The following is a 59,564-nucleotide window of genomic DNA, read 5'->3' as shown; positions in this document are numbered from 1 at the left end:
AGCAGGAAGAAGACGAGATGATGTGATCCTACAGCAGGCTGGGAATTGACCATAGCTGGTGTCTCCAAGTCGCGGCTACTACGGCCTGGAATACGTAATGCGTCTGATTCGCATTTCTGTAATTAGGTTTAGGGACTGGAGCGTAGTTACTAATAATACCCAGAACTGACTGCAAACTAAGCATCATAAATCAGTAACTCTCATATTTGTTTTTATATTTCTTTCGTAAGTGTACTCAAAACTAAGAAACTCATTCACAGGCGTTTTCGTGCCTCGCCGATAGTCGAGCACAACAAACAAATAAAAATAAAAAAGAATGTGTGTGTGTGTGTGTGTGTGTGTGAGAGAGAGAGAGAGAGAGAGAGAGAGAGAGAGATAAAAATCAAAAAGAATGAGAGAGAGAGAGTAAAAAATTGTTGTAAAGAAATTGAATCATAGTTTGTAAAGAAATCTTTCATTAAAATGACACGTTCCACATCATTACGAAACATCGTTTTCATGATCTATGAAACAAGCATTGATCTAATCTAACCTAATCTAATCATATCATATTGATGACTAGCCATGAAGAGCCATGAATTACCGAAATTTTTACCAGTACCAGTAGCCAAATCTAAACTTGAAAATAAAAGACGACAATTTTTGTAATAAACCGGGACTACTATCAAGACCCTTTCGTCCCTGTTAAGTAACCACGAAAGATGTCTCATATACCTCCATTCTGAAGTAACAAAGAGTGCATGCATTTAAAGATGAAGTGCATGATGTGAAGTTCTGTGACGGAGATACGAACCCAACACGTAATAGGATTGTTAACTAAGTAAAATGAAATGTTACGTATCGGTTTTTCTTACCAGCTAGGTGTTTGAATCTAAAATAAGGATACAAACTTCTGTGCCTAAGCGACAATCGAACTGCACACCTACCGTGCATTCATCATAGTAATTTGGTAATTGTGCCTAGGGAAGTGGACCAGACGGCAAATAATGGTGTAGACAGTGAAGCAATTAGTGAACAGGACAGTACTGCCGATCGATCGGTCGGCAACAGCTCGCCCCAGGAGCCCGAAATGACGGGACAAAATCTTGCAAATATTGTAGATTCAAGTTTTGCGTCCTCACCTTTTTCTCAGTTAAGTCAAGACCTACTCTCTGCTTTTCAAAATGCGAATGTTGCCGGTGCAAATGCACTGCCGAAAAGCACAGAGGAACATGTTGCAGACACTAATACATTGTTATTGCAACTCATGCAACGAATTGGACAAAATCAGAAACAAATGGGACAGCAGCTTCAAAAGTTAGACGCAATGGATCTTTCTTTATTGTTTTTGCAAGCAGAATCTTGATTGAAAACAGAAGTTAAAATGAATGGGTAAATCGGTTGGAACCATTATTGCACAGGGTATGGGAGAGACCTACCCAGCTGCTGGATCTATTTAATGACAAAATTTCGCATGATTTTATTCTACGAAGAGGTTGGATTATTAAGTTAGCCATAAATACAACTTTCCTGATTTCTGTTGGAAATAATTGCGAGAAGAGAAACATAACCACCCATTTACACAGCACATCTTAGCATGTTCTTTCGCGCAGCCGTTTCAAAAGTGTTTGTTGTATAACATGTCCCTAATTCCAGTGGTTCAGACTGTGCGCCATCTATGAGTCGGTCAGATGGTCGACAACGGAGTCGCCCAAGCGAATCGTTTCTTGAATTTGTGTTAACAGAATCAATACGCTGTCTTCGCTCTTCGTCAGTCTCATTGACTCGACGATCATATAGCTAGCCTGCGTTGCGCGTGTGCCAACCGATATTTCGAAACGAAGGAAATACACCACGAACTGAAATCAACTTAATGATTGCAACACACCAAATTACCACGAACAGACATCAATTTTGTCTTTGCAACACACCAAAGATATAATCGCCACCGATAACACACTGAAATATCGTTTTCAATTGTATTCGTTTTCGAAAAATATCAAAATTCAAAGCGGCATTTTTTGTTATGAAAATATGCGACAGCAGAACTGTCAAACTGAACATTACAATATTTTTTTTTATGAAAAAATGTGGCAGCAGAACTGTCAAACTGACCGTTACATTTCTTTCATTGAGCTTTCCATACAAAAGTACCGTCCAAATTACAGACTATTTTGCAAGCTTTTCCAAACATTTTCCTTGATACAAGCCTTTTCCTAACAACAACAAAAAAAAATCAATCAGATCGGTCAAGCCGTTGTCAAGTGATGATCTTTCGTACAAGATTATATATATTCGTACAAGATTATATATTTATATAGATATACGCAATTAAGTTTATGCGGAACCTTCAAAATGTGACTTCCACTCGTACTTGTCCGTTCTCTTTCTCAATTCGACAACAGTTAAGCATAAAGAGACTATGATTAGCAATACAACCGTTAGGAATCATTAAAAGATGGCTGCATTGGGTGATCTATTTACATCCGGAATATCAGTGAAAATCCTTCGGTAGTGGACGGATGAATCACTGAGTGAGGCTCTGAATGCCCCAAGGTCTAGCACGTGACAACTCACGCTCATCGCCTCAGTCGGTTTTATCTTATCGAAGGTCTGCTCTGCGCACATATCCGGGACGCCCATGACGTAATGTGCCCCCCCCCCTCCCACTATCCCCTCCTCTGCCTCATCCGAGCCTCCCGCCACCTCGTGCTCTGTGTATCAATCAACAGAGGCTCGCTTCGTCCTGGGAAGCTTCGGCAGTTTCAGGCACGCCCCGCGCCTGGGATAGTGAGTGTGCTGTTACAAGTGCGTGGTCTCATTGTTGCTAGAGTTATACTGTGCGATTAATTTGTAAGGTTTCCTGCAATTGTTGGGGAACGTGTAGAGGAAAGAACTTGGCAGGAAATAAAGGTAACTGCAGTCTGGAACCGCGTGGCCGCTACGGTCGCAGGTTCGAATCCTGCCTCGGGCATGGATGTGTGTGATGTCCTTAGGTTAGTTAGGTTTAAGTAGTTCTAGGGGACTGATGACCTTAGAAGTTAAGTCCCATAGTGCTCCGAGCCATTTTTTTGAAATAAAGGTAAGACATAGTGAAATAGGTTGTGCGAATGTTAATCCATGTTATTTGAAGGAAGAATAACACTGATGTCTTCTTTTTTTACACAGAAATATTCTTATAGAAGATAAGGTAGCACTAATCTGTGATTTCGCATTGTAGTCGCAGAACTGAGAAACTTTCTCCCACTTCCGATGCAAAGCTGTAATGACAGAATATTTTGAATTTCATCTTTTTGCTAGATATAAAATGAGGAAGAGTGTTGTTCCTAGAAGATAGTGTACGTAGAATATTTTGCTCGGTGCTTCAGGCTAGTGACTGACTTCAGGATCACATAAAGCAAAAAGCGCCAGAGATCCCCATACGCAGTTTCCGCCATTTTCTACAGTTTTTGTTGTTGTTGACATTAGGTTATGTTTTGTGCAGCACTTCTAAATATTTCGCCTTCTACACGTGTAACTGGTGCGTACTCTATTAAAGCTATTTGAAATGTACTGATAAATCTTGAGCCACAGAATGTTACCGTGTTCGTTTTTTTAAATAAAAACCGCCTTTATCTTGCTGCAGTGTATTTTATTTGTTCCAGAAGCTTTTCGTCTCCTACTTTAAGGCATCTTCAGGGAAGTCCAGGATGATAAAGGTTCGTTTGATATGCGGCATTTGTAGATTATAAGACGGTCAACGTCTTGCTTTATAATCTACAAATATCGCATATCGAAACGAAAGTGTATCGTTCTAGATTTAACAGAAAATGCTTTAAAGTAATAGAGGAAACGCGTCTGAAATAATATAAAATACAATGCAGAGAGAAAAAGGCGGTTTTTCTTTAAAAAACCAATATTTCTGTGCTTGCAGTGTATGATGGCCACGCAAACAAACCTGTTAAAATGCTATATATTTTTAAAACTGTTTATATGACATAAGTCATACTTATTCGATCGTGCACCATCTTGTACCTTGAATCAGGAGGTCTTATAGCATGGAACATGTGATACTTGCAAATGAATTGTGTTTCTTTCATGTCTTAACAGTTTTACCTGTCATGAAAATGGAAACGGGTTTCAGTTGCAATAGCTTCTGTTTCAAAATCAGTTTTAACTTGTAACTGGTTTCTGATAATACCTCTGTTTGATTTGATTTCACTTATTGATTGTTGGGGTGTAGTATAGGAATAACGTAACAGATAGACTATTAAATACAGTACTGACAAGATTTTCTCGACTGCAGTGGTTTTTAATTTGAGTCGAATTTTTGTTCGCAAGTACACGACCACTGCTCTGTATTTTGAGGTCAATTTTAGTGGCAGAATATCTTCTTAGAGTGACAGAGGATACAACGCTTCACTTCGAAGTTTGATAGCATTCGGCTTACCTACAAGCCCCAAATCACCTTTAAGGTTTGTTGACTGTACAGGCCAACACATACGTGCCCAATACAGATATGGCCAATTCACAATGAGTTGCAATATATTTTAGAGCGAGGATTACCACTTAAAATCGAATCGACAAAACCAAATTAAGTACTCAGTCTGCCCTCCCCCCCCCCCCCCTCCTCTCCTTCCACCTCCTCCTCCGTCTGGAGGACTTTTAGAATCCAATATGGTCTAAATCAACTTTGGGACCGTCACATTCAATTCGTCGATTCGTGTTGGAAAACAGATTTGAATCATTCGTGCAGTACAGATTGTCAGGGTCGTCAGTACTGTAGACTGGCCATGGCAAGGAAAGCGTTTCTGAAGAAGAGAAATTTGTTAACATCGAGTGTAGATTTAAGTGTCAGGAAATCTTTTTCGAAAGTATTTCTATGGAGTGTAGCCATGTATGGAAGTGAAACATTGACGATAAATATTTTGGACAAAAAGAGGTTAGAAACTTTCGAAATGTGGTGCTAGAGAAGAATGCTGAAGATTAGATGGGTAGATCACGTGCTGAATAGAATGTGGGAGAAGAGGAATTTGTGGCGCAACTTGACTTGAAGAACGGATCGTTTGGTAGAAAACGTTGTGAGGCACTATGTGGTCTCCAATGTAGTACTGAAGGGAAGCGCGGAGGGTAAAAATCGTTGCGGGAGACCAAGAGGTGAATAGACTAAGCAGATTCAGAAGCATGTATGTTGCAGTAGTTACTCTGAGATGAAGAGGCTTACACAGGATAGAGTAGCATGGTGAGTGTTGTGACTAGGCAAGACAGCCAAGCCACTATGAGGAAGCAGAAAGGCACGCGTTTTAGCTCACGCAGGCTGGCGTGAGGTCTGGAACAGTTAAAGGGATTGAGACTGGCAAATAAAGTACGTAGTTGATGGAATACTTAACTTTAATCCATAATTGGTGAACATTGGTCTGACGGTAGATGCATCACAAGATAAATAGCAAATGATAATGGCGCCTTGCTAGGTCGTAGCAAATGACGTAGCTGAAGGCTATGCTAACTATCGTCTCGGCAAATGAGAGCGTAATTTGCCAGTGAACCATCTCTAGCAAAGTCGGCTGTACAACTGGGGCGAGTGCTAGGAAGTCTCTCTAGACCTGCCGTGTGGCGGCGCACGGTCTGCAATCACTGACAGTGGCGACACGCGGGTCCGACGTATACTGGATGGACCGCGGCCGATTTAAAGGCTACCACCTAGCAAGTGTGGCGTCTGGCGGTGGCACCACAGTGAGCTGCATCAAACCACTCTCTGGACTGAAGTCGACAACAACTACAACAACAACTGAAGTTTATTAAAGCCTAAGGGGTATAAACGTCGTAAATGTAATTAAATGTTGGTAAAAGCTACAAGAAGATTAAATAAATTAAAGTTCCTGAAAAGGTGAGGTATTTTTCAATCGGATCGAATTTCACTGGAATGTGTAAGTATTCATGTGCAGAAGCATAGACAGTATAGACAATCGTCGCCATTGAATCAGTACCGTGGAGGAAGTCCCCTGTCGGAATTGTTTTAATTTTATCTCTAATTTTCCCCCAATCTGGAGCCTTCATTCAATAATCATCGGAGTGTAGTACTGCACCTACCAAGTGGCCACGTCTGTCGACAGTGAAGCTGTGTGAACAAAGAAGGTTCCAGGGAACGACGGAGCCCAGAGACATCAGCGGCGCGGATCAGAACGAAGCTGCGACGTTCCAGCACAATTGTCTTTCAGATTACGGCGACTATGGAAAGTGAAGTGATGTAGATATATTTTCAAAACTTGCTCGGTAAACTCTGTCCTGATGAAGGATGCTTAGACATTCAAGAGCCTACACAGGCGTTTGAGTATTACATTACAAATATAGCAGAAATATTTAAAATTTCATTAGTTCATGAGTGATAAGTGAATATAAGACCATTAAAAGTGGCCTACCCCTTGTGAGTGTATCTCGTTGCTTTGTCCATAGCATCCTCGGTCGTGATGTCTTTTCCAACTTCCAGACATGTTACAAGGAGGAAACATCACCGAGAAATGAGGCGTTTCTACCAGAGCGCTCGAGTTATTTCTTCGAACCATTGCTATTATTCGTGTTAGTCGGAACCGACAGACGACACTCACCACAGTTTCCCGCACACTCTTCCAGAGCATGGTCCCGGACTGGTGGACTGTGTGCGCTTCGGCGGTGGCGGGCCTGCTGGTGTTCGCCGCCTTCCGCTGGTGCCGCTACCACACGCACTTCGCGCGTCGCGGCCTGCCCTACGCACCGCCGCTTCCCTTCGTCGGAAACATGCTGGACACGCTGATCGGCAGGTGGTCCCTGACTGATCACGTGATCGTACTGTACAACAAGTTCCAGAAACATCGATATGCGGGAGTCTACTTCTTCGGAAACCCCCTCGTCATGGTGAGGGATCCGGAGATCGTTCGCACCATCACCATCAAGGATTTTGATCACTTTACCGACCACCTTGACATGGCGAATGTCGACAAGGAAGATATTCTGCTGCAAAAGATGTTAATCAACTTGAAAGGTAAGAGCAATAGTGACAAATCGATCTTCTTTCAGTTAGTATTGTTTATATGCCAAGCTTCCAAGGCTGTGAAAGCTTTTCGCGTCACATAAAATTGTGGTGACAGTAACCAAGAAGTGTTGAAAGGTCTTTTGGATTCCTTTCATGTTAATTTCTTAAATCTGCTGTCATTTACGGCATAAATTCCTCTTCTAAATTTACTGTGGTGTTTCTGACTATCTGGGAGGAGACTGAGCAGTGAAACGTGTTACTTTTACACATAAACAAGAACGATATGTCACACTACTACACTTTAAATTCATGTCCCACAGTCTCATACGGAACCTACATCATCCGCTTTCTTTTATATACTGTATATGATAAGATACTGTCATCCCCCTTCCCTTCTGTGTGAGAGGATGAATGAGCAAATGTATTTCTAGTTGCATGCTTGATGGTAGCAGACAAGCCTGTGTGCTAGAGAACAGTAGGACCAACGTCGGAACAGGTAGCTACGCTTTCTAGAAGCAGAGAGGTTTCTATTCTTAGTATGGTCCTGTCCGTCCCTTGTCATGTTCGTATAGGGAGCTGCCTCTCTGTTCACTTCCGTTCGTATTTGTGAAGCACGCTCGGTAGGAGCCCAGGTCAGTCTGTCCGTGGCGAGCGTCTGAAGTGGTAAGATCTCCGGCTAAGCGCGTCTCTGCTAAGTCCGTAGGACAATGGATTTCTTAAGTTCACCCTAACTGAAAATTTAATCACCTTTATTTCAGGTTTAGCTCTAAAATATCTAATGTTATCTTAAATTGCAATGCAGTGTATTTCGAGTGTGAAGTTCAGAATATCTTCCAGTAGTTGCTTTGTCACTACTTTGTGAGTAAAGGGGAACCACGTGTTGATCAGTAACTCTAACTAAGATCATAAATCTTAAATGCGAATGGGCGTGAGATTATAACGTCTCGTCTTGACAATATTTTTCAATATAGCAAGTTTTCTTTACGTTCCACCCACGTGGGGTGTACTTTGTGAGACCAGTACCACATGCTTATACAATTGTTTGACCCATCAGGTTAATAATAAGACAATAGTAACCAGTTCGAGGTTTTTCTTTAGTAAATTGCGTTTCGATGTAATTTATTTTAATTATCAAAATTATTGTGGAGTTACACTCTTTGTGTAAACCAAGTTGACCACATGAAGCATGTGGTGTAAGCATCAAAGTAGCCCTCAGATATTCTTTTCGGGAAGATTTCACAGAGAGTTAGTATGAATTTAGTATACCAGTGTGTGGTAATTTCATGACGGACAGGATTGCGCTACGAATGTAACTTCTTTGGGTGAAAATTGAATCGGTTGGTTGTGGTTAATTTCCTCTTGCATATGTTTCAACGTTCTTTGTGTGTTATTTTTATGAATGCAGTGTTGTATGCAGTCTCCCAATCTTGGCTCCATATTTTGTGTGTTCCGTAAGATTACGAACTCACATTTTCACAGTCCTAAATAAGGCACCAGTTTAGTTATGAATCAAGTTTAATATGCTGAAATTTGAATGATCAATGTTAAAATAAATTCCAAATATAAACTGATTTATTTCTTTTTATTTAAATTCTCTTATATATATATATATATATATATATATATATATCACCGGTTGTCGTATGTCTGTTAAAAGATTATAATTAATGTTAGTCTGGTTGGGAATTTGGTAAGCTAGACTGGATACCTGGTGAAACAGTTGCGCAGTAATGCAAGGTTAACTTCCCCAGACAGCTCACAGCTTTTAAACCGCTTTTATTGTCTATCAGCACCGCTCTCATAACAAATTAATGCAACAACGTTACAGTGTGTCTTGATGGCCTAGACCAGCAGTGGCCAAGAATTCGGCTCGTGGACCGTGCCATTGAACTCAGCGTAACTAGCACGTTTCCCCACCACCACGCCACGCTGTTTGATCGTGGGGAGGGGGAAGCTGCATAAGACTGTTTTACTCGTATATTTCACATTTCTTGACAACATAGATAAAAAACAACTTTTCAATACGTTTTATTGGTGTGCTGAGCACATAAGATTTTCATCTAGTACAGACTGTTGGCATGCGGACAGACACAGATAATTTCCCAGACTTTCACCCTCAGGTTGCCACGTAATATGATTTATGTAGTTGCATAATAGAAGAAACTTCTTCGACACGTGTATGTCGATCGAAATGTCGTTTTGCAGCCTCATTATGGAGACGTGGAAACTATATCTGAGGAAAGCAGGCCATGAGGACTTTGTGTCTTCTGGTTCTGATAATTTTCCGCTTCAACTCCACCTGTTCCCGACGTGATGTATTGTCGAAAGCTCATAGCTTTTCCTTGGATACAGGCTAATACAGGCAACGCCTTTTGATCTTGTGTGTTTTACAGGCTGAGTAAAAGGAGGGATCTGGTCTTTGCCTAATTATATTTGGTCTAATTCTAGGCCTTTCGTTGACTGCATTCCACGAGCCCTCTCTTTATTCCTCGTAGCTCAATAATGGATTCCCCACCCATACCTAGGTTTGCTCGAACAACAGATACAGAAGATTCTCTATTACAGACAGAAAGTGTCGTGCTTATTTGTCAGAAACACAGATTCTTCATTTATTGATAGAAACTGATCCTGAATGTTCTTCAGCTGCGAACTGAAAAGTGTATTGTCAGCTAATAGTGTGTTTTCTTAAGCACTGTGTTTTATAAGTAGTAACATATCTTTCAAATGTGGAAACGAAAAAGAAATTTTTTGTTTGGTTTTTGACGAATTCACTTGGCAAATACAGAGGCGAAATTTCACTCCTCGAATTAAAAGACCTTACGAGTGTTATTTTGACAGTAAAATACACTAGAATAAGATCAGGACTCCAGAAATCTGTTGTGTCAAATGTGTAACATTATGAACTGGCTGATTAAATGGATCTTGTCCCATGCCTTTTTGCATGCTGTGAAATGACTGGAACCCAAGAATCAAGCATCTGACTGCTGATTCTGCTTGACAAATATATTTCGAATTAGTTCATAGCCCAAACATACTGTAGATATCCGTCTGTAGAATCAGAAATTCGACTAGCTCCTCATGGACCAGGTCTTCCCAAACTAACTCGACCAGACGACAAATACGTACGCGAAGATCGTGAAAGTGTTGATATTAATGAATTACAACAACAGAGCGATCCAGACTTTCTGAAAGGCGTTACTACAAATTAACCTCACTTTCTGACATACGAGGATTTGATGGATTTTGGTTGTTGAATAAAATCAGAAGGTTGACGCCTGTTCATTGACTCCTCGAAAAAGAGCTTGAAAGGGGTTTTACCACGTAAAGTAAATAAGTTTCCATCCATTCTTATGGCCCATGCAGTTGTTATTGAGGAAAATTACATGAACATGCTTTTCTTTCTGCCACGTATCCGTTATTATTACTGTTCATGGTAGATACGTGCAGATTTTAAAGTGATACCTATTCTGCTTCGATTACAACTTGGTTATACAAAATTTTGTTGCTTCTTGTGCATTTCTGATAGAAAAGATAGAAGCAATCAATTTATTAAGAAAATCTGGCCAAAGAGAGAGTCGTTCAACCTAGGACAGGTAAACGTCGTTCATCAATCGCTTGTAGGCTGACAAAATGTTATTGCCTCCATTACATATCAAAATATGTTTGATTGAGAATTTTGTGAAATCAGTGGAGCGTGACAAGAAAGCATCTCTCTTTCCAAAAACCCAATACCCGAAGATTACTGAAGCGGAAATAAAAGAGGGAATATTTGTTGGTCTTCAGATTACACATCTTATAAATGATTCACACACTGGAAGCCTTTTAAGTATGCAAGAATCGGCTACATGGAACTTTTTAAAAGTTGTCATAAAAGTGGGAAACTGCAGGCCTGAACATTACAGAGAACTAGTCAGGAAGTTGACTGAGAACTACAAGGTCATGGATTGTAATCGTCATTGAAAATACATTTGTTGGTCTGCCATCTTGATTTATTCCCTGAGAACCTCGGCGCTGTCAGCGATGAACATGGCGAGCGTTTCCAACAAGGCACAGCTGAAATGCAAAAACGCTACTAGTGGAAATGGAGTCAAAATATGTCGGCGGATACTCAAGGTAGATGTTGCTCAAACGAAGTGTAGTCGAAAATCTGCTTCACATACATTTTAGGTAGGTAACATGTATTCCAGCTAAGATTTTACATTTACTCAAATGGATGATTACCAAAAATGTTATTCATGTGATTTTTCACAAACAGTGAATAACGAAAAAGCTACTTAAAAGATTTATAATCGGCAGAGAAAAACTCAGTAAGGCCCGCCCATTTTACTTCTTTTAACATTTAAAAACTTAAATGTTATTGAACTGTGTTATCAACGAAGCGAGCAAAGAGATGGAGCCTCGTACACTTCAATTATATCACCAGTATTGGTGAAATCCTTCGACATTAATATCCTTAAGATGACCCACTCTGAGTGAAAGGAAGTTTTTATTCGCTTAAATAAGCGAGATTCGGAATGGTTAGTGTCACAAAACCATTCCCTTCTTAATACTGTGGATTGCTGTGGCACCATGATAGTTCATATTTGGAAGTTTCCTTCAATAGTTGTCAAGCTATTACAGAAACATTTTCTTGCAAACTGTAAAACAGTTTTACAGTCACATGCGTCGCATCATGCGAGTGAGTCTTTGCCCTGGTTATCTAAGAGCGTCAGTAGCTTAGTGGCTTCTGTTGAGACCGTTTTGGAAACAAACAGGAGCTTGCTCGGAAGAGTAACATTGAGTCTTCTCTCGCCTTAGGAAAGGAATGGCACGACATGCGGACCACGTTGAGCCCGGCATTCACCACTACGAAGATAAAGAATATGTTCGTGCTGATGACAGAGACTGGACAGCAAATGATCAGTTATCTTTCAGAGAAGACAGCTGAACACAAAGGTGAGTAATTACTCCATTGGGGTGACTTCTTAATCAGATATATTGTCGAGTAGCGTAAGTAGGAGAAACGTGCACTTCAGATAATTTCAAATGGAACCTAATGGTGTTAGTAAATATTAATCGGAGAGAATCCGTGGTGCGCAAATGTCACTCTATAACATCCAAGACATGCTAAAGCACTGAGGACTGGTAACCTGAATGCCAACACAAGAACCGTCACGTCCATAGCCTGTTCGTAGTGTGGTGTATTGTTTTGCAGAAGACGGAGGTGGCATGTCGGAGTGCTGTAGGCGAATAATCGTGTGCGCACGACCAAATATTACACTTCTGCATCCGTCCCACGTACGAATTCTGACATAAAATTTCCATACAACAGCTCCTGTAATTTTACCTCACTTTCAATCTTCTTCTTCTTCTTCTTCATCATTCACGCGATCAGGCCCAGAGGACCGCGCGCCACCACAGTTAGAGCTCTCCATCCGTCTCTGTCTTCTGCTGTCTGTCTCCAGTTTTCCGTGACTCCCAGCTGCAACAGGTCTTCTCTCACTCCATCGATCCACCTCTTTCTAGGTCTTACCACTGGTCTGCTGCCTGATGGAATCCAGTCCATTGTGATTTTGGGCCATCTTGTTGCCTCCATTCTAACAACATGTCCAGCCCATTGCAGTCTTTTGCTTCTCATCACTCCCAAGATGTTAGGCTCCTTGTACAGCTCTTTTAATTCAGTGTTATGGCGTCTTCTCCATTCTCCAGTAGTCTGATCTCTGACTGGTCCAAATATTTTCCTGAGGACTTTCCTTTCAAATGTTAGCAGTCGCTTCAGGTCTTGTTTTCGAGTGCTCCAGGTTTGAGAACCATAAAGTACTACTGGCATTATTAATGTCTTATACAACCGTAGCTTTAGTTGTTGCGAGACACTTCTACATTTTAATATAGGGTCTAGAGAGTGATAGCATCTGTTTCCCGCCTGCAGTCGTGCTTTTATCTCTGCTTCAGTTGATGTTACTTCTGTAAAAAATGATCCAAGGTATTTGAACTCTTTCACATGTTTATACCTGGTGGTGTTCACAATTAAATCTTGAGAGTTCTGGATCTTTCTTCCTATGGTCATATACTCTGTCTTTTCAGACAGAGTATATGACCATAGGAAGAAAGATCCTCACTTTCAATAAGGGTAACAATGGAATCAGCAAATATTATCATTCGTATCGTTTCCCCCGAAATTTTAAGCCCCCTTTTGCACCTTTATCTGCTTCACTGCTTCGTCAGTGGGTGGATTGATGAGTAAGGTCGAAAAAGTGCATCCTTATCTTATACCCTTCTTATCCGACCACACCGTTCTTCGTTTTACATAGTTATTTTTCACTCTTAGTTGTTGTAAAATATGTATCTTACCCATTTTCCCCGTAACTGACTACCGTTTTTTGTGAGAATTTCGAAAATGCTGTGCCCTGCTACACTGTCAAACGCTTTTTCTAACTCGACAGATGATATGATTTTCTTAAGTCTAGAATCCGTTATCGAGTGCAAGTCAGAACAGCCACTCTTTTGTCTTCATGTTTCCTAAAGTCAAACTGATCGCAGTCTAACATATATTGAATTTTGTTTTCAGTTCCTGCGTATTCTTCTCAGGAAATTGGATACATGAGCTGTTAAGCTGATTTAACGATAGTTGTCATACCTATCTGTCCATCTTGTTTGTGTGGATGGTAACTTACCGTACGTCAGATGATACGAATCAAGTCTCATACAGTCTACATACCTAGCTGAATAGTTTGTTGCCACTTCCCGCAATAATTTTAGAACGTCCGTGGGGCGTTACTTTATTCTAAGTCTTTGAAAATCCTGTTAAATTCTGGCTCTTTTGTTGGATCTCATGCGTCTTCCATATCGACGTTCATTTCTTCTTCTGTCACATCAGACTCGCCTTTCTCTCATTGAAGCCTCCAGTGTACTCTTTCCACCTACCTGCTCTTTCCTCTGCATTGAGCAGTGGAGTTCGCACTGTACTGTTAGTATTGCCGCCTTTGCTTTTAATTTCACCAAACGTTGTTGACTTCTCTGTATCTTACACAGTAATCTCACAATGATGATGTTTCTGACGACCCCCTCAGTATGTCTCTTGGGCCTTAAATCGGTCCAGCCCATCCCAGAACAATTATTTGTTTCCCAACATATTTGTACAGGGTCCTTTTTTTTCTAGTATTGACGAGAATTTCTCCTTTAAGAATGTTGGTAACTCTTCTTGAGCCTCTTGGACAATTAATGCAGCTGAATGGAGCCATTGTGTAACCACTCCAGTAATATCAAAGAACCAAAATGTCATGCTGGAAACAGCAAATAATTTGGAAAGAACGTATTTTCATCTTGGGCAACCCTAAAACTCATTAAGTAATACAACAAATAGTTTTAAGTATCTAGTTGAGACGGTATAAGCTGTTGAGCATAGTTGCTTTTATTTCCGCAAGGTTCCAGTGGGAACGACGTCCTGACACTGGAGATGAAGGAATTTTTCACTCGTGTTACCAACGACGTAATAGCTACCACAGCTTTTGGTGTCAGGGTGGACTCGCTGTCGGAACCCAACAACACTTTCTACAGTATGGGCCGTGCTATGAGCAACGTGAAAGCGCTTGTTGCTTTCGGTTACTTTGTCTCTCCGAAGCTCATGAAGGTAGGCATTTTATTCAAACGCACAGTACATGGGTTCATCATCTCCGCTCCATTAATATAATTTCTCTGTTTCATGCACGGTAGCTGTTGAACATTCCGTTGTTCGACCGAAGGGCGGAGCAGTACTTCAGGTCAGTAGTTGCAGATACTATCAAGACGCGAGATAAAGAGGGAATCGTCCGTCCAGATGTTATCCAACTGCTGATGCAGGCTATGAGAGGTGAACTGAAGCCAGAAGAGGACGAACAGAACGGCACCAGTGGAGGCCGGCGCATGAGTAAGTACAGAGTGTTCACGAACAACCACTAAATTTACGGAAATCTACCACTGAACGGGAGTCGGAATGCAGCAAAATAGCAAAAAATGACATATTTTTTATACCTGTAAAAAGTTTTTGATTTTTTACTTAAAATCCTCCAAAATTCTTTAAGAAATTCTGGTCAGAAATACCTTCCCCGTTTATCTAAATTATACGTGTCCTCAGTAAAAAAATCACCTACCTTACGGTGTGTTCGTATTCAAACCTCCGCATTTTCGTATACATGAGATAGAAGTCAGTGATATCACTCCTTTGCAGTAGAATCTTTGATATTTCCGTTGGTATCATCGTCATAAAAGCCAACTAAGTTTACTGTTCGATTTTTGATTTGTGATTTACTGTTTTGGATCCTGAAGCTAAGAACATTAGAGGATGCTTTGAGAGATAATACAAAGACACTTTAGCAGTGCTATAGCATGGAAATAAGACATAATGTAAATAATTTGCAGTTAAGGAAGCAAGCTTATAGGCAACATGTTTTCATCGATTATCAAGTGACGGCAATCCTCCACATTTTGATTGTCCAATCGGTCCTAAGCTGTAGTACCAAGAAAGAAAAGTTCAAACTATTGGAGTTATTTATCATCACGAAAATGCTATCACAGGAGCAGTAATGTAAACAATTCAACCAGAACATAACGCTTTGAACCATTTTATCTGATCCCCCCCCCCCCCCCCCCCCCAAGAACCATGGACCTTGCCGTTGGTGGGGAGGCTTGCGTGCCTCAGTGATACAGATCGCCGTACCGTAGGTACAACCACAACGGAGGGGTATCTGTTGAGAGGCCAGACAAACGTGTGGTTCCTGAAGAGGGGCAGCAGCCTTTTCAGTAGTTACAGGGGCACCAGTATGGATGATTGACTGATCTGGCCTTGTAACACTAACCAAAACGGTCTTGCTGTGCTGGTACTGCGAACGGCTGAGCAAAGGGAAACTACGGCCGTAATTTTTCCCGAGGGCATGCAGCTTTACTGTTTAGATAAATGATGATGGCGTCCTCTTGGGTAAAATATTCCGGACGTAAAATAGTCCCCCATTCGGATCTCCGGGCGGGGACTACGCAGGAGGACGTCGTTATCAGCAGAAAGAAAACTGGCGTTCTACGGATCGGAGCGTGGAATGTCAGATCCCTTAATCAGGCAGCTAGGCTAGAAAATTTAAAAAGGGAAATGGATAGGTTAACCTTAGATATAGTGAGAATTAGCGAAGTTCGGTGGCAGGAGGAACGAGACTTCTGGTCACGTGAATACAGGGTTATAAATACAAAATCAAATAGGGGTAATGCAGGAGTAAGTTTAATAATGAATAGGGAAATAGGAATGCGGGTAAGCTACTATAAACAGCATAGTGAACGCATTATTGTGGCCAAGATAGATACGAAGCCAACACCTACCACAGTAGTACAAGTTTATAAGCCAACTAGCTCTGCAGATGAAGAAATTCAAGAAATGCATGATGAGATAAAAGACATTATTTAGATAGTGAAGGGAGACGAAAATTTAATAGTCATGGGTGACTGGAATTCGTTAGTAGGAAAAGGAAGAGAAGGAAACGTAGTAGCTGAATATGGGTTGGGGCTAAGAAATGAAAGAGGAAGCCGTCTGGTGGAATTTTGCACAGAGCACAACTTAATCATAGCTAACACTTGGTTCAAGAATCATAAAAGAAGGTTGTATACATGGAAGAAAATGGCTCTGAGCGCTATGGGACTTAACATCTATGGTCATCAGTCCCCTAGAACTTAGAACTACTTAAACCTAACTAACCTAAGGACAGCACACAACACCCAGCCATCACGAGGCAGAGAAAATCCCTGACCCCGCCGGGAATCGAACCCGGGAACCCGGGCGTGAGAAGCGAGAACGCTACCGCACGACCACGAGATGCGGGCTATACATGGAAGAAGCCTGGAGATACTGGCAGGCTTCAGATAGATTATTTAATGGTAAGACAGAGATTTTGGACCCAGGTTTTAAATTGTAAGACTTTTCCAGGGGCAGATGTGGACTCTGCCCACAATCTATTGGTTATGAACTGTAGATTAAAACTGAAGAAACTGCAAAAAGGTGGGAATTTAAGGAGATGGACCTGGATAAACTGACAAAACCAGAGGTTGTACAGAGTTTCAGGGAGAGCATAAGGGAACAATTGACAAGAATGGGGGAAAGAAATACAGTAGAAGAAGAATGGGTAGCTTTGAGGGATGAAGTAGTGAAGGCAGCAGAGGATCAAGTAGGTAAAAAAACAAGGGCTAGTAGAAATCTTTGGGTGACAGAAGAAATATTGAATTTAATTGACGAAAGGAGAAAATATAAAAATTGCAGTAAATGAAGCAGGCAAAAAGGAATACAAACGTCTCATAAATGAGATCGACAGGAAGTGCAAAATGGCTAAGCAGGGATGGCTAGAGGACAAATGTAAGGATGTAGAGGCTTATCTCACTAGGGGTAAGATAGATACTGCCTACAGGAAAATTAAAAGGACCTTTGGAGAAAAGAGAACCACTTGTATGAATATCAAGGGCTCAGATGGAAACCCAGTTCTAAGCAAAGAAGGGAAAGCAGAAAGGTGGAAGGAGTATATAGAGGGTCTATACAAGGGCGATGTACTTGAGGGCAATGTTATAGAAATGGAAGAGGATGTAGATGAAGATGAAATGGGAGATATGATACTGCGTGAAGAGTTTGATAGAGCACTGAAAGAACTAAGTCGAAATAAGGCCCCGGGAGTAGACAACATTCCATTAGAACTACTGACAGCCTTGGGAGAGCCAGTCCTGACAAAACTCTACCATCTGGTGAGCAAAATGTATTTTGACAGGCGAAATACCCTCAGACTTCAAGAAGAATATTTTAATCCCAATCTCAAAGAAAGCAGGCGTTGACAGATGTGAAAATTACCGAACTATCAGTTTAATAAGTCACGGCTGTAAAATACTAACGCGAATTCTTTACAGACGAATGGAAAAACTGGTAGAAGCCGACCTCGGGGAAGGTAAGTTTGGATTCCGTAGAAATATGGGAACACGTGAGGCAATGCTGACCCTACGACTTATTTTAGACGCTAGATTAAGAAAAGGCAAACCTACATTTCTACCATTTGTAGACATAGAGAAAGCTTTTGACAATGTTGACTGGAATACTCTCTTTCAAATTCTGAAGGTGGCAAAGGACTTGGAAGAGCAGTTGAACGGAATGGACAGTGTCTGGAAAGGAGGATGTAAGATGAACATCAACAAAACCAAAACGAAGATAATGGAATGTAGTCGAATTAAGCCGGGTGATGCTGAGGGAATTACATTAGGAAATGAGACACTTAAAGTAGTAAAGGATTTTTGATATTTGGGGAGCAAGATAATTGATGATGGTCGAAGTAGAGAGAATATAAAATGTAGACTGACAATGGCAAGGAAAGCGTTTCTGAAGAAGAGAAATTTGTTAACATCGAGTATAGATTTAAGTGTCAGGAAGCCGTTTCTAAAAGCATTTCTATGGAGTGTAGCCATGTACGGAAGAGAAACATGGACGATACATAGTTCGGACAAGAAGAGGATAGAAGCTTCCGAAATGTGGTGCTACAGAAGAATGCTGAAGATTAGATGGGTAGATCACATAACTAATGAGGAGGTACTGAATAGTGTTGGGGAGAAGAGGAGTTTTTGGCACAATTTGATTAGAAGAAGGGATCGGTTGGTAGGACATGATCTGAGGCATCAAGGGATCACAAATTTAGTATTGGAGGGCAGCGTGGAGGGTAAAAATCGTAGAGGGGGACCAAGAGATGAATACACTAAGCAGATTCAGAAGGATGTTGGCTGCAGTACGCACTGGGAGATGAAGAAGCTTGCACAGGATAGAGTAGCATGGAGAGCTGTATCAAACCAGTCTCAGGACTGAAGACCACAACAACAACAACAACAACAACAATCTAATGAAATGTCTTCACGGTCGTACTCAGAAAAAAAGAGTTATTTATTGAGGCCACGTGAGTAGATTAAGGGTTCTGGAAAGGGTCTGCGTTGTTCCTGTTGTTAATACCATCAGAAGGTTGTCTGGACAGCACACGGACAGTGTGTGAGTGCACGAGGTTCAGTGTCAGCTGAATTAAACAACAAGAATGCACGGGCGACAAAGGGAAGAGAGCTTCCACGTAAACAAGAAGAACCGGGAGATGACCGGGATTTTTCTGCTGGACACTTTTTGATTATAAAATTAGAGTTATTTGTGAATTTTCATAACAAATTACTTTAATCGAATTTTGTAACATTTCACATTTTCAGTGTGATACTTATCTTTGCCCCAGAAACAAATTAACCATGATATTCAGAATTTCAGAAATGCTACAGAATATTAGTAGGAGCTGTTCAATTACAATTGCGACAAGTACAAGCCGTTCTCTGAATTAGATAGAGTTCCGCAGAAATGTTTCCAGTTGAAAACGGCTTAACGGAAAAAATCATATGTATGTTACCAAGGAAGAAAAAATATTGATTCTAATTCAGTGAAATAAAAATACCTGTTGAAAATAGCAGTCCAAATTTAAAAACTCTAGCTGCAACAAATCCAGAGATAAAGATACATAAATATGGCAGGTGGTGACACCCTTGGTTTGTGGGTAGCATCGTTGATTAGTAATCTGTATTGGGTTCAAACCCCGCCACCGCTTAAATTTTCAATAAAAAATTATCTGTACCGGCAGCCGAAGACTCCCGGCATAAGAAGTCTCCCTTATTCTACCAACGACTTTGTCTAAGAGGGTGGAGGAACGGACAGAGATTCGGGGCACTCTCTTGCCTTGGAGTGGGAAACTGGCCCTAAAGGCGGGAGAATCGGCTATCACCAGCGGCATGAGGATGCAGAAAGCAGTGGAAACCACTGCTTTAAAGGCACGTAGTGTTTATTGACACGACGTGTGGCCTGTATTGAAAAAGTGTCATGATGACCACTCTATTGGCAAAAGATTCCGGAATAGTCCCCCATTTGGATCTCCGGGAGGTGACTCCCAAGGGGGCGGTGACCATCAGAAAAAGATTGAATAACCAACGAAAGGATAACGTACTACGAGTCGGGGCGTGGAATGTCAGGTGCTTGCACATGCTAGGGAAGCTAGAAAATCTGAAAAGGGAAATACAAAGGCTCATTCTAGATATTCTGGGGATCAGTGAAGTGAAATGAAGAGCACACGAAATACAGGGCAACTTCAACAGTAGCAGAAAATGTTGTAACGGGAGTATGCTTCGTTATGAATAGGAAGGTAGAGCAGAGAGTGTGTTACGATGAACAGTCCAGAGATGAGGTTGTTCTCATCAGAATCGACAGCAAACCAGCATCGACAACGATATTTCAAGTATTCCTGCCGAAGGCACAAACTGAAGATAAAGAGACAGAGAAATTATATGAGGATACTAAACGGGTAATTCAGTACGTAAAGAGAGATGAAAATCTAATAGTCATGGGGGAGTGCAGTGCGATTGTAGGGGAAGCGGTAGAAGAAAGGGGTTACAGGAGAATGTGGGCTAGGTACAACGAATGAGAGAGGAGAGAGGCTGATCGAGTTCTGCAATAAATTTCAGCTCGTAACAGCGAATACTCTGTTCAAGAATCACAGGAGCAGGAGGTATACTTGGAAAAGGCCGGGAGATATCGAAAGACTTCAGTTAGATTACATCACGGTCGGGTAGAGATTCCGAAATCAGATACTGGGGTGAAAGACGTACCCAAATGCAAATATAGACTCAGGTCACAATTTACTAGTGATGAAGAATAGACTGAAGTTTAAGAGGCTAGTCAGGAAGAATCAAAACGCAAAGAAGTGGGATACGGAAGTACTGAGGAATGAAGACATTTGCTTTAACTGGTCTTTGGCTATAGTGACTGCGATAAAGAATAGCTCTGTAGGCAGTTCAGTTGAAGAGGAATGGACGCCTCTGAAAAGGGCAGTCACAGAAGTCAGAAAAAACATTGGTGCAAAGAAGGAAACTGCGAATAAACCACGGGTAACAGAAGAAATACTTCAGTTGGTAGATGAAAGAAGGAAGTAAAAAAATGCTTAGGGAAATTGAGAAATATATATTCTTCTCATTTTCCATGCACCCATTTCGCCTTAATTTCGCTGTGACTCCCATTTATTTCATTCCTAAGCCAATGAAAGAACTGACACAAACAGAAAAGTCAAAACAACCATCGATGAAATTAAAAACAAGGATGGTAACATTAAGAATGCAATGGGAGTTCCACTGCTAAATCCAGAGGAGAGAGCGGATATGGGGAAAGAGTACGTTGAAGGCCTCTGGGAGGGGCAGATTTGTCTGATTTGACAGAATAAGAAGTAGGAGTCAATAGGTAAGAGATAGGGGATCCAGTATTAGGATCAGAATTTACAAGAGCTTTGGAAGACTTAAGATCAAACAAGAAATATATTACATTCCATCAGAATTTCTAAAATCATTCTGGGAAGAGGCACCAAAATGATTATTCACACTGGTGTGTAGAATATACGAATCTGGTGATACACTATCTTACTTCCGGGAAATATCATCCACCCAGTTCCGAAGGCTGCAAGAGCTGACAAGTGCGAAAATTATCGTACAATCAGCTTAACAACTCATACATATGTTGACAAGAATAATATACATAAGAATGGAAAAGAAAATTGAGGATATGTTAGATGACGATCAGTTTGGCTTTAGGAAAGGTAATAGCAACAGAGAAACAGTTTTGACATTGAGGTTGGTAATGGAAGCAAAACTAAAGAAAAATCAAGACAGATTCCTAAGACCTGTCTACCTGCGTCAGGCGTTCGACAGTGTAAAATGGTGCAAGATGTCCGACATTCCGAGGAAAGTAAAGTGGGTGTGAGCTATAGGGAGAGAGGTGTAATATACAACATGTACAGAAGAAAGAGGGAATAATAAGAGTAGAATGCCAAGAACGAAATGCTCGAATTATAAAGGGCGTAAGATAAGGATGTAGTTTTTCGCCCCTACTGTTCAATGTATAGATTGAAGAAGCAAAGATGGAAATAAAAGAAAGGTTCAAGAGAGGGATAAAAATTCGAGGTGAAAGGATATCATTGCTAATATTCGCTCATGACATTGCTGTCCTTAGTGAAGGCGATGAGGAGTTACAGGATCTATTGAATGGATCGAGCGTTCTGAGTACGGAATACTGATGGAGAGAAAATCGAAGGAAGATGATCGTAATGAGAAACAGCAAAAACGAGTACAGAGTGAAACTTAATATCAGAACTGGTGAGGTTAACGAATTCTGCTATCTAGGTAGACAAAATAAATACGATGGACAGGGCAAGGAGGACATAAAAAGCGGACTAGCACTTGGAAAAGGGCATTCCTGGCCAAGAAATCTGCTAGCATTAAACGTAGGCCTTAATTTGAGGAAAAAATTTCTGAGAACGTACGTCTGGAGAACAGGATTGTATGATAGTGAAACATGGGCCGCGGGAAAACCGTAAAAGAAGAGAATCGATGCATTTGAGATGCAGTGCTACAGAAGAATGTTGAAAAATTAGGTGGAGGTGATATGGTAAGAAACGAGGAGGAAAACAATGACAAGAAGAAGGGAAAGGATGATAGATCATCTGTTAAGACGTCAGGAAATAACTTCCATGGTACCAGATGGAGCTGTGGAGGGTAAAAACTGAAGCAGAAGACGGAGAACGGAATGTAACCAGCAAATAACTAAGGACGTAGGTAGCAATTGCTGCTCTGGGATGAAGAGGATGGCACAGGAGCGCAATTCGTTGCTGACCGCACCATTCCGATCAGAAAACTGATGACTCGTATTTAACATTAGCTGGATATGGCGTTCCGTCTCCTCTAGAGGGAAAATAAGCAACGATGATGTGACATTATTACCACGATTCCTTTTCCTAGCCGTTTAAAATATATCAACTTTCAATGTAACAGTTCATTTCATGGCCATGCCAGAACTCATCACACAAAACAAATGAATACGAACCTTACTTAAGATTAATTTGGTGGGTCTGGAGTACATGATTACGTAAGTGAGTGCCTGTACACACTGCATACTTTGCGTATTGAAAAAATTCTACTGATGCGCTTTCACATATTAAGAAAACACACTTCTCAAATGATGTGCTGTTGCAATTGTCAGCTCACTGTGATTACATTCGAATAGCTTTGACTCTGGGTCTAAAGAAATCGTCTTCAGTGTGACTGTAACCAGTTAGATAAGAAACAGATACGAATAACAGTCAGGTGATGATGTATTTTCATGGTACATCACCGTTGCAGTTACTGGTATCCGTATTACGTCATCTCCAGTTCTGATACACAGCGATGATGCACGGTCAAGCATATAACTTGTCAACCTGTGGGAACAGCTCTCAGTGATGCTGACTACGAGTTTCATTCATAGCACTGAATAAACTGCATACAGCCCACTAATACGTCAGTATTGTTCTTGCCTGACGAATTTCGTTGCTTTCCAAACTGTTGAATAAATCGTTGTCAGTTCTGTTGACGTCTTGTCCTACGTTGAACAGGACTCACCGACGAAGACGTGGCTGCGCAGGCGATGCTTTTCTTCTTCGCTGGCTTCGAGACCGTGGCGACCGTGCTGACATTCTGCAGCTACCTGCTGGCGACGAACGGCGGCGTGCAGCGGCGGCTGCAGCAGGAGGTGGACCAGCTGATGGAGATGAGCGGGGGGCAGCCCGGCTACGAGCAGGTCGTGGCCAGCCAGTACCTCGACATGGTCGTCTCTGGTAAGCTGAAGACACCGGTTCCACTCAGAGATGTTTTGTAAGAGCGTGCATTCCACAAGATCTTACTAGCGTGCACTCGTAAAGCCGCAAACTCACATCCGACGCAGTGTATTCGTAGATTATAAGTCTGTCCACGTTTAGAGACTGCTGTTGATTCGCAACTGTAAGCTCAGTCACTGAGAGCCCGCTGCACTTGCTGATATCTTCTTTAAGTCCACGCACCTGAATGTCTACTTAAATAAAGAATAAATCAGCAACTGGTGCGGTTTTTCGTTAACCAATACCCGTAAGTGCCTCTTACTCCCTAAGGGAATGATGCATTCCTTGGCTGCCATTGTACTTCTCAGTGTCGTAGTCCATAGTGACTCTTTTGGAGACCGATAATCCATGTAGGAACCATCACGTATTCCGCAAGCAACAATTGTCTGAAACTGTGCTTGCTATACCCGTTGACGACATATGGAAAGCCTTCGATATGGCTCCGTATGTCGACTAGTAAGATATGATATGTGTTTACGGGAGATCGGAACAAGGTGTTTCAATTGAGGACTTACTAGCAAGAGGAATCTCAGTGGATAGCGCCTAGTAGCGAGACATGATTCCAAGTGAAAGGAACACCCAGGGTGTGTACTGAAGAAAGTGTAATACTGTTCAGGCTGTATACTGAGGTGACTTGTGGCCATATCGGTTGGACCCTAGACGACTGGAAAACCGTAGCTTGATCATATGAATCCCGATTTCAGCTGGTAAGAGCTGATGACAGGGTTTGAGCGTGGCGCAGACCCCACGATGTGCAAGCTGATAGTGGTCCTGCCTCGGGCGTGAGTGTGTGTGCTGTCCTTAGCGAAAGTTAGTCTAAGTTAGATCAAGTAGTGCGTAAGCTTAGGGACCGATGACCTCAGCGGTTTGGTGCCGTAACATGTTACCGCAAATTTACAGATATGGCTTTGATCACTACATGTGACGCGAGGCGGACCCGCCGTTTGTTAAAGGAGACGAAGGCTATTGTGCTGTCAGTAGAGAAGCACTAACACAATAATGGGTTGGCAAAGAGAGCTCAGTGCCTTCGTATGTGGAATATTCATTGGATGTAACTTGAGTAACAAATCCTTTGGAACATTTCAACTATTCTGAATGTGCCAAAATGGACTGCTGCTAATGTCATTGCGGAAGGGAAACCCAAAGGAACAACCACAGGTTCACTAAACCAGAAGACCTTAAGCGCCGACGGGCAGGAACCAGCCGAACACTGCGGAGGGCGGCTGTGAAACGTCGCACGAAACAAGCAGGATGATGAATCACTCGTGGGTTACAAAGTGCTTCCTCCTCATTTTGTCGTGTACGATTGTAAGACCAATTTGATGCTGTTTAAGGTCACGCTGTGTGATAGATTGTCACGTGTACGTAGTGTCAAGTCGTAGACTTTCGAACCACCGAAGAGAAAAGTGAATTTCTTTTGCATCTCATGTTTTTGCCTTTTCTTCCTGTGATGACGATCTGAGACACGGGAAACAGTAGAGGATAAAGGTTTATTTGTTCAGCTGTTGGTTACAAATACCGTTCTTTAAACGCTACCAGCAGTCTAACAAGCACAATGGCTGTGCATAGGAAGTTAAAAGGAATGGGTACAATGTTCGAGCACCTCCTGATAGACCGCACAGATTTGTGGCCAATATTAAGCGATACTTGAAATGATGTAAACAGGGACGGCACTGGATTGCAGATGACTGGAAACGAGTGATACTGGATTAGAAATCGCACTGCGCCTTGCGACAGCTCGATGGAAGGATTGAGGTTTGGCGGATGGCTAGGAACGTTACCTGTCTTTGTATGTAACGAAGTACGGGAGAGGTGGTGTTACGGTGTGGCTATGGTCTCCGTGATTTGTGTGTGTGGTGTCCTTGTTACTGTTAACAGAACGTTGAATGCGGAAGAAAACGAACACACTTCACAACACAGTGTGCAACATGCAGTAGAGGAACATTTGGAGACGATGATTGTGTCAATACGACAATGCACCTTACCATAAAGCAGTGGTTTGTGCGCAACAGCATTCCTGAAACGGAGTAGACCGTCCAGACCAGCGTTCCTACCAGAACCCAGGGGCTTACCTTTGGGATCGGTTAGAAAGTCGACTCTGCTCCAGACCCAACCGTCCAACATTCACCACCTTCTCCGGTTTCGGCTCCTGAGGAAGAGCGGGTTGCCATTCCTCCACAGACAGCTGGCCACTGTGGCCGAGCGGTTCTAGGCGCTTGAGTCCGGAACCGCGCTGCTGCTGCAACGGTCGCAGGTTCGAATCCTGCCTCGGTCATGGATGTGTGTGGTAGGTTAGTTGGGTTTAAGTAGTTCTACGTCTAGGGGACTGATGACCTCAGAAGTTAAGTCCCATACTGCTCAAAGCCACACCTTGTTGAAAGTGTACACAGCAGATTTCAAATGGCTGTGAGCACTATGGGACTTAACTTCTGAGGTCATCAGTCCCCTAGAACTTAGAACTACTTAAACCCAACTAACCTAAGGACATCACACAAATCCATGCCCGAGCCAGGATTAGAACCTGCGACCGTAGCGGTCGCGCGGTTCCAGACTGTAGCGCCTAGAACCCCTCGGTCACTCCGGCCGGCGCAGATTTCAAGCCGTTATAAAGGCAAAGTGTGGGCACGCCCAATATTAATCTCCACTAATAGTTGTCCGCATACCAGTGATGAGACATCGTAACTACTTGGGCACCTGGTCTTTGCTATAGAGACGCAGCCTCCAGTGAATTGTACAGTGTTTTGTATCTTACGATTATACTCTGCGTATGTTCCTCAGCCGCATGCGCTTCCTGCAGCCCAGTCCGTATTGTGAATGTAAGCTCCTGGCGAGCGGGAACCGACGGCTGTGGTCGTGTCCACAGAGACGCTGCGCATGTACACCCCTGGCGCCGCCTCAGACCGCAAGTGCGTCAAGCCGTACCGCCTGCCCCCCACCGACAGCTGTCCGGACGGCCTCCAGCTGGAGCCTGGAGACGGCGTCTGGATCCCCGCGCACGCCTTCCACCACGACGAGAAGTACTTCCCTGACCCCGAGCGCTTCGACCCGGAGCGCTTCAGCCCGGAGAACAAGCACCTCGTCAAGCCCTTCACCTACATCCCGTTCGGCGTGGGACCTCGTATTTGCATCGGTAAGCCATTTTCTGTTCCTGTTAATGTCTTCATCTTCTCCACACGTTCTTATTTAACGTAATTAACCCGTCGATACAGATTTTCCACTGCACTGTTACTATTGATGATTAAATGTTTAATGAAAGCGAGTGACAAAAACTTTACGTGTATTTCGCCCGTCATGCTCGCTATTACTCAAAACCATCTGCACTGTGTTTATTGCACTTGCTACAGAATTGTTTAAAAACACACTGGGTGTCATTATGTGGCTGCACTCAATTTTGGCATTTAAGTGGATAGTATTTCGCTTGAGGCTCTGATTCAATGGAACGTTATTTTGATCCTCGTTAAACTATAAATGTATTTTTAAGTTTACTTGCAAGTGCCTAGTCTCAGATATTGCTGTGTTATTTTGTCGACCGGCATTGACTGTAGCAGAACACAGTCTTATGACAGCTGTGTGCCGGTACTGTGAGGCCAGCGCAGCGTACCATTTATTCAGTGTAGTCGTACAAACTTTTTTAATGACTCTGGCGGTAGTCTTCTCAGAAACCTTCGTCCGCTGTTACACTTTCTGTCAGTTCGTGACCCCTTGAGAAATGAATACAGCCAGAGCGGCGGTAACAGTTAATTATACGCACTGCACAACATAGACTAGCATCGAGAGCTGGTTCAGACAATTTTTCGGACTGAAGACAACAACAGATTCTGCATTGAACGCTCATTTGGGTCTGTGTTTTTTATGTGTCGCATAAGAGGGGCATTTCAAAAGTCCTGCACGCTGCACATGCCCGACTGTTAAGGTGGCGTTATCGCGTTGAAATTCATGTCAGTTGTGAGCGAGATTTTAGTTGTGACGGTCGTACATACTGATCATCCAGAACATTATGACGACCCACTTAGTAGCCGGTTCGTTCATCTTCGGCACGGATAACGGCGGGAACGCAATGAGGCTTTCGTGGGTGGCTGGAGGGAGTTGGCACCACATCTGCACACACAGGTGACCTGACACCCGTGAATTCCGGTGTGGGGGGCGGTGACCTCTGACGCCACGTTCAGTCACGTCCCAGATATGTTCGATCTGGTTCATATCTGACGAGCTGGGGAGCCAGCACATCAATGTGAACTCACCACCGTGTTCCACGAACCAGTCGATCACACTCCTGGCCTTGTGACGAGCCGCAATATCTTGTCGAAAAAAGCCATTGCTGTAGGGAAACAGGATCGTCATGAAGGGTTGTACGGGGTGTACAATACTCCTCGGCCATCGTGGTGCCTCGCACGACCTCCACTGCACCCACGGATGCCGGAGCCGCCGCCAGCTCGCCTCTGTCGCGCAGCGCGGGTGTCAGGCACCTGTTCCCCTGGAAGACGACGGAGTCGCGCCCCCCGACCGACATGATGAAGAAGGCATGGGGGTTCATCAGATCATACAACGCTCCACCACTGTACCAACGTGCGCACTTCGGTCGTACTTGCCGACGTCCTGGTTTTGACATTGACACACGCATGCGTAGTCGGCTATGGGGGCCCATTGTTAGGAGTGTTCGGTGCACTGTGTGTTCAGGCACACGTGTACCCTGCCCAGCATTAAAAAATCTGGTGTTAGTTCCGCCACGGTTCGCCGCCTGTCCTGTTTTACCAGTCTGCCCAGCATTCGACATCCGACATCCGTAATGAGGGGCACCGCCTAGCCCCACAAAATCCGGACGTGGTTTCACTTAACAAAGGCAAGGCCTCCGGTCCAGATTGTATAGCAGTCGGGTTCCTCTCAGAGTTGTTGTTGTTGTGATCTTCACTCCTGAGACTGGTTTGATGCAGCTCTCCATGCTACTCTATCCTGTGCAAGCTTCTTCATCTCCCAGTACCTACTGCAACCTACATCCTTCTGAATCTGCTTAGTGTATTGATCTCTTGGTCTCCCTCTACGATTTTTTCCCTCCACGCTGCCCTCCAATACTAAATTGGTGATTCCTTGCTGCCTCAGAATATGTCTCTTCTTCTACTCAATTTGTGCCACAAATTTCTCTTCTCCCTAATTCTATTCAATTCCTCCTCATTACTTATGTGATCTACCCATCTAATCTTCAGCATTCTTCTGTAGCACCACATTTCGAAAGCTTCTATTCTCTTTTTGTCCAAACTATTTACCGTCCATGTTTCACTTCCATACATGGCTACACTCCATACAAATACTTTCAGAAACGACTTCCTGACACTTAAATCTATACTCGATGTTAACAAATTTCTCTTCTTGAGAAACGCTTTCCTTGCCATTGCCAGTCTAAATTTTATATCCTCTCTACTTCGACCATCATCAGTTATTTTGCTCCCCAAATATCAAAACTCCTTTACTACTTTAGGTGTCTCATTTCCTAATCTAATTCCCTCAGCATCACCCGACTTAATTCCACTACATTCCATTATCCTCGTTTTGCTTTTGTTGATGTTCATCTTATATCCTCCCTTCAAGATACCATCCATTCCGTTCAACTGCTCTTCCAAGTCCTTTGCTGTCTCTGACAGAATTACAATGTCATCGGCAAACCTCAAAGTTTTTATTTCTTCTCCATGGATTTTAATACCTACTCCGAAATATTCTTTTGTTTCCTTTACCGCTTGCTCAATATACAGATTGAATAACATCGGGGAGAGGCTACAACCCTGTCTTACTCCCTTCCCCTCGCTGCTTCCCTTTCATGTCCCTCGACTCTTATAACTGCCATCTCGTTTCTGTACAAATTGTAAATAGCCTTTCGCTCCCTGTATTTTACCCCTGCCACCTTTAGAATTTGAAAGAGAGTATTCCAGTCAACATTGTCAAAAGCTTTCTCTAAGTCTACAAATGCTAGAAACGTAGGTTTCTTCTAAGATAAGTCGTAAGGTCAGTATTGCCTCACGTGTTCCAGTATTTCTACGGAATCCAAACTGATCTTCCCCAAGGTTGGCTTCTATTAGTTTTTCCATTCGTCTGTAAAGAATTCGTGTTAGTATTTTGCAGCTGTGGCTTATTAAACTGATAGTTCGGTAATTTTCACATCTGTCAACACCTGCTTTCTTTGGGATTGGAATTATTATATTCTTCTTGAAGTCTGAGGGTATTTCACCTGTCTCATACATCTTGCTCACCAGATGGTAGAGTTTTGTCAGGACTGGCTCTCCCAAGGCCGTCAGTAGTTCCAATGGAATGTTGTCTACTCCGGGGGCCTTGTTTCGACTCAGGTCTTTCAGTGCTCTGTCAAACTCTTCACGCAGTATCGTATCTCCCATTTCATCTTCATCTACATCCTCTTCCATTTCCATAATATTGTCCTCAAGTACATCGCCCTTGTGTAGACCCTCAATATACTCCTTCCACCTTTCTGCTTTCCCTTCTTTGCTTAGAACTGGGTTTCCATCTGAGCTCTTGATGTTCATACAAGTGGTTCTCTTATCTCCAAAGCTCTCTTTAATTTTCCTGTAGGCTTCTTTCACGAACAATACAAGACTGGAATAGAAGGGAGAACCGATAGAGGTACTGAAGGTACCCTTCGCCACACACCGTCAGGTGGCTTGCGGAGTATGGATGTAGATGTAGATGTAGATCTATCTTACCCCTAGTGAGATAAGCCTCTACATCCTTACATTTGTCCTCTAGCCATCCCTGCTTAGCCATTTTGCACTTCCTGTCGATCTCATTTTTGAGACGTTTGTATTCCTTTTTGCCTGCTTCATTTACTGCATTTTTATATTTTCTCCTTTCATCAATTAAATTCAATGTTTCTTCTGTTACCCAAGGATTTCTACTAGCCCTCGTCTTTTTACCTACTTGATCCTCTGCTGCCTTCACTACTTCATCCCTCAAAGCTACCCATTCCTCTTCTACTGTATTTCTTTCCCCAATTCCTGTCAATTGTTCCCTTATGCTCTCCCTGAAACTCTTTACAACCTCTGGTTCTTTCAGTTTATTCAGGTCCCATCTCCTTAAATTCCCACCTTTTTGCAGTTTCTTCAGTTTTAATCTACAGGTCATAACCAATAGATTGTGGTCAGAGTCCACATCTGCCCCTGGAAATGGCTTACAATTTAAAACCTGGTTCCTAAATCTCTGTCTTACCATTATATAATCTATCTGATACCTTTTAGTATATCCAGGGTTCTTCCATGTATACAACCTTCCATCATGATTCTTAAACCAAGTGTTAGCTATGATTAAGTTGTGCTCTGTGCAAAATTCCACCAGGCGGCTTCCTCTTTCATTTCTTAGCCCCAATACATATTCACCTACTACGTTTCCTTCTCTCCCTTTTCCTACACTCGAATTCCAGTCACCCATGACTATTAAATTTTCGTCTCCCTTCACAATCTGAATAATTTCTTTTATTTCATCATACATTTCTTCAATTTCTTCGTCATCTGCAGAACTAGTTGGCATATAAACTTGTACTACTGTAGTAGGTGTGGGCTTCGTATCTATCTTGGCCACAATAATGCGTTCACTATGCTGTTTGTAGTAGCTTACCCGCATTCCTATTTTCCTATTCATTATTAAACCTACTCCTGCATTACCCCTATTTGACTTTGTGTTTATAACCTTGTAGTCACGTGACCAGAAGTCTTGTTCCTCCTGCCACCGAACTTCACTAATTCCCACTATATCTAACTTTAACCTATCCATTTCCCTTTTTAAATTTTCTAACCTACCTGCCCGATTAAGGGATCTGACATTCCACGCTCCGATCCGTAGAACGCCAGTTTCCTTTCTCCTGATAACGACATCCTCTTGAGTAGTCCCCGCCCGGAGATCCGAATGGGGGACTATTTTACCTCCGGAATATTTTACCCAAGAGGACGCCATCATCATTTAATCATACAGTAAAGCTGCATGCCCTCGGGAAAAATTACGGCCGTAGTTTCCCCTTGCTTTCAGCCGTTCGCAGTACCAGCACAGCAAGGTCTTTTTGGTTATTGTTACAAGGCCAGATCAGTCAATCATCCAGACTGTTCGCCATGCAACTACTGAAAAGGCTGCTGCCCGTCTTCAGGAACCACGCGTTTGTCTGTCCTCTCAACAGACACCCCTCCGTTGTGGTTGTACCTACGGTACGGCTATCTGTATCGCTGAGGCACGCAAGCCTCCCCACCAACGGCAAGGTCCATGGTTCATGGGGGGGGGGGGGGGGGGGGGGGGGGGCTCTCAGAGTACGCTGATAAAATAGCTCCATATTTAGCAATTATTTACAACTACTCGCTCACAGAAAGATCCGTACCTAAAGACTGGAAAATTGCTCAAGTCACGCCAATACCCAAAAAGGGAAGTAGGAGTAATCCGCTGAATTACAGGTTCTTATCACTAACGTCGATTTGCAGTAGGGTGTTAGAACATGTACTGTATTCGAACATTATGAAGTACCTCGAAGAAAACGATTTATTGCCATATAGTCAGCACGGATTCAGAAAATATCGTTCTTGTGATACACAATTAGCTCTTTATACTCACAAAGTAATAAGTCCTATTGACAGGGGATGTCAAATTGATTCCACAGTTTTAGATTTCCTGAAGGCTTTCGAAACCGTTCCTCACAAGCGTCTTCTAATCAAACTGATTGCCTACGGAGTATCACCTCAGTTGTGCGACTGGATTGGTGATTTCCTGTCATAAAGGTCACAGTTCGTAGTAATAGACGGAAAGTCATCGAGTAAAACAGAAGTAATATCCAGCGTTCCCCAAGGATGCCTTATAGGCCCTCTATTGTTCCTGATCTATATTAACGGCATAGGACACAATCTGAGTAGCCGTCTTAGATTGTTTGCTGTCATTTACCATCTTTTAAAGTCATTAATGATCAAAATGACTTGCAAAATCATTTAGATAAGATATCTGTATGGTGCGAAAAGTGGCAATTGACCCTGCATAAAGAAAATTGCGAAGTTATTCACATGAGTACTAAAAGAAATCAGCTAAATTTCGATTACGCGATAAGTCACACAAATCTGAGGGCTGTAAATTCAACTAAGTACTTAGGGATTACAATTACATATAACCTACGTTGGAACGATCACATAGATAATATTGTGGGTAGGGCAAACCAAAGACTGTGATTCATTGGCAGTACACTTAGAAGGTGCAACAGGTCTATCAAAGAGACTGCGTACACTACGCTTGTCCACCCTATTCTGGAGTACTGCTGTGCGGTGTGGGATCCGCATCAGGTGGGACTGACGGATGACATCGGAAAAGTACAAAGAACGGCAGGTCGTTTTGTATTATCGCGAAATAGGGGAGATAGTGTCACAGACATGATACGTGGAGTGGCAATCATTAAAACAAAGTCGTTTTTCGTTGCGACGGGATCTTCTCATGAAATTTCAGTCACCAGTTTTCTCCTCCGATTGCCAAAACAATCTGTTGGCACCCACCTACATAGGGAGAAGTGATCATCACGATAAAATAAGATAAATCAGGGCTCGCACGGAGAAATTTAAGTGCTCGTTTTTCCCGCGTGCCGTTCGACAGTGGAACGGTAGAGAGGCAGCATGAACGTGGTTCATTGAACCCTCTGCCAGGCACTTTATTGTGAATAGCAGAGTGATCACGTAGATGTAGATGTAGATGTAGACCTTCGCTTCGCCACGTGTTGAAGACACTCGCCACGGCGCTCCTCGAACACCCGACAAGTCGCACAGTTAGCGAAATGTTCGTGCCGAGCCTCGGCGCCATCACAATCTGCCCTAAGTCAGATTCAGGTAGACCACGCGCCGTCCCAGTTCTACACACGGGCCCGCATCTCGTGGTCGTGCGGTAGCGTTCTCGCTTCCCACGCCCGGGTTCCCGGGTTCGATTCCCGGCGGGGTCAGGGATTTTCTCTGCCTCGTGATGGCTGGGTGTTGTGTGCTGTCCTTAGGTTAGTTAGGTTTAAGTAGTTCTAAGTTCTAGGGGACTGATGACCATAGATGTTAAGTCCCATAGTGCTCAGAGCCATTTTTCTACACACGGACAGCCTGCTCACCGATACTACAGGCACCGTGCGTGTGTCTGGCCAGCAGTCGTTCCTCGCCAGGTGACGCTGCTATCGCCTGGACGGGTTTGTATCGTCATCAGGTCAGTGATCGTAATGTTCTGGCTGATCAGTGTATCTGGGTTTACCGGTTTGCGTGGCTGTATCGTGACCCATTCAGTTTTAAAACGGAAGCTGAAACCGAGTCAGGTCGAATTACAGGTAGTGGGCAGCGTCCTACATCAAAACCGAGTCGAGTACCTGCGTGTAAAGAACGCAACGCAAATTCACAACGCTTTGAGAGCGGTGTGTGGGATAGTGTAGTGGATCATAGCACAGTATCACGGTGATTTCCACGTTTCCGTGAATGGTTACTGTTAATCACGTTTTCCGAGAGGATCGACGAAAGACACGCGAGGGAATAGCGCATGAGGTCAGAGTGGCTGAACCTCCAGTTTGAAAAATAAGAACTGAATAGTTAAAGGTGAGAGAAATGGCTGCCAGTTGGGTTCCGCATGATAAGAGTGAAGAGCAGAAAGGAGGTTGCAAAAGAATCGCAGAAGAATTGCTTCAGCGTTATCTGGCAGCAGAAGAACAGTTCCCGAAAGTATTGTCACACTTGTTGAAATCTGGATACGAGATTCTGAGCCAGAACCGAAGTCCCAATCGTCAAAGTGGAAAAGTTCCCACTCTCCACGCTTGCAGCTGGTGTCCTGGTTTCTCGCGATAATGCAAGAGCGCAACTTGTCCTACCACTGAGAGAAACGCTCGACAAATGTGGATGGTCAGTACTTCACCACCCACCACACAATCCTGATACGAACCCATCAGACTTTGATTTGTCTCCCAGATTGAAGAAACAACGTTGTCGAAAACGTTTTGGTACAACTGACGAAGCTCGCACTGCTGTTATCGGAGTAATCAGAAATCTCAACAATTAAGATGGCCTATCCGGCGTACAGAGATTGCCAAAACGTTGAGAAGCTGCCATAAGCAAGAATGGAAATTGTACTGAAAGCCCGTAAAGGTATATTGTGAAATAAATTATTTTCTTCGATTCTGTCTTACAGTGTGCATAACTCCTGAGGCGACCCTCGTAGGAAGTTAATTAGCACCGTTGTTAGGTGTAAAAGTTCAATTATTGATACTCCCACAACTGCTAGTCAACCTACCCCAAAGATCATAAGAAATCAGAGGGTTGCCATACACAACAGAATTAAGCCAGCTGCACGTTGAGGATAACTTGGTTTATATTTGGGTGTTTCATAAAACAGTACAGCTAAACAAGTTATATGGCAAAAAAGCTCCCGGACACCCAAATGAAGTTACCTTTTCTGACGTTAGGTTGTGCATGGAAACGTGAAGTCGAAATTGGTCGTCACGGTAGGACTTTTTACCTAATAATAACCAACCAGAAGAATTAAGATAAAACAGTGCATGATCATACGGACCCACGAATCCCGACATTCCACCACGAGAAAGATGGTGCATGCGCACAGCATCACAATTAGCGGCATTATTGTGAAGAGGCTACTCCAGGAGATCACTGAAAGCAGTCGCAGCTGTGGTGTGTTAAATTGACCGATGCGTCCCGCCAAACTTTAATCTGGTACATTTGTGCGAACCTTAAGACACCATCTCTCCACCCAGTGCAGGAGAAAGTCAAGCTGTGAAAACGTCTTCCATAAGCAGCATTCTGACTACCTGCCTCCCAGTCTAGCCCCAACGTACACTTCCGCGTTAACAACCTCTGTTACGGCGACAAGTCTCTTCTAAGTACAGAGACGATAGAATTCTGTCTTCTCTGTTCAGCTGCTGCTCGGAAGCCATTTCTGACAGCTACGATCGGTTAATCATTTAGACAACTTGATCATGGTACGAAGAGATTCGGAAACGGGACATCGATTCTGAAAATGCAGTCGCATCGCAGATACAGCGTGTGCAGCTTGCTGCTAATGATGGCAGCACCCCCTGCACTCACTTCAGCCGAAACAGTTTAGATTGATTTAATATTTTAGAGGGTAGTGCCTATCACAATGTAACTGGAAAAGCCAAAAAAATTTTATTCAAGAGAAACCTTAATTCTACTGAAAGTGTCATTACATACTATTGATCTGAACTTCCTTATTTTAATGCTAAATAGGAAATCACTTTCTAATGTTCTGCAAAATTACATTTGTTTGGTCGCAAGCCAGCTTTCGGGTCTTAGGCCATCTTCTGGCGATGATAATTACTTGCGACCCTCACAGATACTATTCGTACAAAAGATACAAAAATGGCGTCTAATGTTTAGATAGGAAAACATTTTTCTTTTTTGCACACTTAAAATTAAATTACATTAACTGAAAAGGTGGAGGAACAAAATTCTTACGTTGAGATATATTTAATAGCTTATGTATTTATGGCTTGAATCTAGTATTTGTAACAAACGTAACAAACAGGAAAGAGTACATTCAGTCTGATCATTTAACATTATATTGTGTGTCACGTGTTTGGTTTATCTGGTCGGAAATACATGGCACAGAATGCCAGCTTCGTAGTAAGTGGTCAGACTCAGTTTCCTTTTTCTCATTTGTTAAATTAAGTTATTGATACTAGGTTCAAATTGTAAAAAATCACCTTGCTTCTTATCCACTGTTAAATGCACGTCCATTTAAAAACTTTGTCCCCTCCCCCCTTTTGTAATAAAAAAATTATAATGTTTTGCTTTGTTAACATTATGCATCAATTTTGTATCTTTTGCACAATCAATTATGCGTTTAAGTCGCACATCATTTCTTACTGTTTTTGCGACATTCGGTTGTCACCTGCAGACGGCCTAAGAACCCAAAACATGAACAGTTAAAAAACAAATATAATTTTGCAGAACATAAGGAAATGTTTTCCCATTTAATATTATCAAAAACTACTATCATGTTCTGCCATGCACCAATGAAAAGTTTTCTTGGAAAAAAAGAAAAGAAAAAAACCTCACATAGCTGCTTGTTATGAGAGTCATACTTCTATCATCTGGCTGTGTTTGAGTTACCAAACAGACGTACCTGAACATGTAAAGTAGCTGTCGTAAGTTAAAGGTATAGGCTCATACCATACTCGTCTTACCTACAACCAGTTATTCGCGTCCCTGCATCCCATCCCATCTCACTGCTGCCTCACCTTCAACAGCAGCCTCAGTGACCAATTACGCTCCTCTTACAGCTCTACCCTAATTTCTATTTTTCTGACTCATTTAGGTATTGTTACTCCTAGCTATTTATATAATTCCTTTCATTTTGTTATTTTTTTTTTTTTTACCATAAAGAGAACAGCGTTTTCCATCACTTGAAATGTAATACTAAATGCAAAAATTGCTTCTAGAGGAATTTGTAGGGCTAATAAGTACTACAGACAGGAGGAAGCTGTAAGTGTACTGCAAAATCTAACAGAGCATTTGAAGTAAGTTGTGGCTAATTTTGCGAAGTTTAATACAGAACTGAAATTTTTCTGTTGGTCAAATGCTTCTGTCCCAAGAAGATGGCTTTCACAAGAAACTCAAAGTTAACATTTCTGTGTTATGACATAATTACAATGAGCGTTGTAATACATTAATACTTTTGTAATGTTAAGTCAATTCATTATGTTGCACGTGAATAATATGAACAGTCTGACTTCTTTGCACATCTCACACTGTCCATCACGTCTTCAAGGAATACGAGTAACGTCATACAATACTAACAAACCACCTCAGTCGCAGCTGGACTGTTTTTATTACCGCTACTGGGTTCAGGGTGCTTATGCCATCTTCAGGCATGTGTATTATGTTGCTTTATACCTTTGCCTAAAATCATAACAATCTGCTTACAAGTATCGGAGTATTCAAATCCTAACTAAACGGACGCCACATTTTAACAGATGGACTTCCCATATGATGAGCATGCAGTTTTCATCACGATAATCAGTAATAATAGAAATGTCTACGAAAATACGTGCATTTTTTGTGTGTGCTAAGTTTTACCTGTACTCAGCGCTGGCTATTTAGTTTACGTACGTTTCTTCACTGGATGAACCATCCGTGTTCCAGCCCAGAGGTTCGCACTGCTGGAGTTGAAGGTGATGCTGGTCTACCTGCTGTCGAAGTTCACCCTCCGCGTGGTCGAGAAGACGCCGATACCTCTGCAGATCAAGCCGAACAGCTTCATGCTGTCCATCAAAGGTGGCGCCTGGCTGGGAATCGGTCCCAGATCGTGAAGCATTAAAAAGTGATTGGAAGAGCCAAAGCTACCTGATATATAATCTGTGATTTGCACTTAAGCATAACTTAATTCACCTCTAGATACCACTGAATTACCAACACCTACCGACGTCAGTGTAGCGTCTGACTTTCCGATGACAGTGTCTCTTGATGGCTTGGACTCAGCAAAATGCGAAAGCTTGCAGCAGAGAACGTATATCGCGCCGTTGCTGTTATTGGTCTCTCATATTACGCTTTTTCAAGTCTGTAGAGTGTGAAACACCAATTACGTGGCGTCCTACGATTTAACACGTTCTACTCCTCAGGGGTAGGGAGACGAGCTTGTTGCAAACATCGTCTACCAACAGGTCTGTGTATGATTTGTGTGTTGCCGCCGGTATCAGATGAGCTGCGAGTTCCAATGCTTCCAACACACCACACCCAGTGAAAGTAGAACCAGTTCACATGAACTCAGCAACTTTTAGCTGCTGAGTAACCGAACTCCACAACTTTTCCAAAACCGGCCATACCGCTAGTACGCGAATTTCGCAACCAGCAGCAGATTTTCGATTTTCTCTTGGCCACTCTCCGAAGCACTTCAGTAAGACATGTTGTGGGTATATAACAACGTGAAGCTAAAAAATAATATTGCATTATCATTACAAAATTGAGAAGAAAACACTTTATTGTCAGGAATATCCTAAATGGCAGAAGGAAGTTGAAAAAGCTATCAAAGGAAATAACTTGTACAAAGTGTTTCACTATTATAGGTGCAAACGACAGGGGTGAGTAGAGGACTATTTTCCCGGTACAACATATACGACCGAGTACATGAATACCCCACAACTGAGTCCTTCAGGATCCAAGCAGCAGATACATGCACGAGGGCAAACACATTGCAGTTGTTTGACATGGACACCGTTCAAGTGAAAACAAGCTTGAGCACATCTCCTCATCGATGCCCATACACGTTAAAAAATCCCAGACATGTCCAGAATGCTTTGTCAACCATACCCTGGCTCATCGACACTAACAGCAGGTCTAAAATACACCGAATATTTTAAATATAACTGCACAAAAAATGTAGACGTAGCCTTAGATGTTAACAGTGTCGTAACATTGACATGACTGCACTTGTACAACATCGTAGCGGGAAAAGAATTCGTATCTGGACCTGTCTTTACTAGGATTATTTGCTTGTTTCATTCTTCTCCATGCGCCCCTTTGTTTTGTACCTATAACAGTGGAACACCCTGTTAACAACGAGCTTCAGGTATAATAAATGGCTCTGAGCACTATGGGACTTAACATCTATGGTCATCAGTCCCCTAGAACTTAGAACTACTTAAACCTAACTAACCTAAGGACATCACACAACACCCAGTCATCACGAGGCAGAGAAAATCCCTGACGCCGCCGGGAATCGAACCCGGGAACCCGCAGGTATAATAACGAGCGTATATTCGGAAGGTATGTTTAAGCTAAGCATAGCATTTAAATTATGTAAGAGCCATATTTCAGTTTGCGCAGTCTGCCCATTTCGTCATTGCAGAGTTCTGTTCTGAATGAATACTTGTCTTTCTTTAATAAGGCACGGGACCGGAGCCGACAAAATTTAGTGTACTGTACGAGTCTCTTTATACTCTTCTCAAATTACTGACAAAAATCTGTGTGTTAGAGTGAAACGATTCAAGCAAATTAGTTAAAACGAGAATGAATACTCTCTCTGTCATCTGTACTTCTCAAAAGTGCAGAAGACTCGTCTGCCCAAACGCATAAACGCGCTCTTCTACCTGAAGGACAAGGTATGCGATTCGGGTACGGGGTTAATGTATCCTCCTTCGACCTTTTATGTATTGCGGAGTTCCTGTGCGCCCAATACAGCTAGAACTCCAGCGACACACAATTGGTTTCCGACGCTCTGTTTACTGCTGTCGACATGTGGCAACTGTGACGCGTGGTTAACGTAGCTACTATTGGGGAACGGTGGCAAACGTAGTTCGTGGAGAGGAGATGAGGATGCGTAGTATAGTTTCACATACGTTCTTGCCGTGGAACAAAGAATCGGCGGCTGTTGTGCGACGCAGCAACTTCTCTGCTTGCTGTTAACGACTTTATGTAGCCCACGACGACTTCCGACAATTACGCGTTACCATAGCAGATGAGACTGTGGTGGTGGATGCATCTGAGTCCAAGTGTTCGCGGCAGGCTTTTGATATGACGGCACATGAGATGCGATTGCTTGAACGATATTAGGAACAGAGAGTACGTGCCCGTGGCTATCAGAGGTAGAAGTAACACAGCTTACTATCGTACAACGTATTAAAGTAGATTTGTAAAGACTGTTGAGTTTTTCAAAATGCACATTCCCCCATGGCATTACCTTGTGCCGCCTCTTTTAGGGAAATGACAACGTTGCAGTGATCCAACACACAGTGCTACTTCCTACTGCCCTCCCAGCGTTTAAAGCTGAAAATAGGGAGAACCGTAAGTAACAAGCTTCTGTATCCCGCCCAACACTCGAGCATGTGATTTGTTGTTGCAAAACGAGTAAGAGTGTAGTTTAAGTTAACGCTGCTCTAATGACAGATTGACTTAAAAGCATTATTTGTTGTAATAAATTATTTTTCTAACAATGTCTCAAAGACAGCTGATTTAATGTGTGTGTTACAGCTATAATGAAATGCAATGTATTCTATTATTTATCAATAAAATACGCATTGTCTTACGCCACTGAATTTTTTCCTCGCTCGTAGTTAGAACAGTTCACTATTTAAGAACTACAAATGAAAAAAAAATACACATTGTAATCTTTAAGAAAGGAACATGTAGCTTTTAATTTTTTCTAAATCTACAAGACTTCGCGTTAAGTGATTTTTATGAGTTCATACGATTGACGATACAATAGCAAAAAGCTAATTCCTTGTGAAGCTTTTTTTTTTTTTTTTAAACTCATCGCCTATACTTGTCCAATTGACAATTGAGCTAGTGTCCCACAGGTGTAATCACGGTATTGCTGGAAGGATATGAGCAACATTCATTTTTTTTTAAGTTGTGCCGGAACATGTTACATCGAGGGCCAACCAAGGAAAAAAAAATTAACCCTGCTTACAGGGAACACCTTGAGTGCGAGGACGCTAGTTCAGTCTTCATTAAGGCTCATTTGAAAGTTGTGTTGACAGTTATGAGAGGAAAAAATATTAGGTGCTAATGACACAACATCTGCATCAGAAGGGTGACAGAAAATGAATATCCGGGAGGTGCAGAGATCAACCTTCTCTGGGAGTTATGTATTACATTTCACAAAATTGACATCATCGACAGTCAAGGAATGCTCAAAACGAACTGCTAACTTGCCCCATGAAAACGAAATGAAAAGTGACGCGCCAAAGTGAATCACAAAGGTTCTTACCAGCAAGATCTTCTTGGGCGTTACAAACGATGCAGGACTTCCACCTAGGTATCCACTCTTAAAGGCTGCATGTAGAATCGTATTGGTGTAACGGAGTAGTGAGAACTGATATAGTGTGATGGCGTGCAACGGAATGCGAAACGGTATGTCGTGGAGCTTGTCGTGAAACCAGCTCCACACAGTACGACAATATGTTTTGTAGGCACGAAAAAAATCTTTCAGAGGCTGAATTTGTGTACTGGTACCAGGCCACACGCACTGCAGTGTCAGGGTTAGTTTACTCAAGGTTCAAATGACTCTGAGCACTATGGGACTCAACTGCTGTGGTCATAAGTCCCCTAGAACTTAGAACTACTTAAACCTAACTAACCTAAGGACAGCACACAACACCCAGCCATCACGAGGCAGAGAAAATCCCTGACCCCGCCGGGAATCGAGCCCGGGAACCCGGGCGTGGGAAGCGAGAACGCTACCGCAAGACCACGAGATGCGGGCTTACTCAAGGAGTATGGTTTTTATATGCAGACCGGCAATCAATAAAAAAAAAAAACAAGTTATTTTGACCATAAGCAGTGCTCATGCCACAGTTTTAGTTCTCTTACGCCCATTTTCCCATTCTTGGTTGCTGCGACGTAAATTTTCTTACTGCCCCTGCGAGATCACGCACACAAGAAAGGATGGAAGGGAGGTGAGCAGCTCCAGCTTTCTGCTCCACAATGTGACTTTCCTTCCAATTTAACATCCACATTAACAGTCGGCGTAATTGTTGAGGAATACGTTAAGGCCATGTTCTCATTCAAATGAACGAAACTGGCAGTGTTTTGAAAGTTTTTGAGACAATGAGGACATAAAACGGATTTATTTGGGGTTATGATTGATAATACTTTCAACTTTGCTCTAGATTTTCGGTGCAAAAAAAAAATGCTTCTGTAATTATGATTTGGTCAAGGGCCTGCGAGTTTGACGTACGCAGACTGCGTGCAGAATAGGCCTTCACGAGTTAAATCAAAAAGGGATAACATTGGTCGACGCCACCTTAAATTCATGGAAGCTTATATCTAACCACAATGAAATAATCTTAGTTTTAACAATATGGTACTAACCCGAACAATGAGTTCAGTTTTTGGGGGTTTGTTTCACTTTTTATTGCTTTAAAAAATATTTAATAGTAACAAGTTTCGTATATTATAGGTGTACGCTCCCAAGAAAAGTGTTTACTTTTCAGGGGACAAAGGTAGAAGTTATATTATGCCATATGTAGTTTTGAAACATTTCTCGATAAATCCTGTTTAAAGTTCATGAAAAACTTTTATATGTATTATTAGTTCAATTTGCATAAAAAGTACATCCTAATATGTATTTCTGATGGTGCTGAACACAAGTCTGAAGTCAAATTTTCAAAATTCAAAATGGCTTATCCAGTACTGCGGACCAAAAGTTATGTTTTACCAGTTTTTACCAAAATATAATTTGAGGAAATGTTTTTAATACTTACACTTAGTCTGCAACTCCAGGATCGTATATCAACCCTTCCTCTAACTCGAATTGTTCAAATGGTCCAAATGGCTCTGAGCATTACGGGACTTAACTGCTGAGGTCATCAGTCCCCTAGAACTTAGAACTACTTAAACCTAACTAACCTAAGGACATCACACTGATCCATGCCCGAGGCAGGATTCGAACCTGCGACCGTAGCGGTCGCGAAATTTCGGACTGAAGCCACTAGAACCTCTCGGCCACGGCGGCCGGCTGCAGGATACACTTGAAAGCTTCCGTGCTTGCTCAATTCACAATATTGGGTAGATCAACGGTCGCCGATTGACTGAGGACACTCCGCCGCGGCATTATCAAATGATCAGATTTACTTAACTTGAGCCAACACGATGTGGCTCGTAGAGGACCCAAACTGCGATCCAACCTGAACGTCGTGCGGCGACGGAAATGACACCCCAGCAGAAAGAAAACGCGTCTCTGTTCTGGGTCGAGGAAACAGGAATGCGTCGTCCGCTGCCCAGTCTACTCTGCCAACGCACATCAGAAGGGAACAACAGTCAGCCCAAATATGGCTACAGACGAGAATGCTTGAGATGTGGGGAATATTAACCTGTTGCGAAAGCGACTACTATCAAGTTACAAGCTTAACACTCCTCAAAATTACTTGAAGATTACACGGCGAAATATCACTGCCTGCTAACGCAATGACTTGGTTATACACATCTATAAAAGGTGCCTTGCCTTCGACTCAATGTTAGAATTTGTATTTCATCAGCTTAATTTATAACAGAGAATTCTCGTACTCTTGCACGTAATATGGCCTGGAACAACAAATTACCATCAGTAACACTGAGTGATGACCATACACACAATCAATCGGAGGTGCGTTAATGTAACAGGTCCAATTCCACATGGCCTTACGACAACAAGTACCAAATTAGAAAACAACACTCAACTCGATTCACATGTGTACGAGTCTGCTGACAGTTGTAAAAGGAAGAATTTTTGTCATGATGAGCAGAATGACGTGGGGTAATCGCACCTGTAGCTGTTGGCTCCCTACAAAATGCAGATTTGTGCTTCCATTATTATTCATCAACGTAATATCCAGGAAATCAATTTCCTCGTTACTTCACTTTCATATGTAAACTGTGTATTGGGATGTAGAGTGTTGAACACCTCAAAAATTTTCATTAACCCCTCATTCTCTTCATTAAATAATAATTTATCACCAACATATCGATAATGGTATATGATTAAACCATTTAACTTCTGCTGATGTGTAAAAAATGTTTCTTCCAAATGATTGACAAACATATTAGCTAGCGTTCACGACAGACAACACCCCATTGCTAACCGTCATGCTGCTTGAAAAACTCTCCTCTAAATGAGAAGTAATTATACTACAGAACTAGCTCTAACAGTTATAAAAAATCAGTATCACCTATGGACATACGTCTGTCCTTAATAAAATTCAGTCTTACGTAAGAAAAGACTTCATTTACAGCAACATTTGTGTACAAATTTATGATCTCTAGCGACATCCACATGTAATTATCAGGTATCTCAATATCCTTAATTTTCCCAACCAGCTCATATGTATTCTTTGCAGAGAATTGTCACACAGTGATCAAAATCTCATTTAACTTACTGCACAGTCTACAAGCAGGACTGCCTATATAATTAACGATGGGCCTCATTGGGGCATTCGGTTTATGAATCTTTCGTTATGTTCGTAAACAGGGGGCATGTGTATTCATTACTTCGAGGGACCTGCAGGTTTTGTCATCAAATGAGAAAGAAGTCTCGCTAATACCATTTTTGGCTTGTTTAACAAACTGTTTAGTGGGATCATGGTCTAGTTGTGAAATATTATTATCTTCAAAAAAGTTCACTATATTCAGCGATACTTAATATTACCAAGTTATTCACCTTATCAGCTTTCACAATTAATTGTTGATGCTCTTTCAGTTTAGAATTGATAATACAAATTAACTGTACATCATTATTTGCCTAACCCTTACTCATTCTCTTATTCATAGTAATTCATCAGTCAACTGATTCTACAACTCTAGAGGTAATGAAGTCATGCTGCGCCTTATCAGCCTTACAAAACTTGGGAGTACTTTTAATCTCTACTAATCTCTACTAACATTAACAAACATTAATTTAATGTTTTTATTCCGTACCACTCTGTTCACAGCGTATGTAGTAATTTTAATTCATCATTATTGAAAAAATATCAGTCGTGTTATCTACCCTGACATAGAGTACATGACTACTATATGAATACTCTGTCCTATGTACCATAAGTCGCCTAAGTTTTAATTTACAGATCTTTCCATGATTGCTAACAACAGTTTGCAACTTATTATCTACTACCTCACTGATGTAACCCATTGTCCTGTCAAGCTGCTTCGCATTTCACGTCTCACAAAGTTGTAGGTGATATAAATAAACCTGTTATGAAGGCAGTCATGTTTCTGATATAACTTCTTAAGCTCAGGTTATACCCACAACCTCTCAATAGTCTGCTTTACTTTCTGTCCGATGCTGTTATCTCCTCTTATTCACACTAGGGCGTAGTTGGGAGTGACGCCTACGGAGACATCTGTTGTTGAAGTTGATGGCTGCTGCTATCTTCATTAGCTTGATCCTGTTGCTAATAAACCTGCAGGACTGTCCCATTACCTGGTAAGGCACATCAAGTTTTTGTATGACCATCCCTCTCTCTGGAGGTCTTTGAAACGATGTCCATTTAATATCATGAGAAAATAAAACGCCTACAGCCGTCCTTGTGATTTTATTTATTTTGCTACAGCCAGTTTCGGCGCTTTATTGAGCCATCTTCAGGCCTGTATGCATAAAACAGTAACGATGGCATTATCAGCTTATCAATCAAGCAACACAAAAACAGATTAAAAACAGAATGAAAAACAGGGACAAGACTCTACAAGTGAATTCACAGCAAACATTTGATAGAACGAATAGATACGACTATTGTCACATACCTAAATTATTGTTGTTGTTGTGGTCTTCAGTCTTAAGAATGGTTTGATGCAGCTCTCCATGCTACTCTATCCTGTGCAAGCTGCTTCATCTACCAGTACGTACTGCAACCTACATCCTTCTGAATCTGCTTAGTGTATTCATCTCTTAGTCTCCCTCTACGATTTTTACCCTCCACGCTGCCCTCCAATACTAAATTGGTGATCCCTTGACGACTCAGAAGATGTCCTAGCAACCGATCCCTTCTTCTAGTCACGTTGTGCCACAAACTCCTCTTCTCACCATTTCTATTCAATACCTCCTCATTAGTTATGTGATCTACACATCTAACCTTCAGCATTATTCTGTAGCACCTCATTTCGAAAGCTTCTATTCTCTTATTGTCCAAACTGTTTATCGTCCATGTTTCACTTCCATACATGACTACACTCCATATAAATACTTTCAGAAACGACTTCCTGACACTTAAATCCATACTCGATGTTAACAAATTTCTCTTCTTCAGAAACGCTTTCCTTGCCATTACCAGTCTACATTTCATATCCTCTCTATTCGACCATCATCAGTTATTTTGCTCCCCGAATAGCAAAACTCCTTTACTACTTTAAGTGTCTCATTTCCTGATCTACTTCCCTCAGGATCACACGAGTTAACTCGACTACATTCCATTATCCTCGTTTCGCTTTTGTTGATATTCATCTTATATCCTCCTTTAAAGACACTGTCGATTCCGTTCAACTGCTCTTCTAAGTCCTTTGCTGTCTCTGACAGAATTACAATGCCATCGGCGAACCTTAAAGTTTTTATTTCTTCTCCATGGATTTTAATACTTACTTTAATACTTACCTAAAGTATACAATACTGAATTTCGACTGAATACACTGTACAATTATGTTATTTATTAATAACTTCTTTAAATAACTATTCCATGAATTTGTATTGGCCAGTCGCACATGCATTAGCTGCACAACCCTGAAATAACCTACTGAAAGACAGAACAACTGTAGAAGATGATAAATGAATAAAGGAGCCAATACCTCATAAACAAGTAAAGGGAAGGAACATGACCTGTGTGTCATGTCAAAAAATGAAATACGCTGTTGAACACAGTTCAGGCGCATACTTTTGCCATACTCATACAATGAACGTCCAAGACGTGTCAGGAGACAGAATATAAGATCCACCTCAGGTCATATGTAGTACCCACAAGAACCTGTTTATGACGAAAAACGTTCATGTGCGAATGCATCTACATATCTTGCACTGCTATGAAACAATCACACACAGGGACACTAAGTAGCCTGCAAGGATACAGGGCATCATAAAGGAGACTCAGCAATATATATACATACATATCATTTGTCGTGTAAATTCAAGATCACGTAGAAACCTGTTCAAGGAACTTTTTATTGTAACCAGTGCTTCTCAGTATATTTATTCCTAAATGAAATTTGTTTCAAGTAATATATCCCTATTTCTAGTCAATAGCTCAATACATAATAGGCCTATTAATACTAGGAATAAGGATCATCTACACTAATACCTAAAATCACTTACCAAGTGTAATGTGCGCGTGGAGCACACAATACTTATTAATGCCTGTGCTATGGTAAGTGAGCTGGATTCACCTTATGAGAAAGGATTTTCGCATAGATATCGACTGCGTGTACCTGAATGGTGGCAAATCAGACTTACACCCACTCTGTAATAACAATGATCCGTCAAGTAAGTTCGAAATGCAATTACACGTCAGGATGGTCCAAACGCAACACTGAAGATGCTACCAATTTAATAATAATACGGTCGCCAGCCTAATTAGGCATTAACTGAGTTTCTTCCCTGTACAAGTTGGTGTATATTCATGCAAAACAACACGTAGTAACACTGCATAATGTAGTAGAATTTCAGAACCAGAAAATCTATTAAACTGATAGTTTCACGTTCTGTACTGATATGGAAAAACCATGAATACATAACACTACACTATAATGTATACTACAAAACTTTATACTGTCTATTAATCTGATTAAAATCGGGCATAGGTTACCCTAGAAATAACACTTTCGAGCCACACACAAAATGTCAATTTTGAGAAAGATAAAATACTGATAAATTTTGGCTTTTATATTGACTTTAACTTTTGCTGGTCAAACCAATTTAGAACACTTCAGAATTCATATGAATAAAAAGGGGGGGGGGGGGGTTCTGAAACTGTTATGATCACTGTATAAAAAAATTGATTACTGAAATTGTTATGCGTTCAAGATTTCCAGTATATGAGTTACTACTCTTTTTATCTTATTTACTGCTCATTTAAATACCTTTATATCTATCTTGAAATAATTAAACTTCATTACTATATCAATGTTAAAGTTATCTTTCAACTTCGTTAGACCTTCGTTATTCATTTACTGGTTCATTAACAAAACACTTCTTTAAACACCATTCTAACATAGCTAGGACTGCAAATAATTATTATTATTAACACAAAATTTAATTTTTCATTTCGGGACACTCGGATTGCACAACATTTGGAAAGGACCCTGTGTAGGTTAGTTGTGAGGATAATTAAATGATGGGAAAGTTCTGGTAAAATTTAGGTTATTATTGAACAGTTCACTCTATGGTCCATACGAATACAGTACTAAAAGTTTCAACCTGCTTGTATCGATGCGGCGGTTGGCGGGCGGCGAGATGGCGAGGCACAGAGCACACATACAACCACAGCTATGGCTCTTGACGTATCGGCACTTTAATTCTTCTTAGCGTAGCAATACTTTTACATTTAGTGCCTATGGAATTTTGCCACGCTGTGTCAGCGTTGGAACAGCATACCCGAAGCTCAGTGAAGCTACGTCTTCCAGGAGAGCCTCCTCGTTCCAGAAGGTGTTGCTCAAACCAGTGCCAAACTCCAACTACTACTGCTGAGCCCGTTGTGCCGTGCAGTGCCCGCGTGCATTTTCCCGCGCTCGCCTGCCATCCACCTTTTACCGCTCCCTTGCAGACAGGGTATTCACCCGAGGTTTTGCATTCTACATATCCTAACATATTGCATACGTATGGACCAGACGCACAGTTACAATTTTTAACATCTTACAACAGTCTCAACATTTGTTACATTTCAATTCTATCACAATATTGCTTGACACTTGACATAAACATTAATATTCACATTGAAACTTATTTACAGTTTTCTTAACACAATGACATGAAACAAAAAAAAGAAATGAAATCAGATCATCAATTAGACAAGTTTATCGAAAAATCAGACGAAAAGTACAGCGTCGTTGTTGTTACACAAGGTACAAAAAGGGGTTCTATATTCAGGAACACACATCTTCAATAAATAGCCAGCACGTATTAAAAACTTGGTTTCAGATAAAGCCCGGTTTAAACAGAGTTTGAAAGACTTTTTGATAGGCAACTCTTTCAACTCTATAGATGAATATCTTAACAGAGACTGTTAAGGCAGCTTAAGTAAAAATGTCTGTTAGTATCCAGTTTTGACAGCACTTGGTCACAACAGTCAACATTAAGTATTTTGTGTATTATAAATTTATTAATAGTTCATAAGAATGTTTCATTCTGACAGCGTGTTAATTCTGTAAATATTAGATATTCCAATTGCCGCACTGCATTCACCTATGTGGAAAATCTCCTGACAAATGATCAGGGTAATAAATATTATATTCAAATGTTTTATGGTTTTATGTTATACTTTCTGACATGTTCCACACCCACGACAGTCATCTCTTTTCTGGGTCCATGGAAGGTAAACTGAATCTAATCTAATCTAAACATGAAATATCAGAAAAGCTTTCTGGCTGGCGCAAAAAGTACTCATATGTGTTAAACATAAGTGACCACAAAGAAATAAATGAGATGTAAAATAACCTACAGCTATGAATGAATGTACTGTAACCAGCACACACCTAGCTCTTTGGATGACATTAAAACCAAAAGCCATTACATCCACGCAATTAAAGTTTCAAAAGAAAGTACCTGTCATACAAATCGTGTAAAAAGTCTAGTCACATTATGAACTGACCTGTGAAGAGGCCACACAGCATGCCAGTTATTAAATCTTAAGTAATTGAAATACGTCTGTCAAATGTAGAATGTGAACGTGTGACAGCACTCTATAAGTTGGCAGTACATGCACTATTACAACAAAAACCCTGGAAACGTCGCGAGTCGTATGTAGCGGGACTTAAGTTTGGGTAATGTAAATCCACGTAAAATAGAAGACAGGTACACAGTCACTAAATGTGTCACATAGGACTAAAGTAATTGTATGTTAAAGAAAAGGAGGCATTTAAAGATATCTGGATACAATTGTAGGGCCAACATACACCATTCTTCCACCAAACACTCAACTAGAGGCCAATAACAGCAACGTTCACATCAGCTAGCTTCCTTACCAGCAACCCACTCGAAAAGTACTTTTATATATGAAACACAAGTAAACACGCAAAAATGCAATAAAATTTAAATTGCATATACCGACTGGTACAGGCCAAAGAAAAACTACCAGGAGAATGGAAAACAGCTCTGATTTGTCCAATACATAAGAAGGGCGACAAATTGAAATGTGACAACTATCGAGGAATCGCACTGCTTAACGTCTGATATAAGATCCTGTCCAATTGTCTCATACACAGAATTCAGCCAGTGGCAGGATCGGTGACTGGGGAGTACCAGGGAGATTTCCGGTCAGGACGGCCAACAGTAGATCACATCTTCAGTCTCCGGCAGCTCACTGAGAAACTGGGTGAAAATGGTAAAGGTTTGCATATTTTATTCGATGACTTTAAGAAGACCTGTGACTGCATACATCGCAAGAGCCGGCTCAACTGTTTAAGGGAGTTTGGCATAGCTGAGAAACTCATCAATCTGATAAAGATCTGTCTGACGAAACAAGTGAAAAGGTGAAGATGGGAAATCGTGTAACTGAGGAGTTTGAAATTGTGACAGGACTCAGGCAAGGAGATGGGTTGTCCCCTATCCTGTTCAACTTTGCCCTCGAGAAGATCGTACGTGAGATCTTCCAATAGAACGAAGGGATTGAAATCGAAGGAAAGAGACTGGCATACTTAGCCTATGCAGACGACATCTGTTTAATGTGACTTCTGAAATTTTCCCGGCGTATTTCTTCTTCTAATAATTTCCGGGTATGCAGCCGGATCCCGTCGACATTCTGCCACGATATTTCGGCCCAGAGACGTCCGGCCATCATCAGGTGAGTACACAACTACTGAAGAGCCCAGGTGCAGTCGCGGTATTTATGCCGAATCTCGCGCATGTGAAATGTACTGCCATCCTACAGCGCATGCGTCAGGTGTTGACATGCGCAGCATAGCCGAGTTGTACGTGCTGCCCTCGGTGGTGGAAATAAAGGTTCATCTAGTCATTGAGTATCGAATGACACTGTCGATTCCGCTGTGATTGTATAATTTTAATAACAGGATTCCAATTTTTATCCAGCTGAAATCCGTTGTCACGATTTATAAGATTATTGGCAAGACGTATTTCCACTGATTCCTTGATTACGGAATCCCAAAAACCGGAAACCGGGGATAAAATTTTTGTTACATTGTATTCCATTGAATGTCCCAAAGAAATACAGTGCTCTGCTACTGCCGATTTTGACGGTTGCCGCAGACGGGTGTATCTTTCATGTTCTATACATCGTTCATGGACAGTACTTGTCGTCTGGCCAATATATGCAGCGCCACATTCACAGGGAATTTTGTAGACGCCTGCCTTCTTCAGTTGTAAATCGTCTTTAACGGATCCAACCAGGGCCCGGTTCTTAGCTGGTGGACGAAAGATAACCTTGATTTTATTTTTCTTCAGTAATCGGCCTATTTTCGACGACACATTCCCGGCGTATGGAAGGAACGCAGTTGATTTAAAGTCATCATCTGCGTCCTCAGTGCGTTGCTTCTTGTTATGGTAGTTGCGCATGGCCTTCCGTATTTGGCGAGAAGTGTAGCCATTCTCTTTGAAAACCTTCTCCAAGTGTTCTAATTCTGCGTGGAGATTTTCATCATCCGATATTATATGCGCTCGATGTATTAAGGTACTGAGAACACCGGCTGTTTGTGCTGGGTGATGGCAGCTTGACGCCTGGAGATACAGATCTGTGTGAGTCGCTTTCCTGTACACAGAATGTCCTAATGACCCATCATTTTTACGGCGTACTAGCACGTCTAGAAATGGTAAAGTGCCCTCTTTTTCAATCTCCATCGTAAATTTGATGTTCTCATGTAATGAGTTTAAGTGATGAAGGAATTTCTCCAGTTCCTGTCTGCCATGAGGCCATACAGCAAAAGTATCATCTACGTACCGCCAGAAGACCGTAGGCTTTAAAACAGCAGATAAAAATTGGAATCCTGTTATTAAAATTATACAATCACAGCGGAATCGACAGTGTCATTCGATACTCAATGACTAGATGAACCTTTATTTCCACCACCGAGGGCAGCACGTACAACTCGGCTATGCTGCGCATGTCAACACCTGACGCATGCGCTGTAGGATGCCAGTACATTTCACATGCGCGAGATTCGGCATAAATACCGCGACTGCACCTGGGCTCTTCAGTAGTTGTGTACTCACCTGATGATGGCCGGACGTCTCTGGGCCGAAATATCGTGGCAGAATGTCGACGGGATCCGGCTGCATACCCGGAAATTATTAGAAGACATCTGTTTACTCTCTAGGTCGGAAGAGGAGTTGGAGCAAATGACCAAAGCAGTAAAGGAGGCTGCCAGCAAATTTGGGCTAAACATAAACGAAGCCAAGACAGAGTACCTCGTTATGACGCGTGGTCATTGTCAGACTGCTGATCATCTACAATCATTGCAGGTTGGGGACCATTCCTACAAGAGAGTGCAAGAATTTAAATACCTAGGGGCACTTTTCACTGAGAACTCGTCATGTGAAGCAGAGATCAATGGCAGAATACAAGCAAGAAACCGATCTTACCACAGCCTAGCACAACTGCTTCGGTCCAGATATCTCTCCAGACAGCTCAAGATTCGACTGTGCAAAACCCTGATCCAACCCGTTGTTCTATATGGCTGTGAGTCATGGAGTATCCGGAAACAGGACCTCCATAAGCTCCTTGTTTTTGAGAGAAAAGTGCTTCGGAAGATCTTCGGTCCGGTTCTGGATGCAGATGCAGGGGAATGGAGGATCAGATACAACCAAGAGCTTGAGGAACTATACCAGCAGCCCAACATAGCAGGAACTGTCAAAGCCAAACGAATGCAGTGGGCCGGATGGAGGATCACAGATGGCCTCGGAAGCTCCTGGATTTCACACCTACAGGAAAGAGACCGCCAGGGAGACCCAAGAAGCGTTGGAGGGATGGACCCCGTGAAGATTTAAACCAAGTGTCAATGGATGTGAACGGATGGCGGATAGCAACAACGGACAGAGTACGGTGGAGGAGGAAACTTGTAGATGCGTGCGGTCCACTGGGCCTGATCACGTAGCAGTAGCAGTAGTAGTATGAGTAAATGTACTGTAACCAGTCGACACCTTGTTCTTTGTCCCACATCAAAACTGAAAACCATCATAGCCATGCAATCAAACTTGCAAAAGAGCCATACAACCCATACGTATCGTCTCACAGAAAACCAATTTATCACTTGAGCAGTGAGGACTCCACACAACATCCCAATAATTAAATCTAATAAAATCAGAAGGATGTCTGTATGCGTTATATTTTCTCACAAAGGTTGTACGCGGCGTGCGCTGTTCTTCCCGCGACTCAGCGCTGTCAATCTTTAATCGAGTCGGCAAAGCCTGTCCCCGACCGACTTAACCACTCGCGGCTTCTGGAGGCCCGAACCGGGCAGCAGGAGTCCCCCAAAAACCAACGACTTGCCAGCCACGTGCCATCCAGCTAACTGTCAGTCCCAGGGCCGGTCAAAGACAAACAACACACGCCTCGATCTAAGACTCTGACCCCCGGCGTATGACCAGGATCGATACTGAAAGCCCGTGTAGTTAGTGGCGCCAGCGGAGCTTCGTGCCCGCCAAAGTTAAAGCCGCCACGGCTCACACACCTTTGAAAAAATGTAAAAAATAAAAATCGAATTTGGACCATTTTGAATGAGAACCTGACCTTAAGGCGTTGGTGTTAGTTGAACTTGATACAACTCTCCCGGAACCTTTAATTTCCAGTGTTCCCTTGATATGCATTTTCTCTTTAAATCAAGAATGGTTGGAGTTGGAAGCAAATTTCTTGCTGAACGATGGGAAAGTTTGTTTTCCAGTCTGCATACTTTCGCGCTGATTTCTCAGTTCGCTGTGCATCGTGAAGTTGACGTTTTGTTTGAAATTTCGTTGTCTTACGTCTTCCAGTTCTGTAGCATTGTTTGAAGTTATGCAACTGTCCACTGCTTCCCTTGAAATCACTGTAATCTATGTCGTACGCAATTCGATGTGCATAACGTAGCACGTCACTATCACGTTCATTCTGTAAATTGTACCGAACGCGCTTTAAACGTGCAAACACCAGTTTATTTTCTAAAAAGTGCGCCTTGGCCTCCTTTGAATATCCGTAGTTTGTCTTATGCACTACACGGTCGTATTGCTGCAGACTTGGTCGAAATCTGTTTGTAACCCAATTTTTTTAACTATGCCTTGGATGATCTTAGTACCTGCTGCTTTGATGACGACAGTGCTTTACTACGTTCTACTGGAGGCGGGATTTGTGGCTCCCTGTCCGACAAGGATGACAAACGCCGTGGCTCGACACGAGTTTCAACAGCACTTTGACTTGTTAAGCACGTATTGTCATCGTTTTACTCCTCATGTACATTGTCCGCACAGTCGACATATAGGACACCACACATTCCACTGACTCATTTGCAGAAACGTTACTATTTCATCTGTCACTTCTTTGTCACTCTTTAAAGTTCCTTGTGCTCCTTTCTGACCAAACGTCAACATCGGCAGCTGCTGTTTTAGATATAATACAGTGTCTGCTTTGTTTATCTTTTATATTGCTCTACTTTGTATCAACATCACTAACACTGCAGCACTGTTGCCAGTTACTCGTCGGCTAAGCAGTTCAGCTACGCTCCGTAGCCTCAAGCTGTGCTCACCACTCCAGTCCCTCCGCCTGTTACCATTAGCAGCCAAAATTGTAGTTGCATGGCAGACAATGTGAGGGACACTGAATGCCGTAAACATCACTGGCCTTTTGTGACCTCGCACTCAAGGCGTTCCTTCTTAGTGTAGGTGAATACTCGAAATCTGGTGAAGGCATGTCTTATGCTAGAAGTCAGTACAACCATGAGTCCAAATCAGCAGTTTCCAGTCACCCACTGCCTACATCAAGCGTCACTTACCTACAGAACGCTACGATCGCAGTTTCGAATCCTGTCTCGGGCATGGATGTGTGTGACGTCCTTAGGTTAGTTGGGTTTATGTAGTTCTAAGTTCTAGGGGACTGATGACATCAGATGTTAAGTCCCATAGTGCTCAGAGCCACTTGAACCATTTTTTTGAACTACAGAAATTATAGGGTAAGAGGAGCTGCTCGGCCATTCTGCCACATTCTTTTTAACTCCCTGCTCATCGTCATTGCGCTAGTTGCCGGTAGCGCTCTAGAATTACAAGTGACATTCCATTGATTTCAGGCGATTTTCTACAACCACTCACCACAATCCTCGATGGTTCCTGTCCATCTGCACACCCTGGCCTCGATCTAGCTGCGGTTTTTCCTTCGCGTTTCATCTCACAGTGATGTCTCCAACAGTTGATGGGGCCAGCCTTAGAAGGACTGAAACCATCCTGATGGATCTGAGGTGGCATCCAGTGACTTGTCCACCCTCGAAGGCACTGAGATTTCCTGACGGACCCATTGTATTATTGGGCATAGCTTCTTCATCTCCCAGTACTTCCTGCAACCTAAATTCTTCTGCATCTGCTTAGTGTATTCATCTCTTGGTCTCCCTCTACGATTTTTACCCTACACGCTGCCCTCCATCGCTAAATTTGTGATCCCTTGATGCCTCAGAACATGTCTTACCAACCGGCCCCTTCTTCTTGTCAAGTTGTGCCACAAATTTCTCTTCTCCCCAATTCTATTCAATACCTCCTCATTAGTTATGTGATCTACCCATCCAATCTTCAGCATTCTTCTGTAGCACCACATTTCGAAAGCTTCTATTCTCTTCTTTTCCAAACTATTTATCGTCCATGTTTCACTTCCATACATGGCTACAGTCCAAAGAAATACTTTCAAAAACGACTTCCTGACACTTAAATCTATACTCGATGTTAACAAATTTCTCTTCTTCAGAAACGCTTTCCTTTCCATTGCCAGTCTACATTTTATATCGTCTCTACTTTGACCATCATCAGTTATTTTGCTCCCCAAATAGCAAAATTCCTTCGCTACTTTAAGTGTCGCATTTCCTAATCTAATTCCCTCACCATCACTCAACTTAACTCGACTACATTCCATTATCCTCGTTTTGGTTTTGTTGATGTTCATCTTATATCCTCCTTTCAAGGCACTGTCCATTCCATTCAACTGCTCTTCCAAGTCCTTTGCTGTCTCTGACAGAATTACAATGTCATCGGCGAATGGATTTTAATACCTCCTCCGAATTCTTCTTTTGTTTCCTTAAGTGCTTGCTCAATATGCAGATTGAATAACATTGGGGAGATGCTACAACCCTGTCTCACTCCCTTCCCAACCACTGCTTCCCTTTGATGCCATCTGGTTTCTGTACAAATTGTAAATATCCTTTTGTTCCCTGTATTTTGTCCCTGCCACCTTTAGAATTTGAAAGAGAGTGAAACGTCCCGTTTGAAAAATTATACATGACTGTGCTTAAACTGACGCAGAATATTTTTTTTTTTTAGCGCAACGCAATCTGACTTTCAAAAATCCCTACAAAAGAATGGCACTGACTAACATTAATCTATACCTTTCACAAATCACTTACCTCACCAAAAATCTCCGTTACTCGAACTACTGCAGTACAGCGAGCGCCACTACTGCCAGCTAAATAAAAGATTCAAACTACGGAAGGCACTAACTACTGATAGGCATAGTTAGCAAATGAAAGATGTTAATAGAGAACAAACATTGTATTTACCTTAATAGTCATAATATATATAGCAGTTCATAACATCCATTCTTACAAATATCAAAACTCCGCCATTTCTCTTCACACATCCACCACTGCTGGCGGCTCACCTCCAACTGCACAACGCTACGCGCTGTTCACATCCAGCTGCCGCTGCCCAACACTATAATGGCAGACAACAATGCAAACTAGCCACAGACTGCGCACAGCACAGCCAGAGATTTTCATACAGAGCGCTACATAACGTTGCCAATAAGAAAACATAAACAGCCTACTTACATAGCCCCCATGCTCCCCACAAAAAATTTTACAAATTGTTTTGGGCAGTGGCCAATAATGATTTGAAAAAATTTTTCATAATTACAATAACAAAGATATCAAATGCACACACTTATTTATACAAAGTTGGTCAAAAGCTAAAATTTTCTCACAGTTCATAAAGACAGTCCAGATTGTTCATCACAGTAAAATTTCAGTGTTTTTTTTTTTTTTTTTCAAAGTCTGAGCAGTAAAAGACAATGCACACGGAAGTAGTGGATTTCCATGCAGTCTTGAAGAAGTAGTGTTGTCCTTCCAACTGAAAGACAGTGCTGACTCTTGACATGCTGACAGGTAATGGGCCACAACAGAGCAAACCCACAGCAGAGTCATTCGACGTTTTGAAGAAGATTGGTAGGTAGGTCATCACAGAGCAGACCCACTGTAGTCCTGGTAGAGATTGTGGTATTGGTGGGCCACCAGAGGTGCAGACCCACTGTAGTTCTTGTAGAAATAATTGTATTGGTGGGTCATCAAAGGTGTAGACCCACTGTAGTCCTTGTAGAGATGGCCAGCAGCCATCTGCTGCGACTGTGCAGGTGCACAATCACCATCGAAGAGTCTTGCAGAGAAGATAGCAAGTCCATAAACCACCACTTGTGCACTCACGAAGTTTTTGGAATTGTCCTTAGAACCAGTAATGCTGTTATCCAGTCCCTTGCTGAATTATTAACACACGTGCAAACACTAACAGTCCCTACTTCTCACATATTGTCCATATACTATGACCAACTGAAACGTGTGCAGTGAAATGTAACTTACAAGTTACTTAATTTGATGAAATGGTGTCAATTACAATATTATAACATGAGAATACAATTACAAAGGTACAAAATACATAATTAAAAACATAACAATACAGATAACATTTGTAGAAATACAGGCTTTACAAAAGAATTGAAATAACATATACATCAGTGTTACAGGAATTATTACATGAGTACATACATAAAAGACCAGAATAATTATTGAAACATCAACTTCACACATGAGCATTAAAACAAAACAGAACAAATAATGTCTAAACATCTTTAAAAGGTAAATAACATATTATTAATGCCAATTATATTTGAGGAGAACAGTATTCCTCATCATAGTGAATGTAGCTTAATATTAAAAGAAGAAAAAATTCTGTGAAACTACACAGAGACAGGAAGAAAACAAATACACAAGGGTACACAAACACATAGTGGGATAACACAAAAGGAAAGGACAGGGTTTGTTTTCAGTGTAACATTTGGTACTGCAGTCCACCCCAAAACTTCATTCCATAGATCTTTTTTTTTCTTATTTCGATATTTGCTCCAGCCAAAAAAATCCTATCCAAGCATGCTTTCTGTATTTTTCTCGTATAACCTCTCAGTGCATTTCTTCAAATTCATTGCAACTCATTCTCTTATAGGCTACCCCCTCTTAAGCTAACTTAAATCTACTGAGCTCAGATGCTAAACTAAGGGACGAGGCAATGCAGCAGCACAAAACAATTAACACAAACATCAATGACAAAAAATTTAAATAGGCAAAGCAATTGCAATATTACAACAAATATAAGGCACTGTGCAGCAAACAAGAAAAATAAATCAGTAGTAAACTGGCTTAGCAGAGTAACACAAAGTCAAATTCAGTAACACTATGCCTGGCAAACAGCAGCAGCAGCAAATTATACCTAAACATGACATAGCTCAAGCATAAAAAATATTACACTAAAGACTACAAGGCAGATAAGGGAAATGTATATTCACATCTTAATGTCTATGTAATTAAAGTGGTGCACCACAACAACATGTTGTAAAAAAAAATATTACCATGTACTTGAAAAGAATATTATGTATGCAGTTACTGTTACTAGTCCCTTCTTATTGTTCTTTCCTTTCCAAGTGCTCCTTTTTTGAAGAATGTGGATCACAAAATTATTATTTAATAGATCTGTTGACAGAAAGTGTTCACATTAGCAAATGCATTTTATTTTATTTTATAAAACCAATGCTGCAACACAGCTGTAAACTAGATATTAAATGAAATAAGCAACTACGAAAAGCAAAGCATAAAAATATCATTCAATAGTCATGTGGCATTTCATAAGTTCGTAGAAATTCTCTCAACTCTCGTAGAAAGACGCATGTCATAATCAGGTGTGCAGATGTAAGTATCTTTCCAAGTAATGAGCGTGTCGTATTTGCGATGCTTTCTCTAAAGGAATGTCAATGGCGAGGATAATGGCCTCCCCTTTTTTTT

The 59,564-nt window shown here is 41.8% G+C and overlaps 1 protein-coding gene across 1 annotated transcript; it reads left to right on the top strand.

Moving 5' to 3' along the window:
* The first annotated feature begins 2,724 nt into the window (after positions 1-2,724).
* LOC126163191 (cytochrome P450 9e2-like) lies at positions 2,725-38,110 on the top strand. The gene is made up of 8 exons (XM_049920143.1): positions 2,725-2,892; positions 6,589-6,976; positions 11,765-11,902; positions 14,371-14,576; positions 14,660-14,852; positions 23,419-23,640; positions 26,543-26,809; positions 37,827-38,110. The coding sequence occupies exons 2-8, from the start codon at positions 6,592-6,594 to the stop codon at positions 37,991-37,993; spliced, it is 1,578 nt and encodes a 525-aa protein (XP_049776100.1). The 5' UTR covers positions 2,725-2,892; positions 6,589-6,591; the 3' UTR covers positions 37,994-38,110.
* Positions 38,111-59,564: the final 21,454 nt, after the last annotated feature.

The sequence above is a fragment of the Schistocerca cancellata genome, chromosome 2 (genome assembly GCF_023864275.1).
Source record: "Schistocerca cancellata isolate TAMUIC-IGC-003103 chromosome 2, iqSchCanc2.1, whole genome shotgun sequence".
NCBI classification, from domain to species: domain Eukaryota; kingdom Metazoa; phylum Arthropoda; class Insecta; order Orthoptera; family Acrididae; genus Schistocerca; species Schistocerca cancellata.
This window is presented reverse-complemented; position numbering and strand designations above follow the sequence as displayed.

Coding starts and splice junctions, on each gene's coding strand:
- LOC126163191 (XM_049920143.1), top strand. CDS start 6,592: ATGGTCCCGGACTGGTGGACTGTGTGCGCTTCGGCGGTGGCGGGCCTG. Junction 6,977..11,764: donor GATGTTAATCAACTTGAAAG/GTAAGAGCAATA, acceptor CTCTCGCCTTAG/GAAAGGAATGGCACGACATG. Junction 11,903..14,370: donor GAAGACAGCTGAACACAAAG/GTGAGTAATTAC, acceptor TATTTCCGCAAG/GTTCCAGTGGGAACGACGTC.